Source organism: Macaca nemestrina, chromosome 11, assembly GCF_043159975.1.
Source record: "Macaca nemestrina isolate mMacNem1 chromosome 11, mMacNem.hap1, whole genome shotgun sequence".
NCBI classification, from domain to species: Eukaryota; Metazoa; Chordata; class Mammalia; order Primates; family Cercopithecidae; genus Macaca; species Macaca nemestrina.
Genome location: NC_092135.1, coordinates 33343372 through 33415107, shown reverse-complemented (window position 1 = coordinate 33415107; position 71736 = coordinate 33343372).

The window sequence follows — 71736 nt, the reverse complement described above, 5'->3', positions numbered from 1 at the left end:
GATATTTCGGATCCCTTTGAAGACTATAGGGCCAAAGGAAATATGCTCCGATAACAAAGAGAAAGAAGCTTTCTGAGAAACTTCTTTGTGTTCTGTGAAATCATCTCACAGAGTTACAGCTTTCCCCTCAAGAAGCCTTTCGCTAAGACAGTTCTTTTGGAATTGGCAAAGTGATATTTGGAAGCCCATAGAGGGCTATGGTGAAAAAGGAAATATCGTCAGATGAAATCTGGAAAGAAGCTTTCTGAGAAACTGCTTCGTGTTCTGTTAATTCATCTCACAGAGTTCCATGTGTATTTCGAGGATCTCTTTGCTAGCCCTATATCTGTGGAATCTGAGAACAGATATTTCGGATCCCTTTGAAGACTATAGGGCCAAAGGAAATATCCTCCGATAACAAAGAGAAAGAAGCTTTCTGAGAAACTTCTTTGTGTTCTGTGAAATCATCTCACAGAGTTACAGCTTTCCCCTCAAGAAGCCTTTCGCTAAGACAGTTCTTGTGGAATTGGCAAAGTGATATTTGGAAGCCCATAGAGGGCTATGGTGAAAAAGGAAATATCCTCAGATGAAATCTGGAAAGAAGCTTTCTGAGAAACTGCTTAGTGTTCTGTGAATTCATCTCACAGAGTTACATGTGTATTTCGAGGATCTCTTTCCTAGACCTATTTCTGTGGAAACTGAGAAAAGATATTTCGGATCCCTTTGAGAACTATAGGGCCAAAGGAAAAATCCTCCGAATCAAGAAGCCTTTCGCTAAGACAGTTCTTGTGGAATTGGCAAAGTGATATTTGGAAGCCCATAGAGGGCTATGGTGAAAAAGGAAATATCGTCAGATGAAATCTGGAAAGAAGCTTGCTGCGAAACTACTTAGTGTTCTGTTAATTCATCTCACAGAGTTACATGTGTATTTCGAGGATCTCTTTGCTAGTCCTATTTCTGTGGAATCTGAAAACAGATATTTCGGATCCCTTTGAAGACTATAGGGGCAAAGGAAATATCCTCCGATAACAAAGAGAAAGAAGCTTTCTGAGAAACTTCTTTGTGTTCTGTGAAATCATCTCACAGAGTTACAGCTTTCCCCTCAAGAAGCCTTTCGCTAAGACAGTTCTTGTGGAATTGGCAAAGTGATATTTGGAAGCCCGTAGAGGGCTATGGTGAAAAAGGAAATATCCTCAGATGAAATCTGGAAAGAAGCTTTCTGAGAAACTGCTTAGTGTTCTGTTAATTCATCTCACAGAGTTCCATGTGTATTTCGAGGATCTCTTTGCTAGCCCTATTTCTGTGGAATATGAAAACAGATATTTCGGATCCCTTTGAAGACTATAGGGCCAAAGGAAATATCCTCCGATAACAAAGAGAAAGAAGCTTTCTGAGACACTTCTTTGTGTTCTGTGAAATCATCTCACAGAGTTACAGCTTTCCCCTGAAGAAGCCTTTCGCTAAGACAGTTCTTGTGGAATTGGCAAAGTGATATTTGGAAGCCCATAGAGTTCTATGGTGAAATAGGAAATATCGTCAGATGAAATCTGGAAAGAAGCTTTCTGAGAAACTGCATAGTGTTCTGTGAATTCATCTCACAGAGTTACATGTGTATTTCGAGGATCTCTTTGCTAGCCCTATTTCTGTGGAAACTGAGAAAAGATATTTCGGATCCCTTTGAAGACTATAGGGCCAAAGGAAAAATCCTCCGATAACAAAGAGAAAGAAGCTTTCTGAGAAACTTCTTTGTGTTCTGTGAAATCATCTCACAGAGTTACAGCTTTCCCCTCAAGAAGCCTTTCGCTAAGACAGTTCTTGTGGAATTGGCAAAGTGATATTTGGAAGCCCTTAGAGGGCTATGGTGAAAAAGGAAATATCCTCAGATGAAATCTGGAAAGAAGCTTTCTGAGAAACTGCTTAGTGTTCTGTTAATTCATCTCACAGAGTTCCATGTGTATTTCGAGGATCTCTTTGCTAGCCCTATTTCTGTGGAATCTGAAAACAGATATTTCGGATCCCTTTGAAGACTATAGGGCCAAAGGAAATATCCTCCGATAACAAAGAGAAAGAAGCTTTCTGAGAAACTTCTTTGTGTTCTGTGAAATCATCTCACAGAGTTACAGCTTTCCCCTCAAGAAGCCTTTCGCTAAGACAGTTCTTGTGGAATTGGCAAAGTGATATTTGGAAGCCCATAGAGGGCTATGGTGAAATAGGAAATATCGTCAGATGAAATCTGGAAAGAAGCTTTCTGTGAAACTGCTTAGTGTTCTGTGAATTCATCTCACAGAGTTCAATGTGTATTTCGAGGATCTCTTTGCTAGCCCTGTTTCTGTGGAAACTGCGAAAAGATATTTCGGATCCCTTTGAAGACTATAGGGCCAAAGGAAAAATCCTCCGATAACAAAGAGAAAGAAGCTTTCTGAGAAACTCCTTTGTGTTCTGTGAAATCATCTCACAGAGTTACAGCTTTCCCCTCAAGAAGCCTTTCGCTAAGACAGTTCTTGTGGAATTGGCAAAGTGATATTTGGAAGCCCATAGAGGGCTATGGTGAAATAGGAAATATCGTCAGATGAAATCTGGAAAGAAGTTTGCTGCGAAACTGCTTAGTGTTCTGTTAATTCATCTCACAGAGTTACCTGTGTATTTCGAGGATCTCTTTGCTAGCCCTATTTCTGTGGAATCTGAGAACAGATATTTCGGATCCCTTTGAAGACTATAGGGCCAAAGGAAATATCCTCCGATAACAAAGAGAAAGAAGCTTTCTGAGAAACTTCTTTGTGTTCTGTGAAATCATCTCACAGAGTTACAGCTTTCCCCTCAAGAAGCCTTTCGCTAAGACAGTTCTTGTGGAATTGGCAAAGTGATATTTGGAAGCCCATAGAGGGCTATGGTGAAAAAGGAAATATCCTCAGATGAAATCTGGAAAGAAGCTTTCTGAGAAACTGCTTCGTGTTCTGTTAATTCATCTCACAGAGTTACATGTGTATTTCGAGGATCTCTTTGCTAGCCCTATTTCTGTGGAATCTGAGAACAGATATTTCGGATCCCTTTGAAGACTATAGGGCCAAAGGAAATATCCTCCGATAACAAAGAGAAAGAAGCTTTCTGAGAAACTTCTTTGTGTTCTGTGAAATCATCTCACAGAGTTACAGCTTTCCCCTCAAGAAGCCTTTCGCTAAGACAGTTCTTGTGGAATTGGCAAAGTGATATTTGGAAGCCCATAGAGGGCTATGGTGAAAAAGGAAATATCCTCAGATGAAATCTGGAAAGAAGCTTTCTGAGAAACTGCTTAGTGTTCTGTGAATTCATCTCACAGAGTTACATGTGTATTTCGAGGATCTCTTTCCTAGACCTATTTCTGTGGAAACTGAGAAAAGATATTTCGGATCCCTTTGAGGACTATAGGGCCAAAGGAAAAATCCTCCGATAACAAAGAGAAAGAAGCTTTCTGAGAAACTTCTTTGTGTTCTGTGAAATCATCTCACGGAGTTACAGCTTTCCTCTCAAGAAGCCTTTCGCTAAGACAGTTCTTGTGGAATTGGCAAAGTGATATTTGGAAGCCCATAGAGGGCTATGGTGAAAAAGGAAATATCGTCAGATGAAATCTGGAAAGAAGCTTGCTGCGAAACTACTTAGTGTTCTGTTAATTCATCTCACAGAGTTACATGTGTATTTCGAGGATCTCTTTGCTAGTCCTATTTCTGTGGAATCTGAAAACAGATATTTCGGATCCCTTTGAAGACTATAGGGGCAAAGGAAATATCCTCCGATAACAAAGAGAAAGAAGCTTTCTGAGAAACTTCTTTGTGTTCTGTGAAATCATCTCACAGAGTTACAGCTTTCCCCTCAAGAAGCCTTTCGCTAAGACAGTTCTTGTGGAATTGGCAAAGTGATATTTGGAAGCCCGTAGAGGGCTATGGTGAAAAAGCAAATATCCTCAGATGAAATCTGGAAAGAAGCTTTCTGAGAAACTGCTTAGTGTTCTGTTAATTCATCTCACAGAGTTACATGTGTATTTCGAGGATCTCTTTGCTAGCCCTATTTCTGCGGAATCTCGAACAGATATTTCGGATCCCTTTGAAGACTATAGGGCCAAAGGAAATATCCTCCGATAACAAAGAGAAAGAAGCTTTCTGAGACACTTCTTTGTGTTCTGTGAAATCATCTCACAGAGTTACAGCTTTCCCCTCAAGAAGCCTTTCGCTAAGACAGTTCTTGTGGAATTGGCAAAGTGATATTTGGAAGCCCATAGAGGGCTACGGTGAAAAAGGAAATATCGTCAGATGAAATCTGGAAAGAAGCTTTCTGCGAAACTGCTTAGTGTTCTGTTAATTCATCTCACAGAGTTACATGTGTATTTCGAGGATCTCTTTGCTAGCTCTATTTCTGTGGAATCTGAGAACAGATATTTCGGATCCCTTTGAAGACTATAGGGCCAAAGCAAATATGCTCCGATAACAAAGAGAAAGAAGCTTTCTGAGAAACTTCTTTGTGTTCTGTGAAATCATCTCACAGAGTTACAGCTTTCCCCTCAAGAAGCCTTTCGCTAAGACAGTTCTTGTGGAATTGGCAAAGTGATATTTGGAAGCCCATAGAGGGCTATGGTGAAAAAGGAAATATCGTCAGATGAAATCTGGAAAGAAGCTTTCTGAGAAACTGCTTAGTGTTCTGTGAATTCATCTCACAGAGTTACATGTGTATTTCGAGGATGTCTTTGCTAGCCCTATTTCTGTGGAATCTGAGAACAGATATTTCGGATCCCTTTGAAGACTATAGGGCCAAAGGAAATATCCTCCGATAACAAAGAGAAAGAAGCTTTCTGAGAAACTTCTTTGTGTTCTGTGAAATCATCTCACAGAGTTACAGCTTTCCCCTGAAGAAGCCTTTCGCTAAGACAGTTCTTGTGGAATTGGCAAAGTGATATTTGGAAGCCCATAGAGGGCTATGGTGAAATAGGAAATATCGTCAGATGAAATCTGGAAAGAAGCTTTCTGAGAAACTGCTTAGTGTTCTGTGAATTCATCTCACAGAGTTCAATGTGTATTTCGAGGATCTCTTTGCTAGCCCTGTTTCTGTGGAAACTGAGAAAAGATATTTCGGATCCCTTTGAAGACTATAGGGCCAAAGGAAAAATCCTCCGATAACAAAGAGAAAGAAGCTTTCTGAGAAACTTCTTTGTGTTCTGTGAAATCATCTCACAGAGTTACAGCTTTCCCCTCAAGAAGCCTTTCGCTAAGACAGTTTTTGTGGAATTGGCAAAGTGATATTTGGAAGCCCATAGAGGGCTATGGTGAAAAAGGAAATATCGTCAGATGAAATCTGGAAAGAAGCTTTCTGAGAAACTGCTTAGTGTTCTGTTAATTCATCTCACAGAGTTACATGTGTATTTCGAGGATCTCTTTGCTAGCCCTATTTCTGTGGAATCTGAGAACAGATATTTCGGATCCCTTTGAAGACTATAGGGCCAAAGGAAATATCCTCGGATAACAAAGAGAAAGAAGCTTTCTGAGAAACTTCTTTGTGTTCTGTGAAATCATCTCACAGAGTTACAGCTTTCCCCTCAAATAGCCTTTCGCTAAGACAGTTCTTGTGGAATTGGCAAAGTGATATTTGGAAGCCCATAGAGGGCTATGGTGAAAAAGGAAATATCCTCAGATGAAATCTGGAAAGAAGCTTTCTGAGAAACTGCTTAGTGTTCTGTTAATTCATCTCACAGAGTTACATGTGTATTAAGAGGATCTCTTTGCTAGCCCTATTTCTGTGGAAACTGAGAAAATATATTTCGGATCCCTTTGAAGACTATAGGGCCAAAGGAAAAATCCTCCGATAACAAAGAGAAAGAAGCTTTCTGAGAAACTTCTTTGTATTCTGTGAAATCATCTCACAGAGTTACAGCTTTCCCCTCAAGAAGCCTTTCGCTAAGACAGTTCTTGTGGAATTGGCAAAGTGATATTTGGAAGCCCATAGAGGGCTATGGTGAAAAAGGAAATATCGTCAGATGAAATCTGGAAAGAAGCTTTCTGCGAAACTTCTTAGGGTTTTGTTAATTCATCTCACAGAGTTACATGTGTATTTCGAGGATCTCTTTGCTAGCTCTATTTCTGTGGAATCTGAGAACAGATATTTCGGATCCCTTTGAAGACTATAGGGCCAAGGGAAATATCCTCGGATAACAAAGAGAAAGAAGCTTTCTGAGAAACTTCTTTGTGTTCTGTGAAATCATCTCACAGAGTTACAGCTTTCCCCTCAAGAAGCCTTTCGCTAAGACAGTTCTTGTGGAATAGGCAAAGTGATATTTGGAAGCCCATAGAGGGCTATGGTGAAAAAGGAAATATCGTCAGATGAAATTTGGAAAGAAGCTTTCTGAGAAACTGCTTAGTGTTCTGTGAATTCATCTCACAGAGTTCCATGTGTATTTCGAGAATCTCTTTGCTATCCCTATTTCTGTGGAATCTGAGAACAGATATTTCGGATCCCTTTGAAGACTATAGGGCCAAAGGAAATATCCTCCGATAACAAAGAGAAAGAAGCTTTCTGAGAAACTTCTTTGTGTTCTGTGAAATCATCTCACAGAGTTACAGCTTTCCCCTGAAGAAAGCTTTCGCTAAGACAGTTCTTGTGGAATTGGCAAAGTGATATTTGGAAGCCCACAGAGGGCTATGGTGAAAAAGGAAATATCCTCAGATGAAATCTGGAAAGAAGCTTTCTGAGAAACTGCTTAGTGTTCTGTGAATTCATCTCACAGAGTTACATGTGTATTTCGAGGATCTCTTTGCTAGCCCTATTTCTGTGGAAACTGAGAAAAGATATTTCGGATCCCTTTGAAGACTATAGGGCCAAAGGAAAAATCCTCCGATAACAAAGAGAAGGAAGCGTTCTGAGAAACTTCTTTGTGTTCTGTGAAATCATCTCACAGAGTTACAGCTTTCCCCTCAAGAAGCCTTTCGCTAAGACAGTTCTTGTGGAATTGGCAAAGTGATATTTGGAAGCCCATAGAGGACTATGGTGAAAAAGGAAATATCGTCAGATGAAATCTGGAAAGAAGCTTTCTGCGAAACTGCTTAGTGTTCTGTTAATTCATCTCACAGAGTTACATGTGTGTTTCGAGGATCTCTTTGCTAGCCCTATTTCTGTGGAATCTGAGAACAGATATTTCGGATCCCTTTGAAGACTATAGGGCCAAAGGAAATATCCTCGGATAACAAAGAGAAAGAAGCTTTCTGAGAAACTACTTTGTGTTCTGTGAAATCATCTCACAGAGTTACAGCTTTTCCCTCAAGAAGACTTTCGCTAAGACAGTTCTTGTGGAATTGGCAAAGTGATATTTGGAAGCCCATAGAGGGCTATGGTGAAAAAGGAAATATCCTCAGATGAAATCTGGAAAGAAGCTTTCTGAGAAACTGCTTAGTGTTCTGTTAATTCATCTCACAAAGTTACATGTGTATTTCGAGGATCTCTTTGCTAGTCCTATTTCTGTGGAATCTGAAAACAGATATTTCGGATCCCTTTGAAGACTATAGGGCCAAAGGAAATATCCTCTGATAACAAAGAGAAAGAAGCTTTCTGAGAAACTTCTTTGTGTTCTGTGAAATCATCTCACAGAGTTACAGCTTTCCCCTCAAGAAGCCTTCGCTAAGACAGTTCTTGTGGAATTGGCAAAGTGATATTTGGAAGCCCACAGAGGGCTATGGTGAAAAAGGAAATATCCTTAGATGAAATCTGGAAAGAAGCTTTCTGAGAAACTGCTTAGTGTTCTGTGAATTCATCTCACAGAGTTACATGTGTATTTCGAGGATCTCTTTGCTAGCCCTATTTCTGTGGAAACTGAGAACAGATATTTCGGATCCCTTTGAAGACTATAGGGCCAAAGGAAAAATCCTCCGATAACAAAGAGAAGGAAGCGATCTGAGAAACTTCTTTGTGTTCTGTGAAATCATCTCACAGAGTTACAGCTTTCCCCTCAAGAAGCCTTTCGCTAAGACAGTTCTTGTGGAATTGGCAAAGTGATATTTGGAAGCCCATAGAGGACTATGGTGAAAAAAGAAATATCGTCAGATGAAATCTGGAAAGAAGCTTTCTGCGAAACTGCTTAGTGTTTTTTTAATTCATCTCACAGAGTTACATGTGTATTTCAAGGATCTCTTTTCTAGCCCTATTTCTGTGGAATCTGAAAACAGATATATCGGATCCCTTTGAAGACTATAGTGCCTAAGGAAATATCCTCGGATAACAAAGAGAAAGAAGCTTTCTGAGAAACTTCTTTGTGTTCTGTGAAATCATCTCACATAGTTACAGCTTTCCCGTCAAGAAGCCTTTCGCTAAGACAGTTCTTGTGGAATTGGCAAAGTGATATTTGGAAGCCTATAGAGGGCTATGGTGAAAAAGGAAATATTGTCAGATGAAATCTGGAAAGAAGCTTTCTGAGAAACTGCTTAGTGTTCTGTTAATTCATCTCACAGAGTTACATGAGTTTTTCGAGGATCTCTTTGCTAGCCCTATTTCTGTGGAATCTGAGAACAGATATTTCGGATCCCTTTGAAGACTATAGGGCCAAAGGAAATATCCTCCGATAACAAAGAGAAAGAAGCTTTCTGAGAAACTTCTTTGTGTTCTGTGAAATCATCTCACAGAGTTACAGCTTTTCCCTCAAGAAGACTTTCGCTAAGACAGTTCTTGTGGAATTGGCAAAGTGATATTTGGAAGCCCATAGAGGGCTATGGTGAAAAAGGAAATATCGTCAGATGAAATCTGGAAAGAAGCTTTCTGCGAAACTGCTTAGTGTTCTGTTAATTCATCTCACAGAGTTACATGTGTATTTCGAGGATCTCTTTGCTAGTCCTATTTCTGTGGAATCTGAAAACAGATATTTCGGATCCCTTTGAAGACTATAGGGCCAAAGGAAATATCCTCTGATAACAAAGAGAAAGAAGCTTTCTGAGAAACTTCTTTGTGTTCTGTGAAATCATCTCACAGAGTTACAGCTTTCCCCTCAAGAAGCCTTTCGCTAAGACAGTTCTTGTGGAATTGGCAAAGTGATATTTGGAAGCCCATAGAGGGCTATGGTGAAAAAGGAAATATCCTCAGATGAAATCTGGAAAGAAGCTTTCTGAGAAACTGCTTAGTGTTCTGTTAATTCATCTCACAGAGTTCCATGTGTATTTCGAGGATCTCTTTGCTAGCCCTATTTCTGTGGAATCTGAAAACAGATATTTCGGATCCCTTTGAAGACTATAGGGCCAAAGGAAATATCCTCCGATAACAAAGAGAAAGAAGCTTTCTGAGAAACTTCTTTGTGTTCTGTGAAATCATCTCACAGAGTTACAGCTTTCCCCTCAAGAAGCCTTTCGCTAAGACAGTTCTTGTGGAATTGGCAAAGTGATATTTGGAAGCCCATAGAGGGCTATGGTGAAATAGGAAATATCGTCAGATGAAATCTGTAAAGAAGCTTTCTGAGAAACTGCTTAGTGTTCTGTGAATTCATCTCACAGAGTTACATGTGTATTTCGGGGATCTCTTTGCTAGCCCTATTTCTGTGGCAACTGAGAAAAGATATTTCCGATCCCTTTGAAGACTATAGGGCCAAAGGAAATATCCTCCGATAACAAAGAGAAAGAAGCTTTCTGAGAAACTCCTTTGTGTTCTGTGAAATCATCTCACAGAGTTACAGCTTTCCCCTCAAGAAGCCTTTCGCTAAGACAGTTCTTGTGGAATTGGCAAAGTGATATTTGGAAGCCCATAGAGGGCTATCGTGAAATAGGAAATATCGTCAGATGAAATCTGGAAAGAAGCTTGCTGCGAAACTGCTTACTGTTCTGTTAATTCATCTCACAGAGTTACCTGTGTATTTCGAGGATCTCTTTGCTATCCCTATTTCTGTGGAATCTGAGAACAGATATTTCGGATCCCTTTGAAGACTATAGGGCCAAAGGAAATATCCTCCGATAACAAAGAGAAAGAAGCTTTCTGAGAAACTTCTTTGTGTTCTGTGAAATCATCTCACAGAGTTACAGCTTTCCCCTCAAGAAGCCTTTCGCTAAGACAGTTCTTGTGGAATTGGCAAAGTGATATTTGGAAGCCCATAGAGGGCTATGGTGAAAAAGGAAATATCGTCACATGAAATCTGGAAAGAAGCTTTCTGAGAAACTGCTTCGTGTTCTGTTAATTCATCTCACAGAGTTACATGTGTATTTCGAGGATCTCTTTGCTAGCCCTATTTCTGTGGAATCTGAGAACAGATATTTCGGATCCCTTTGAAGACTATAGGGCCAAAGGAAATATCCTCCGATAACAAAGAGAAAGAAGCTTTCTGAGAAACTTCTTTGTGTTCTGTGAAATCATCTCACAGAGTTACAGCTTTCCCCTCAAGAAGCCTTTCGCTAAGACAGTTCTTGTGGAATTGGCAAAGTGATATTTGGAAGCCCATAGAGGGCTATGGTGAAAAAGGAAATATCCTCAGATGAAATCTGGAAAGAAGCTTTCTGAGAAACTGCTTAGTGTTCTGTGAATTCATCTCACAGAGTTACATGTGTATTTCGAGGATCTCTTTCCTAGACCTATTTCTGTGGAAACTGAGAAAAGATATTTCAGATCCCTTTGAGGACTATAGGGCCAAAGGAAAAATCCTCCGATAACAAAGAGAAAGAAGCTTTCTGAGAAACTTCTTTGTGTTCTGTGAAATCATCTCACGGAGTTACAGCTTTCCCCTCAAGAAGCCTTTCGCTAAGACAGTTCTTGTGGAATTGGCAAAGTGATATTTGGAAGCCCATAGAGGGCTATGGTGAAAAAGGAAATATCGTCAGATGAAATCTGGAAAGAAGCTTGCTGCGAAACTACTTAGTGTTCTGTTAATTCATCTCACAGAGTTACATGTGTATTTCGAGGATCTCTTTGCTAGCCCTATTTCTGTGGAAACTGAGAAAAGATATTTCGGATCCCTTTGAAGACTATAGGGCCAAAGGAAAAATCCTCCGATAACAAAGAGAAGGAAGCGTTCTGAGAAACTTCTTTGTGTTCTGTGAAATCATCTCACAGAGTTACAGCTTTCCCCTCAAGAAGCCTTTCGCTAAGACAGTTCTTGTGGAATTGGCAAAGTGATATTTGGAAGCCCATAGAGGACTATGGTGAAAAAGGAAATATCGTCAGATGAAATCTGGAAAGAAGCTTTCTGCGACACTGCTTAGTGTTTTTTTAATTCATCTCACAGTGTTACATGTGTATTTCGAGGATCTCTTTGCTAGCCCTATTTCTGTGGAATCTGAAAACAGATATTTCGGATCCCTTTGAAGACTATAGTGCCTAAGGAAATATCCTCGGATAACAAAGAGAAAGAAGCTTTCTGAGAAACTTCTTTGTGTTCTGTGAAATCATCTCACAGAGTTACAGCTTTCCCCTCAAGAAGCCTTTCGCTAAGACAGTTCTTGTGGAATTGGCAAAGTGATATTTGGAAGCCTATAGAGGGCTATGGTGAAATAGGATATATCGTCAGATGAAATCTGGAAAGAAGCTTTCTGAGAAACTGCTTAGTGTTCTGTGAATTCATCTCACAGAGTTACATGTGTATTTCGAGGATCTCTTTGCTAGCCCTATTTCTGTGGAAACTGAGAAAAGATATTTCGGATCCCTTTGAAGACTATAGGGCCAAAGGAAAAATCCTCCGATAACAAAGAGAAAGAAGCTTTCTGAGAAACTTCTTTGTGTTCTGTGAAATCATCTCACAGAGTTACAGCTTTCCCCTGAAGAAAGCTTTCGCTAAGACAGTTCTTGTGGAATTGGCAAAGTGATATTTGGAAGCCCACAGAGGGCTATGGTGAAAAAGGAAATATCCTCAGATGAAATCTGGAAAGAAGCTTTCTGAGAAACTGCTTAGTGTTCTGTGAATTCATCTCACAGAGTTACATGTGTATTTCGAGGATCTCTTTGCTAGCCCTATTTCTGTGGAAACTGAGAAAAGATATTTCGGATCCCTTTGAAGACTATAGGGCCAAAGGAAAAATCCTCCGATAACAAAGAGAAGGAAGCGATCTGAGAAACTTCTTTGTGTTCTGTGAAATCATCTCACAGAGTTACAGCTTTCCCCTCAAGAAGCCTTTCGCTAAGACAGTTCTTGTGGAATTGGCAAAGTGATATTTGGAAGCCCATAGAGGACTATGGTGAAAAAGGAAATATCGTCAGATGAAATCTGGAAAGAAGCTTTCTGCGAAACTGATTAGTGTTCTCTGAATTCATCTCACAGAGTTACATGTGTATTTCGAGGATCTCTTTTCTAGCCCTATTTCTGTGGAATCTGAAAACAGATATATCGGATCCCTTTGAAGACTATAGTGCCTAAGGAAATATCCTCGGATAACAAAGAGAAAGAAGCTTTCTGAGAAACTTCTTTGTGTTCTGTGAAATCATCTCACATAGTTACAGCTTTCCCGTCAAGAAGCCTTTCGCTAAGACAGTTCTTGTGGAATTGGCAAAGTGATATTTGGAAGCCTATAGAGGGCTATGGTGAAAAAGGAAATATTGTCAGATGAAATCTGGAAAGAAGCTTTCTGAGAAACTGCTTAGTGTTCTGTTAATTCATCTCACAGAGTTACATGTGTTTTTCGAGGATCTCTTTGCTAGCCCTATTTCTGTGGAATCTGAGAACAGATATTTCGGATCCCTTTGAAGACTATAGGGCCAAAGGAAATATCCTCCGATAACAAAGAGAAAGAAGCTTTCTGAGAAACTTCTTTGTGTTCTGTGAAATCATCTCACAGAGTTACAGCTTTTCCCTCAAGAAGACTTTCGCTAAGACAGTTCTTGTGGAATTGGCAAAGTGATATTTGGAAGCCCATAGAGGGCTATGGTGAAAAAGGAAATATCGTCAGATGAAATCTGGAAAGAAGCTTTCTGCGAAACTGCTTAGTGTTCTGTTAATTCATCTCACAGAGTTACATGTGTATTTCGAGGATCTCTTTGCTAGTCCTATTTCTGTGGAATCTGAAAACAGATATTTCGGATCCCTTTGAAGACTATAGGGCCAAAGGAAATATCCTCTGATAACAAAGAGAAAGAAGCTTTCTGAGAAACTTCTTTGTGTTCTGTGAAATCATCTCACAGAGTTACAGCTTTCCCCTCAAGAACCCTTTCGCTAAGACAGTTCTTGTGGAATTGGCAAAGTGATATTTGGAAGCCCATAGAGGGCTATGGTGAAAAAGGAAATATCCTCAGATGAAATCTGGAAAGAAGCTTTCGGAGAAACTGCTTAGTGTTCTGTTAATTCATCTCACAGAGTTCCATGTGTATTTCGAGGATCTCTTTGCTAGCCCTATTTCTGTGGAATCTGAAAACAGATATTTCGGATCCCTTTGAAGACTATAGGGCCAAAGGAAATATCCTCGGATAACAAAGAGAAAGAAGCTTTCTGAGAAACTTCTTTGTGTTCTGTGAAATCATCTCACAGAGTTACAGCTTTCCCCTCAAGAAGCCTTTCGCTAAGACAGTTCTTGTGGAATTGGCAAAGTGATATTTGGAAGCCCATAGAGGGCTATGGTGAAAAACGAAATATCCTCAGATGAAATCTGGAAAGAAGCTTTCTGAGAAACTGCTTAGTGTTCTGTGAATTCATCTCACAGAGTTACATGTGTATTTCGAGGATCTCTTTGCTAGCCCTATTTCTGTGGAAACTGAGAAAAGATATTTCGGATCCCTTTGAAGACTATAGGGCCAAAGGAAATATCCTCGGATAACAAAGAGAAAGAAGCTTTCTGAGAATCTTCTTTGTGTTCTGTGAAATCATCTCACAGAGTTACAGCTTTCCCCTGAAGAAGCCTTTCGCTAAGACAGTTCTTGTGGAATTGGCAAAGTGATATTTGGAAGCCCACAGAGGGCTATGGTGAAAAACGAAATATCCTAAGATGAAATCTGGAAAGAAGCTTTCTGAGAAACTGCTTAGTGTTCTGTGAATTCATCTCACAGAGTTACATGTGTGTTTCGAGGATCTCTTTGCTAGCCCTATTTCTGTGGAAACTGAGAAAAGATATTTCGGATCCCTTTGAAGACTATAGGGCCAAAGGAAAAATCCTCCGATAACAAAGAGAAAGAAGCTTTCTGAGAAACTTCTTTGTGTTCTGTGAAATCATCTCACAGAGTTACAGCTTTCCCCTCAAGAAGCCTTTCGCTAAGACAGTTCTTGTGGAATTGGCAAAGTGATATTTGGAAGCCCATAGAGGGCTATGGTGAAAAAGGAAATATCCTCTGATGAAATCTGGAAAGAAGATTTCTGCGAAACTGCTTAGTGTTCTGTTAATTCATCTCACAGAGTTACATGTGTATTTCGAGGATCTCTTTGCTAGTCCTATTTCTGTGGAATCTGAAAACAGATATTTCGGATCCCTTTGAAGACTATAGGGCCAAAGGAAATATCCTCGGATAACAAAGAGAAAGAAGCTTTCTGAGAATCTTCTTTGTGTTCCGTGGAATCATCTCACAGAGTTACAGCTTTCCCCTCAAGAAGCCTTTCGCTAAGACAGTTCTTGTGGAATTGGCAAAGTGATATTTGGAAGCCCATAGAGGGCTATGGTGAAAAAGGAAATATCGTCAGATGAAATCTGGAAACAAGCTTTCTGCGAAACTGCTTAGTGTTCTGTTAATTCATCTCACAGAGTTACATGTGTATTTCGAGGATCTCTTTGCTAGCCCTATTTCTGTGGAATCTGAGAACAGATATTTCGGATCCCTTTGAAGACTATAGGGCCAAAGGAAATATCCTCCGATAACAAAGAGAAAGAAGCTTTCTAAGAAACTTCTGTGTGTTCTGTGAAATCATCTCACAGAGTTACAGCTTTCCCGTCAAGAAGCCTTTCGCTAAGACAGTTCTTGTGGAATTGGCAAAGTGATATTTGGAAGCCCATAGAGGGCTATGGTGAAAAAGGAAATATCCTCAGATGAAATCTGGAAAGAAGCTTTCTGAGAAACTGCTTAGTGTTCTGTTAATTCATCTCACAGAGTTACATGTGTATTTCGAGGATCTCTTTGCTAGCCCTATTTCTGTGGAAACTGAGAAAAGATATTTCGGATCCCTTTGAAGACTATAGGGCCAAAGGAAAAATCCTCCGATAACAAAGAGAAAGAAGCTATCTGAGAAACTTCGTTGTGTTCTGTGAAATCATCTCACAGAGTTACAGCTTTCCCCTGAAGAAGCCTCTCGCTAAGACAGTTCTTGTGGAATTGGCAAAGTGATATTTGGAAGCCCATAGAGGGCTATGGTGAAAAAGGAAATATCGTCAGATGAAATCTGGAAAGAAGCTTTCTGAGAAACTGCTTAGTGTTCTGTTAATTCATCTCACAGAGTTACATGTGTATTTCGAGGATCTCTTTGCTAGCCCTATTTCTGTGGAATCTGAGAACAGATATTTCGGATCCCTTTGAAGATTATAGGGCCAAAGGAAATATCCTCAGATAACAAAGAGAAAGAAGCTTTCTGAGAATCTTCTTTGTGTTCTGTGAAATCATCTCACAGAGTTACAGCTTTCCCCTCAAGAAGCCTTTCGCTAAGACAGTTCTTGTGGAATTGGCAAAGTGATATTTGGAAGCCCATAGAGGGCTATGGTGAAAAAGGAAATATCCTCAGATGAAATCTGGAAAGAAGCTTTCTGAGAAACTGCTTAGTGTTCTGTTAATTCATCTCACAGAGTTACATGTGTATTTCGAGGATCTCTTTGCTAGCCCTATTTCTGTGGAATCTGAGAACAGATATTTCGGATCCCTTTGAAGACTATAGGGCCAAAGGAAATATCCTCGGATAACAAAGAGAAAGAAGCTTTCTGAGAAACTTCTTTGTGTTCTGTGAAATCATCTCACAGAGTTACAGCTTTCCCCTCAAGAAGCCTTTCGCTAAGACAGTTCTTGTGGAATAGGCAAAGTGATATTTGGAAGCCCATAGAGGGCTATGGTGAAAAAGGAAATATCGTCAGATGAAATATGGAAAGAAGTTTCTGAGAAACTGCTTAGTGTTCTGTGAATTCATCTCACAGAGTTCCATGTGTATTTCGAGAATCTCTTTGCTAGCCCTATTTCTGTGGAATCTGAGAACAGATATTTCGGATCCCTTTGAAGACTATAGGGCCAAAGGAAAAATCCTCCGATAACAAAGAGAAAGAAGCTTTCTGAGAAACTTCTTTGTGTTCTGTGAAATCATCTCACAGAGTTACAGCTTTCCCTTCAAGAAGCCTTTCGCTAAGACAGTTCTTGTGGAATTGGCAAAGTGATATTTGGAAGCCCATAGAGGGCTATGGTGAAAAAGGAAATATCCTCAGATGAAATTTGGAAAGAAGATTTCTGCGAAACTGCTTAGTGTTCTGTGAATTCATCTCACAGAGTTACATGTGTATTTCGAGGATCTCTTTGCTAGTCCTATTTCTGTGGAATCTGAAAACAGATATTTCGGATCCCTTTGAAGACTATAGGGCCAAAGGAAATATCCTCCGATAACAAAGAGAAAGAAGCTTTCTGAGAAACTTCTTTGTGTTCTGTGAAATCATCTCACAGAGTTACAGCTTTCCCCTCAAGAAGCCTATCGCTAAGACAGTTCTTGTGGAATTGGCAAAGTGATATTTGGAAGCCCATAGAGGGCTATGGTGAAAAAGGAAATATCGTCAGATGAAATCTGGAAAGAAGCTTTCTGCGAAACTGCTTAGTGTTCTGTTAATTCATCTCACAGAGTTACATGTGTATTTCGAGGATCTCTTTGCTAGCCCTATTTCTGTGGAATCTGAGAACAGATATTTCGGATCCCTTTCAAGACTATAGGGCCAAAGGAAATATCCTCCGATAACAAAGAGAAAGAAGCTTTCTGAGAAACTTCTGTGTGTTCTGTGAAATCATCTCACAGAGTTACAGCTTTCCCCTCAAGAAGCCTTTCGCTAAGACAGTTCTTGTGGAATTGGCAAAGTGATATTTGGAAGCCCATAGAGGGCTATGGTGAAAAAGGAAATATCCTCAGATGAAATCTGGAAAGAAGCTTTCTGAGAAACTGCTTAGTGTTCTGTTAATTCATCTCACAGAGTTACATGTGTATTTCGAGGATCTCTTTGCTAGCCCTATTTCTGTGGAATCTGAGAACAGATATTTCGGATCCCTTTGAAGACTATAGGGCCAAAGGAAATATCCTCGGATAACAAAGAGAAAGAAGCTTTCTGAGAATCTTCTTTGTGTTCTGTGAAATCATCTCACAGAGTTACAGCTTTCCCCTCAAGAAGCCTTTCGCCAAGACAGTTCTTGTGGAATTGGCAAAGTGATATTTGGAAGCCCATAGAGGGCTATGGTGAAAAAGGAAATATCGTCAGATGAAATCTGGAAAGAAGCTTTCTGCGAAACTGCTTAGTGTTCTGTTAATTCATCTCACAGAGTTACATGTGTATTTCGAGGATCTCTTTGCTAGTCCTATTTCTGTGGAATCTGAAAACAGATATTTCGGATCCCTTTGAAGACTATAGGGCCAAAGGAAATATCCTCGGATAACAAAGAGAAAGAAGCTTTCTGAGAAACTTCTTTGTGTTCTGTGAAATCATCTCACAGAGTTACAGCTTTCCCCTCAAGAAGCCTTTCGCTAAGACAGTTCTTGTGGAATTGGCAAAGTGATATTTGGAAGCCCATAGAGGGCTATGGTGAAAAAGGAAATATCGTCAGATGAAATCTGGAAAGAAGCTTTCTGCGAAACTGCTTAGCGTTCTGTTAATTCATCTCACAGAGTTACATGTGTATTTCGAGGATCTCTTTGCTAGCCCTGTTTCTGTGGAATCTGAGAACAGATATTTCGGATCCCTTTGAAGACTATAGGGCCAAAGGAAATATCCTCCGATAACAAAGAGAAAGAAGCTTTCTGAGAAACTTCTTTGTGTTCTGTGAAATCACCTCACAGAGTTACAGCTTTCCCCTCAAGAAGCCTTTCGTTAAGACAGTTCTTGTGGAATTGGCAAAGTGATATTTGGAAGCCCATAGAGGGCTATGGTGAAAAAGGAAATATCCTCAGATGAAATCTGGAAAGAAGCTTTCTGAGAAACTGCTTAGTGTTCTGTGAATTCATCTCACAGAGTTACATGTGTATTTCGAGGATCTCCTTGCTAGCCCTATTTCTGTGGAAACTGAGAAAAGATATTTCGGATCCCTTTGAAGACTATAGGGCCAAAGGAAATATCCTCGGATAACAAAGAGAAAGAAGCTTTCTGAGAATCTTCTTTGTGTTCTGTGAAATCATCTCACAGAGTTACAGCTTTCCCCTGAAGAAGCCTTTCGCTAAGACAGTTCTTGTGGAATTGGCAAAGTGATATTTGGAAGCCCATAGAGGGCTATGGTGAAAAACGAAATATCCTAAGATGAAATCTGGAAAGAAGCTTTCTGAGAAACTGCTTAGTGTTCTGTGAATTCATCTCACAGAGTTACATGTGTATTTCGAGGATCTCTTTGCTAGCCCTATTTCTGTGGAAACTGAGAAAAGATATTTCGGATCCCTTTGAAGACTATAGGGCCAAAGGAAATATCCTCCGATAACAAAGAGAAAGAAGCTTTCTGAGAAACTTCTTTGTGTTCTGTGAAATCATCTCACAGAGTTACAGCTTTCCCCTCAAGAAGCCTTTCGCTAAGACAGTTCTTGTGGAATTGGCAAAGTGATATTTGGAAGCCCATAGAGGGCTATGGTGAAAAAGGAAATATCCTCAGATGAAATCTGGAAAGAAGATTTCTGCGAAACTGCTTAGTGTTCTGTTAATTCATCTCACAGAGTTACATGTGTATTTCGAGGATCTCTTTGCTAGTCCTATTTCTGTGGAATCTGAAAACAGATATTTCGGATCCCTTTGAAGACTATAGGGCCAAAGGAAATATCCTCGGATAACAAAGAGAAAGAAGCTTTCTGAGAATCTTCTTTGTGTTCCGTGAAATCATCTCACAGAGTTACAGCTTTCCCCTCAAGAAGCCTTTCGCTAAGACAGTTCTTGTGGAATTGGCAAAGTGATATTTGGAAGCCCATAGAGGGCTATGGTGAAAAAGGAAATATCGTCAGATGAAATCTGGAAACAAGCTTTCTGCGAAACTGCTTAGTGTTCTGTTAATTCATCTCACAGAGTTACATGTGTATTTCGAGGATCTCTTTGCTAGCCCTATTTCTGTGGAATCTGAGAACAGATATTTCGGATCCCTTTGAAGACTATAGGGCCAAAGGAAATATCCTCCGATAACAAAGAGAAAGAAGCTTTCTAAGAAACTTCTGTGTGTTCTGTGAAATCATCTCACAGAGTTACAGCTTTCCCGTCAAGAAGCCTTTCGCTAAGACAGTTCTTGTGGAATTGGCAAAGTGATATTTGGAAGCCCATAGAGGGCTATGGTGAAAAAGGAAATATCCTCAGATGAAATCTGGAAAGAAGCTTTCTGAGAAACTGCTTAGTGTTCTGTGAATTCATCTCACAGAGTTACATGTGTATTTCGAGGATCTCTTTGCTAGCCCTATTTCTGTGGAAACTGAGAAAAGATATTTCGGATCCCTTTGAAGACTATAGGGCCAAAGGAAAAATCCTCCGATAACAAAGAGAAAGAAGCTATCTGAGAAACTTCGTTGTGTTCTGTGAAATCATCTCACAGAGTTACAGCTTTCCCCTGAAGAAGCCTCTCGCTAAGACAGTTCTTGTGGAATTGGCAAAGTGATATTTGGAAGCCCATAGAGGGCTATGGTGAAAAAGGAAATATCGTCAGATGAAATCTGGAAAGAAGCTTTCTGAGAAACTGCTTAGTGTTCTGTTAATTCATCTCACAGAGTTACATGTGTATTTCGAGGATCTCTTTGCTAGCCCTATTTCTGTGGAATCTGAGAACAGATATTTCGGATCCCTTTGAAGATTATAGGGCCAAAGGAAATATCCTCAGATAACAAAGAGAAAGAAGCTTTCTGAGAATCTTCTTTGTGTTCTGTGAAATCATCTCACAGAGTTACAGCTTTCCCCTCAAGAAGCCTTTCGCTAAGACAGTTCTTGTGGAATTGGCAAAGTGATATTTGGAAGCCCATAGAGGGCTATGGTGAAAAAGGAAATATCCTCAGATGAAATCTGGAAAGAAGCTTTCTGAGAAACTGCTTAGTGTTCTGTTAATTCATCTCACAGAGTTACATGTGTATTTCGAGGTTCTCTTTGCTAGCCCTATTTCTGTGGAAACTGAGAAAAGATATTTCGGATCCCTTTGAAGACTATAGGGCCAAAGGAAAAATCCTCCGATAACAAAGAGAAAGAAGCTTTCTGAGAAACTTCTTTGTGTTCTGTGAAATCATCTCACAGAGTTACAGCTTTCCCTTCAAGAAGCCTTTCGCTAAGACAGTTCTTGCGGAATTGGCAAAGTGATATTTGGAAGCCCATAGAGGGCTATGGTGAAAAAGGAAATATCCTCAGATGAAATTTGGAAAGAAGATTTCTGCGAAACTGCTTAGTGTTCTGTTAATTCATCTCACAGAGTTACATGTGTATTTCGAGGATCTCTTTGCTAGTCCTATTTCTGTGGAATCTGAAAACAGATATTTCGGATCCCTTTGAAGACTATAGGGCCAAAGGAAATATCCTCCGATAACAAAGAGAAAGAAGCTTTCTGAGAAACTTCTTTGTGTTCTGTGAAATCATCTCACAGAGTTACAGCTTTCCCCTCAAGAAGCCTTTCGCTAAGACAGTTCTTGTGGAATTGGCAAAGTGATATTTGGAAGCCCATAGAGGGCTATGGTGAAAAAGGAAATATCGTCAGATGAAATCTGGAAAGAAGCTTTCTGCGAAACTGCTTAGTGTTCTGTTAATTCATCTCACAGAGTTACATGTGTATTTAGAGGATCTCTTTGCTAGCCCTATTTCTGTGGAATCTGAGAACAGATATTTCGGATCCCTTTCAAGACTATAGGGCCAAAGGAAATATCCTCCGATAACAAAGAGAAAGAAGCTTTCTGAGAAACTTCTGTGTGTTCTGTGAAATCATCTCACAGAGTTACAGCTTTCCCCTCAAGAAGCCTTTCGCTAAGACAGTTCTTGTGGAATTGGCAAAGTGATATTTGGAAGCCCATAGAGGGCTATGGTGAAAAAGGAAATATCCTCAGATGAAATCTGGAAAGAAGCTTTCTGAGAAACTGCTTAGTGTTCTGTTAATTCATCTCACAGAGTTACATGTGTATTTCGAGGATCTCTTTGCTAGCCCTATTTCTGTGGAATCTGAGAACAGATATTTCGGATCCCTTTGAAGACTATAGGGCCAAAGGAAATATCCTCGGATAACAAAGAGAAAGAAGCTTTCTGAGAATCTTCTTTGTGTTCTGTGAAATCATCTCACAGAGTTACAGCTTTCCCCTCAAGAAGCCTTTCGCTAAGACAGTTCTTGTGTAATTGGCAAAGTGATATTTGGAAGCCCATAGAGGGCTATGGTGAAAAAGGAAATATCCTCAGATGAAATCTGGAAAGAAGCTTTCTGAGAAACTGCTTAGTGTTCTGTGAATTCATCTCACAGAGTTACATGTGTATTTCGAGGATCTCTTTGCTAGCCCTATTTCTGTGGAAACTGAGAAAAGACATTTCGGATCCCTTTGAAGACTATAGGGCCAAAGGAAAAATCCTCGGATAACAAAGAGAAAGAAGCTTTCTGAGAAACTTCTTTGTGTTCTGTGAAATCATCTCACAAAGTTACAGCTTTCCCCTCAAGAAGCCTTTCGCTAAGACAGTTCTTGTGGAATTGGCAAAGTGATATTTGGAAGCCCATAGAGGGCTATGGTGAAAAAGGAAATATCGTCAGATGAAATCTGGAAAGAAGATTTCTGCGAAACTGCTTAGTGTTCTGTTAATTCATCTCACAGAGTTACTTGTGTATTTCGAGGATCTCTTTGCTAGTCCTATTTCTGTGGAATCTGAAAACAGATATTTCGGATCCCTTTGAAGACTATAGGGCCAAAGGAAATATCCTCGGATAACAAAGAGAAAGAAGCTTTCTGAGAAACTTCTTTGTGTTCTGTGAAATCATCTCACAGAGTTACAGCTTTCCCCTCAAGAAGCCTTTCGCTAAGACAGTTCTTGTGGAATTGGCAAAGTGATATTTGGAAGCCCATAGAGGGCTATGGTGAAAAAGGAAATATCGTCAGATGAAATCTGGAAAGAAGCTTTCTGCGAAACTGCTTAGCGTTCTGTTAATTCATCTCACAGAGTTACATGTGTATTTCGAGGATCTCTTTGCTAGCCCTGTTTCTGTGGAATCTGAGAACAGATATTTCGGATCCCTTTGAAGACTATAGGGCCAAAGGAAATATCCTCCGATAACAAAGAGAAAGAAGCTTTCTGAGAAACTTCTTTGTGTTCTGTGAAATCATCTCACAGAGTTACAGCTTTCCCCTCAAGAAGCCTTTCGCTAAGACAGTTCTTGTGGAATTGGCAAAGTGATATTTGGAAGCCCATAGAGGGCTATGGTGAAAAAGGAAATATCCTCAGATGAAATCTGGAAAGAAGCTTTCTGAGAAACTGCTTAGTGTTCTGTGAATTCATCTCACAGAGTTACATGTGTATTTCGAGGATCTCTTTGCTAGCCCTATTTCTGTGGAAACTGAGAAAAGATATTTCGGATCCCTTTGAAGACTATAGGGCCAAAGGAAATATCCTCGGATAACAAAGAGAAAGAAGCTTTCTGAGAATCTTCTTTGTGTTCTGTGAAATCATCTCACAGAGTTACAGCTTTCCCCTGAAGAAGCCTTTCGCTAAGACAGTTCTTGTGGAATTGGCAAAGTGATATTTGGAAGCCCATAGAGGGCTATGGTGAAAAAGGAAATATCCTCAGATGAAATCTGGAAAGAAGCTTTCTGAGAAACTGCTTAGTGTTCTGTGAATTCATCTCACAGAGTTACATGTGTATTTCGAGGATCTCTTTGCTAGCCCTATTTCTGTGGAAACTGAGAAAAGATATTTCGCATCCCTTTGAAGACTATAGGGCCAAAGGAAAAATCCTCCGATAACAAAGAGAAAGAAGCTTTCTGAGAAACTTCTTTGTGTTCTGTGAAATCATCTCACAGAGTTACAGCTTTCCCCTCAAGAAGCCTTTCGCTAAGACAGTTCTTGTGGAATTGGCAAAGTGATATTTGGAAGCCCATAGAGGGCTATGGTGAAAAAGGAAATATCCTCAGATGAAATCTGGAAAGAACATTTCTGCGAAACTGCTTAGTGTTCTGTTAATTCATCTCACAGAGTTACATGTGTATTTCGAGGATCTCTTTGCTAGTCCTATTTCTGTGGAATCTGAAAACAGATATTTCGGATCCCTTTGAAGACTATAGGGCCAAAGGAAATATCCTCGGATAACAAAGAGAAAGAAGCTTTCTGAGAATCTTCTTTGTGTTCCGTGAAATCATCTCACAGAATTACAGCTTTCCCCTCAAGAAGCCTTTCGCTAAGACAGTTCTTGTGGAATTGGCAAAGTGATATTTGGAAGCCCATAGAGGGCTATGGTGAAAAAGGAAATATCGTCAGATGAAATCTGGAAACAAGCTTTCTGCGAAACTGCTTAGTGTTCTGTTAATTCATCTCACAGAGTTACATGTGTATTTCGAGGATCTCTTTGCTAGCCCTATTTCTGTGGAATCTGAGAACAGATATTTCGGATCCCTTTGAAGACTATAGGGCCAAAGGAAATATCCTCCGATAACAAAGAGAAAGAAGCTTTCTAAGAAACTTCTGTGTGTTCTGTGAAATCATCTCACAGAGTTACAGCTTTCCCCTGAAGAAGCCTTTCGCTAAGACAGTTCTTGTGGAATTGGCAAAGTGATATTTGGAAGCCCATAGAGGGCTATGGTGAAATAGGAAATATCGTCAGATGAAATCTGGAAAGAAGCTTTCTGCGAAACTGCTTAGTGTTCTGTTAATTCATCTCACAGAGTTACATGTGTATTTCGAGGATCTCTTTGCTAGCTCTATTTCTGTGGAATCTGAGAACAGATATTTCGGATCCCTTTGAAGACTATAGGGCCAAAGGAAATATCCTCCGATAACAAAGAGAAAGAAGCTTTCTGAGAAACTTCTTTGTGTTCTGTGAAATCATCTCACAGAGTTACAGCTTTCCCCTCAAGAAGCCTTTCGCTAAGACAGTTCTTGTGGAATTGGCAAAGTGATATTTGGAAGCCCATAGAGGGCTATGGTGAAAAAGGAAATATCGTCAGATGAAATCTGGAAAGAAGCTTTCTGAGAAACTGCTTAGTGTTCTGTTAATTCATCTCACAGAGTTACATGTGTATTTCGAGGATCTCTTTGCTAGCCCTATTTCTGTGGAATCTGAGAACAGATATTTCGGATCCCTTTGAAGACTATAGGGCCAAAGGAAATATCCTCCGATAACAAAGAGAAAGAAGCTTTCTGAGAAACTTCTTTGTGTTCTGTGAAATCATCTCACAGAGTTACAGCTTTCCCCTGAAGAAGCCTTTCGCTAAGACAGTTCTTGTGGAATTGGCAAAGTGATATTTGGAAGCCCATAGAGGGCTATGGTGAAATAGGAAATATCGTCAGATGAAATCTGGAAAGAAGCTTTCTGAGAAACTGCTTAGTGTTCTGTGAATTCATCTCACAGAGTTCCATGTGTATTTCGAGGATCTCTTTGCTAGCCCTATTTCTGTGGAAACTGAGAAAAGATATTTCGGATCCCTTTGAAGACTATAGGGCCAAAGGAAAAATCCTCCGATAACAAAGAGAAAGAAGCTTTCTGAGAAACTTCTTTGTGTTCTGTGAAATCATCTCACAGAGTTACAGCTTTCCCCTCAAGAAGCCTTTCGCTTAGACAGTTTTTGTGGAATTGGCAAAGTGATATTTGGAAGCCCATAGAGGGCTATGGTGAAAAAGGAAATATCGTCAGTTGAAATCTGGAAAGAAGCTTTCTGAGAAACTGCTTAGTGTTCTGTGAATTCATCTCACAGAGTTACATGTGTATTTCGAGGATCTCTTTGCTAGCCCTATTTCTGTGGAAACTGAGAAAAGACATTTCGGATCCCTTTGAAGACTATAGGGCCAAAGGAAAAATCCTCCGATAACAAAGAGAAAGAAGCTTTCTGAGAAACTTCTTTGTGTTCTGTGAAATCATCTCACAAAGTTACAGCTTTCCCCTCAAGAAGCCTTTCGCTAAGACAGTTCTTGTGGAATTGGCAAAGTGATATTTGGAAGCCCATAGAGGGCTATGGTGAAAAAGGAAATATCGTCAGATGAAATCTGGAAAGAAGATTTCTGCGAAACTGCTTAGTGTTCTGTTAATTCATCTCACAGAGTTACTTGTGTATTTCGAGGATCTCTTTGCTAGTCCTATTTCTGTGGAATCTGAAAAAAGATATTTCGGATCCCTTTGAAGACTATAGGGCCAAAGGAAATATCCTCGGATAACAAAGAGAAAGAAGCTTTCTGAGAAACTTCTTTGTGTTCTGTGAAATCATCTCACAGAGTTACAGCTTTCCCGTCAAGAAGCCTTTCGCTAAGACAGTTCTTGTGGAATTGGCAAAGTGATATTTGGAAGCCCATAGAGGGCTATGGTGAAAAAGGAAATATCGTCAGATGAAATCTGGAAAGAAGCTTTCTGCGAAACTGCTTAGCGTTCGGTTAATTCATCTCACAGAGTTACATGTGTATTTCGAGGATCTCTTTGCTAGCCCTGTTTCTGTGGAATCTGAGAACAGATATTTCGGATCCCTTTGAAGACTATAGGGCCAAAGGAAATATCCTCCGATAACAAAGAGAAAGAAGCTTTCTGAGAAACTTCTTTGTGTTCTGTGAAATCATCTCACAGAGTTACAGCTTTCCCCTCAAGAAGCCTTTCGCTAAGACAGTTCTTGTGGAATTGGCAAAGTGATATTTGGAAGCCCATAGAGGGCTATGGTGAAAAAGGAAATATCCTCAGATGAAATCTGGAAAGAAGCTTTCTGAGAAACTGCTTAGTGTTCTGTGAATTCATCTCACAGAGTTACATGTGTATTTCGAGGATCTCTTTGCTAGCCCTATTTCTGTGGAAACTGAGAAAAGATATTTCGGATCCCTTTGAAGACTATAGGGCCAAAGGAAATATCCTCGGATAACAAAGAGAAAGAAGCTTTCTGAGAATCTTCTTTGTGTTCTGTGAAATCATCTCACAGAGTTACAGCTTTCCCCTGAAGAAGCCTTTCGCTAAGACAGTTCTTGTGGAATTGGCAAAGTGATATTTGGAAGCCCATAGAGGGCTATGGTGAAAAAGGAAATATCCTCAGATGAAATCTGGAAAGAAGCTTTCTGAGAAACTGCTTAGTGTTCTGTGAATTCATCTCACAGAGTTACATGTGTATTTCGAGGATCTCTTTGCTAGCCCTATTTCTGTGGAAACTGAGAAAAGATATTTCGCATCCCTTTGAAGACTATAGGGCCAAAGGAAAAATCCTCCGATAACAAAGAGAAAGAAGCTTTCTGAGAAACTTCTTTGTGTTCTGTGAAATCATCTCACAGAGTTACAGCTTTCCCCTCAAGAAGCCTTTCGCTAAGACAGTTCTTGTGGAATTGGCAAAGTGATATTTGGAAGCCCATAGAGGGCTATGGTGTAAAAGGAAATATCCTCAGATGAAATCTGGAAAGAACATTTCTGCGAAACTGCTTAGTGTTCTGTTAATTCATCTCACAGAGTTACATGTGTATTTCGAGGATCTCTTTGCTAGTCCTATTTCTGTGGAATCTGAAAACAGATATTTCGGATCCCTTTGAAGACTATAGGGCCAAAGGAAATATCCTCGGATAACAAAGAGAAAGAAGCTTTCTGAGAATCTTCTTTGTGTTCCGTGAAATCATCTCACAGAGTTACATCTTTCCCCTCAAGAAGCCTTTCGCTAAGACAGTTCTTGTGGAATTGGCAAAGTGATATTTGGAAGCCCATAGAGGGCTATGGTGAAAAAGGAAATATCGTCAGATGAAATCTGGAAACAAGCTTTCTGCGAAACTGCTTAGTGTTCTGTTAATTCATCTCACAGAGTTACATGTGTATTTCGAGGATCTCTTTGCTAGCCCTATTTCTGTGGAATCTGAGAACAGATATTTCGGATCCCTTTGAAGACTATAGGGCCAAAGGAAATATCCTCCGATAACAAAGAGAAAGAAGCTTTCTAAGAAACTTCTGTGTGTTCTGTGAAATCATCTCACAGAGTTACAGCTTTCCCCTCAAGAAGCCTTTCGCTAAGACAGTTCTTGTGGAATTGGCAAAGTGATATTTGGAAGCCCATAGAGGGCTATGGTGAAAAAGGAAATATCCTCAGATGAAATCTGGAAAGAAGCTTTCTGAGAAACTGCTTAGTGTTCTGTGAATTCATCTCACAGAGTTACATGTGTATTTCGAGGATCTCTTTGCTAGCCCTATTTCTGTGGAAACTGAGAAAAGATATTTCGGATCCCTTTGAAGACTATAGGGCCAAAGGAAAAATCCTCCGATAACAAAGAGAAAGAAGCTTTCTGAGAAACTTCGTTGTGTTCTGTGAAATCATCTCACAGAGTTACAGCTTTCCCCTGAAGAAGCCTCTCGCTAAGACAGTTCTTGTGGAATTGGCAAAGTGATATTTGGAAGCCCATAGAGGGCTATGGTGAAAAAGGAAATATCGTCAGATGAAATCTGGAAAGAAGCTTTCTGAGAAACTGCTTAGTGTTCTGTTAATTCATCTCACAGAGTTACATGTGTATTTCGAGGATCTCTTTGCTAGCCCTATTTCTGTGGAATCTGAGAACAGATATTTCGGATCCCTTTGAAGATTATAGGGCCAAAGGAAATATCCTCAGATAACAAAGAGAAAGAAGCTTTCTGAGAATCTTCTTTGTGTTCTGTGAAATCATCTCACAGAGTTACAGCTTTCCCCTCAAGAAGCCTTTCGCTAAGACAGTTCTTGTGGAATTGGCAAAGTGATATTTGGAAGCCCATAGAGGGCTATGGTGAAAAAGGAAATATCCTCAGATGAAATCTGGAAAGAAGCTTTCTGAGAAACTGCTTAGTGTTCTGTTAATTCATCTCACAGAGTTACATGTGTATTTCGAGGTTCTCTTTGCTAGCCCTATTTCTGTGGAAACTGAGAAAAGATATTTCGGATCCCTTTGAAGACTATAGGGCCAAAGGAAAAATCCTCGGATAACAAAGAGAAAGAAGCTTTCTGAGAAACTTCTTTGTGTTCTGTGAAATCATCTCACAGAGTTACAGCTTTCCCCTCAAGAAGCCTTTCGCTAAGACAGTTCTTGTGGAATTGGCAAAGTGATATTTGGAAGCCCATAGAGGGCTGTGGTGAAAAAGGAAATATCATCAGACGATATCTGGAAAGAAGCTTGCTGCGAAACTGCTTAGTGTTCTGTTAATTCATCTCACAGAGTTACCTCTGTATTTCGAGGATCTCTTTGCTAGCCCTATTTCTGTGGAATCTGAGAACAGATATTTCGGATCCCTTTGAAGACTATAGGGCCAAAGGAAATATCCTCTGATAACAAAGAGAAAGAAGCTTTCTGAGAAACTTCTTTGTGTTCTGTGAAATCATCTCACAGAGTTACAGCTTTCCCCTGAAGAAGCCTTTCGCTAAGACAGTTCTTGTGGAATTGGCAAAGTGATATTTGGAAGCCCATAGAGGGCTATGGTGAAATAGGAAATATCGTCAGATGAAATCTGGAAAGAAGCTTTCTGAGAAACTGCTTCGTGTTCTGTTAATTCATCTCAGAGAGTTATATGTGTATTTCGAGGATCTCTTTGCTAGCCCTATTTCTGTGGAATCTGAGAACAGATATTTCGGATCCCTTTGAAGACTATAGGGCCAAAGGAAATATCCTCCGATAACAAAGAGAAAGAAGCTTTCTGAGAAACTTCTTTGTGTTCTGTGAAATCATCTCACAGAGTTACAGCTTTCCCCTCAAGAAGCCTTTCGCTAAGACAGTTCTTGTGGAATTGGCAAAGTGATATTTGGAAGCCCATAGAGGGCTATGGCGAAAAAGGAAATATCCTCAGATGAAATCTGGAAAGAAGCTTTCTGAGAAACTGCTTAGTGTTCTGTGAATTCATCTCACAGAGTTACATGTGTATTTCGAGGATCTCTTTCCTAGACCTATTTCTGTGGAAACTGAGAAAAGATATTTCGGATCCCTTTGAGGACTATAGGGCCAAAGGAAAAATCATCCGATAACAAAGAGAAAGAAGCTTTCTGAGAAACTTCTTTGTGTTCTGTGAAATCATCTCACGGAGTTACAGCTTTCCCCTCAAGAAGCCTTTCGCTAAGACAGTTCTTGTGGAATTGGCAAAGTGATATTTGGAAGCCCATAGAGGGCTATGGTGAAAAAGGAAATATCGTCAGATGAAATCTGGAAAGAAGCTTGCTGCGAAACTGCTTAGTGTTCTGTTAATTCATCTCACAGAGTTACATGTGTATTTCGAGGATCTCTTTGCTAGTCCTATTTCTTTGGAATCTGATAAGAGATATTTCGGATCCCTTTGAAGACTATTGGGGCAAAGGAAATATCCTCCGATAACAAAGAGAAAGAAGTTTCTGAGAAACTTCTTTGTGTTCTGTGAAATCATCTCACAGAGTTACATCTTTCCCCTCAAGAAGCCTTTCGCTAAGACAGTTCTTGTGGAATTGGCAAAGTGATATTTGGAAGCCCGTAGAGGGCTATGGTGAAAAAGCAAATATCCTCAGATGAAATCTGGAAAGAAGCTTTCTGAGAAACTGCTTAGTGTTCTGTTAATTCATCTCACAGAGTTACATGTGTATTTCGAGGATCTCTTTGCTAGCCCTATTTCTGCGGAATCTGAGAACAGATATTTCGGATCCCTTTGAAGACTATAGGGCCAAAGGAAATATCCTCCGATAACAAAGAGAAAGAAGCTTTCTGAGAAACTTCTTTGTGTTCTGTGAAATCATCTCACAGAGTTACAGCTTTCCCCTCAAGAAGCCTTTCGCTAAGACAGTTCTTGTGGAATTGGCAAAGTGATATTTGGAAGCCCATAGAGGGCTATGGTGAAACAGGAAATATCGTCGGATGAAATCTGGAAAGAAGCTTTCTGCGAAACTGCTTAGTGTTCTGTTAATTCATCTCACAGAGTTACATGTGTATTTCGAGGATCTCTTTGCTAGCTCTATTTCTGTGGAATCTGAGAACAGATATTTCGGATCCCTTTGAAGACTATAGGGCCAAAGGAAATATCCTCCGATAACAAAGAGAAAGAAGCTTTCTGAGAAACTTCTTTGTGTTCTGTGAAATCATCTCACAGAGTTACAGCTTTCCCCTCAAGAAGCCTTTCGCTAAGACAGTTCTTGTGGAATTGGCAAAGTGATATTTGGAAGCCCATAGAGGGCTATGGTGAAAAAGGAAATATCCTCAGATGAAATCTGGAAAGAAGCTTTCTGAGAAACTGCTTAGTGTTCTGTTAATTCATCTCACAGAGTTACATGTGTATTTCGAGGATCTCTTTGCTAGCCCTATTTCTGTGGAATCTGAGAACAGATATTTCGGATCCCTTTGAAGACTATAGGGCCAAAGGAAATATCCTCCGATAACAAAGAGAAAGAAGCTTTCTGAGAAACTTCTTTGTGTTCTGTGAAATCATCTCACAGAGTTACAGCTTTCCCCTGAAGAAGCCTTTCGCTAAGACAGTTCTTGTGGAATTGGCAAAGTGATATTTGGAAGCCCATAGAGGGCTATGGTGAAATAGGAAATATCGTCAGATGAAATCTGGAAAGAAGCTTTCTGAGAAACTGCTTAGTGTTCTGTGAATTCATCTCACAGAGTTCCATGTGTATTTCGAGGATCTCTTTGCTAGCCCTATTTCTGTGGAAACTGAGAAAAGATATTTCGGATCCCTTTGAAGACTATAGGGCCAAAGGAAAAATCCTCCGATAACAAAGAGAAAGAAGCTTTCTGAGAAACTTCTTTGTGTTCTGTGAAATCATCTCACAGAGTTACAGCTTTCCCCTCAAGAAGCCTTTCGCTTAGACAGTTTTTGTGGAATTGGCAAAGTGATATTTGGAAGCCCATAGAGGGCTATGGTGAAAAAGGAAATATCGTCAGTTGAAATCTGGAAAGAAGCTTTCTGAGAAACTGCTTAGTGTTCTGTGAATTCATCTCACAGAGTTACATGTGTATTTCGAGGATCTCTTTGCTAGCCCTATTTCTGTGGAATCTGAGAACAGATATTTCGGATCCCTTTGAAGACTAAAGGGCCAAAGGAAATATCCTCGGATAACAAAGAGAAAGAAGCTTTCTGAGAAACTTCTTTGTGTTCTGTGAAATCATCTCACAGAGTTACAGCTTTCCCCTGAAGAAGCCTTTCGCTAAGACAGTTCTTGTGGAATTGGCAAAGTGATATTTGGAAGCCCATAGAGGGCTATGGTGAAAAAGGAAATATCCTCAGATGAAATCTGGAAAGAAGCTTTCTGAGAAACTGCTTAGTGTTCTGTGAATTCATCTCACAGAGTTACATGTGTATTTCGAGGATCTCTTTGCTAGCCCTATTTCTGTGGAAACTGAGAAAATATATTTCGGATCCCTTTGAAGACTATAGGGCCAAAGGAAAAAATCCTCCGAGAACAAAGAGAAAGAAGCTTTCTGAGAAACTTCTTTGTATTCTGTGAAATCATCTCACAGAGTTACAGCTTTCCCCTCAAGAAGCCTTTCGCTAAGACAGTTCTTGTGGAATTGGCAAAGTGATATTTGGAAGCCCATAGAGGGCTATCGTGAAAAAGGAAATATCGTCAGATGAAATCTGGAAAGAAGCTTTCTGCGAAACTTCTTAGGGTTTTGTTAATTCATCTCACAGAGTTACATGTGTATTTCGAGGATCTCTTTGCTAGCTCTATTTCTGTGGAATCTGAGAACAGATATTTCGGATCCCTTTGAAGACTATAGGGCCAAAGGAAATATCCTCGGATAACAAAGAGAAAGAAGCTTTCTGAGAAACTTCTTTGTGTTCTGTGAAATCATCTCACAGAGTTACAGCTTTCCCCTCAAGAAGCCTTTCGCTAAGACAGTTCTTGTGGAATAGGCAAAGTGATATTTGGAAGCCCATAGAGGGCTATGGTGAAAAAGGAAATATCGTTAGATGAAATCTGGAAAGAAGTTTCTGAGAAACTGCTTAGTGTTCTGTGAATTCATCTCACAGAGTTCCATGTGTATTTCGAGAATCTCTTTGTTAGCCCTATTTCTGTGGAATCTGAGAACAGATATTTCGGATCCCTTTGAAGACTATAGGGCCAAAGGAAATATCCTCCGATAACAAAGAGAAAGAAGCTTTCTGAGAAACTTCTTTTTGTTCTGTGAAATCATCTCACAGAGTTACAGCTTTCCCCTGAAGAAAGCTTTCGCTAAGACAGTTCTTGTGGAATTGGCAAAGTGATATTTGGAAGCCCACAGAGGGCTATGGTGAAAAAGGAAATATCCTCAGATGAAATCTGGAAAGAAGCTTTCTGAGAAACTGCTTAGTGTTCTGTGAATTCATCTCACAGAGTTACATGTGTATTTCGAGGATCTCTTTGCTAGCCCTATTTCTGTGGAAACTGAGAAAAGATATTTCGGATCCCTTTGAAGACTATAGGGCCAAAGGAAAAATCCTCCGATAACAAAGAGAAGGAAGCGTTCTGAGAAACTTCTTTGTGTTCTGTGAAATCATCTCACAGAGTTACAGCTTTCCCCTCAAGAAGCCTTTCGCTAAGACAGTTCTTGTGGAATTGGCAAAGTGATATTTGGAAGCCCATAGAGGACTATGGTGAAAAAGGAAATATCCTCAGATGAAATCTGGAAAGAAGCTTTCTGCGAAACTGCTTAGTGTTTTTTTAATTCATCTCACAGAGTTACATGTGTATTTCGAGGATCTCTTTGCTAGCCCTATTTCTGTGGAATCTGAAAACAGATATTTCGGATCCCTTTGAAGAATATAGTGCCTAAGGAAATATCCTCGGATAACAAAGAGAAAGAAGCTTTCTGAGAAACTTCTTTGTGTTCTGTGAAATCATCTCACAGAGTTACAGCTTTCCCGTCAAGAAGCCTTTCGCTAAGACAGTTCTTGTGGAATTGGCAAAGTGATATTTGGAAGCCTATAGAGGGCTATGGTGAAAAAGGAAATATCGTCAGATGAAATCTGGAAAGAAGCTTTCTGAGAAACTGCTTAGTGTTCTGTGAATTCATCTCACAGAGTTACATGTGTATTTCGAGGATCTCTTTGCTAGCCCTATTTCTGTGGAAACTGAGAAAAGATATTTCGGATCCCTTTGAAGACTATAGGGCCAAAGGAAAAATCCTCCGATAACAAAGAGAAAGAAGCTTTCTGAGAAACTTCTTTGTGTTCTGTGAAATCATCTCACAGAGTTACAGCTTTCCCCTCAAGAAGCCTTTCGCTAAGACAGTTCTTGTGGAATTGGCAAAGTGATATTTGGAAGCCTATAGAGGGCTATGGTGAAAAAGGAAATATCGTCAGATGAAATCTGGAAAGAAGCTTTCTGAGAAACTGCTTAGTGTTCTGTTAATTCATCTCACAGAGTTACATGTGTATTTCGAGGATCTCTTTGCTAGCCCTATTTCTGTGGAATCTGAGAACAGATATTTCGGATCCCTTTGAAGACTATAGGGCCAAAGGAAATATCCTCGGATAACAAAGAGAAAGAAGCTTTCTGAGAAACTTCTTTGTGTTCTGTGAAATCATCTCACAGAGTTAGAGCTTTTCCCTCAAGAATACTTTCGCTAAGACAGTTCTTGTGGAATTGGCAAAGTGATATTTGGAAGCCCATAGAGGGCTGTGGTGAAAAAGGAAATATCGTCAGACGATATCTGGAAAGAAGCTTGCTGCGAAACTGCTTAGTGTTCTGTTAATTCATCTCACAGAGTTACCTCTGTATTTCGAGGATCTCTTTGCTAGCCCTATTTCTGTGGAATCTGAGAACAGATATTTCGGATCCCTTTGAAGACTATAGGGCCAAAGGAAATATCCTCTGATAACAAAGAGAAAGAAGCTTTCTGAGAAACTTCTTTGTGTTCTGTGAAATCATCTCACAGAGTTACAGCTTTCCCCTGAAGAAGCCTTTCGCTAAGACAGTTCTTGTGGAATTGGCAAAGTGATATTTGGAAGCCCATAGAGGGCTATGGTGAAATAGGAAATATCGTCAGATGAAATCTGGAAAGAAGCTTTCTGAGAAACTGCTTCGTGTTCTGTTAATTCATCTCAGAGAGTTATATGTGTATTTCGAGGATCTCTTTCCTAGACCTATTTCTGTGGAAACTGAGAAAAGATATTTCGGATCCCTTTGAGGACTATAGGGCCAAAGGAAAAATCATCCGATAACAAAGAGAAAGAAGCTTTCTGAGAAACTTCTTTGTGTTCTGTGAAATCATCTCACGGAGTTACAGCTTTCCCCTCAAGAAGCCTTTCGCTAAGACAGTTCTTGTGGAATTGGCAAAGTGATATTTGGAAGCCCATAGAGGGCTATGGTGAAAAAGGAAATATCGTCAGATGAAATCTGGAAAGAAGCTTGCTGCGAAACTGCTTAGTGTTCTGTTAATTCATCTCACAGAGTTACATGTGTATTTCGAGGATCTCTTTGCTAGTCCTATTTCTTTGGAATCTGATAAGAGATATTTCGGATCCCTTTGAAGACTATAGGGGCAAAGGAAATATCCTCCGATAACAAAGAGAAAGAAGTTTCTGAGAAACTTCTTTGTGTTCTGTGAAATCATCTCACAGAGTTACATCTTTCCCCTCAAGAAGCCTTTCGCTAAGACAGTTCTTGTGGAATTGGCAAAGTGATATTTGGAAGCCCGTAGAGGGCTATGGTGAAAAAGCAAATATCCTCAGATGAAATCTGGAAAGAAGCTTTCTGAGAAACTGCTTAGTGTTCTGTTAATTCATCTCACAGAGTTACATGTGTATTTCGAGGATCTCTTTGCTAGCCCTATTTCTGCGGAATCTGAGAACAGATATTTCGGATCCCTTTGAAGACTATAGGGCCAAAGGAAATATCCTCCGATAACAAAGAGAAAGAAGCTTTCTGAGAAACTTCTTTGTGTTCTGTGAAATCATCTCACAGAGTTACAGCTTTCCCCTCAAGAAGCCTTTCGCTAAGACAGTTCTTGTGGAATTGGCAAAGTGATATTTGGAAGCCCATAGAGGGCTATGGTGAAAAAGGAAATATCGTCAGATGAAATCTGGAAAGAAGCTTTCTGCGAAACTGCTTAGTGTTCTGTTAATTCATCTCACAGAGTTACATGTGTATTTCGAGGATCTCTTTGCTAGCTCTATTTCTGTGGAATCTGAGAACAGATATTTCGGATCCCTTTGAAGACTATAGGGCCAAAGGAAATATCCTCCGATAACAAAGAGAAAGAAGCTTTCTGAGAAACTTCTTTGTGTTCTGTGAAATCATCTCACAGAGTTACAGCTTTCCCCTCAAGAAGCCTTTCGCTAAGACAGTTCTTGTGGAATTGGCAAAGTGATATTTGGAAGCCCATAGAGGGCTATGGTGAAAAAGGAAATATCGTCAGATGAAATCTGGAAAGAAGCTTTCTGAGAAACTGCTTAGTGTTCTGTTAATTCATCTCACAGAGTTACATGTGTATTTCGAGGATCTCTTTGCTAGCCCTATTTCTGTGGAATCTGAGAACAGATATTTCGGATCCCTTTGAAGACTATAGGGCCAAAGGAAATATCCTCCAATAACAAAGAGAAAGAAGCTTTCTGAGAAACTTCTTTGTGTTCTGTGAAATCATCTCACAGAGTTACAGCTTTCCCCTGAAGAAGCCTTTCGCTAAGACAGTTCTTGTGGAATTGGCAAAGTGATATTTGGAAGCCCATAGAGGGCTATGGTGAAATAGGAAATATCGTCAGATGAAATCTGGAAAGAAGCTTTCTGAGAAACTGCTTAGTGTTCTGTGAATTCATCTCACAGAGTTCCATGTGTATTTCGAGGATCTCTTTGCTAGCCCTATTTCTGTGGAAACTGAGAAAAGATATTTCGGATCCCTTTGAAGACTATAGGGCCAAAGGAAAAATCCTCCGATAACAAAGAGAAAGAAGCTTTCTGAGAAACTTCTTTGTGTTCTGTGAAATCATCTCACAGAGTTACAGCTTTCCCCTCAAGAAGCCTTTCGCTTAGACAGTTTTTGTGGAATTGGCAAAGTGATATTTGGAAGCCCATAGAGGGCTATGGTGAAAAAGGAAATATCGTCAGTTGAAATCTGGAAAGAAGCTTTCTGAGAAACTGCTTAGTGTTCTGTGAATTCATCTCACAGAGTTACATGTGTATTTCGAGGATCTCTTTGCTAGCCCTATTTCTGTGGAATCTGAGAACAGATATTTCGGATCCCTTTGAAGACTAAAGGGCCAAAGGAAATATCCTCGGATAACAAAGAGAAAGAAGCTTTCTGAGAAACTTCTTTGTGTTCTGTGAAATCATCTCACAGAGTTACAGCTTTCCCCTGAAGAAGCCTTTCGCTAAGACAGTTCTTGTGGAATTGGCAAAGTGATATTTGGAAGCCCATAGAGGGCTATGGTGAAAAAGGAAATATCCTCAGATGAAATCTGGAAAGAAGCTTTCTGAGAAACTGCTTAGTGTTCTGTGAATTCATCTCACAGAGTTACATGTGTATTTCGAGGATCTCTTTGCTAGCCCTATTTCTGTGGAAACTGAGAAAATATATTTCGGATCCCTTTGAAGACTATAGGGCCAAAGGAAAAAATCCTCCGAGAACAAAGAGAAAGAAGCTTTCTGAGAAACTTCTTTGTATTCTGTGAAATCATCTCACAGAGTTACAGCTTTCCCCTCAAGAAGCCTTTCGCTAAGACAGTTCTTGTGGAATTGGCAAAGTGATATTTGGAAGCCCATAGAGGGCTATCGTGAAAAAGGAAATATCGTCAGATGAAATCTGGAAAGAAGCTTTCTGCGAAACTTCTTAGGGTTATGTTAATTCATCTCACAGAGTTACATGTGTATTTCGAGGATCTCTTTGCTAGCTCTATTTCTGTGGAATCTGAGAACAGATATTTCGGATCCCTTTGAAGACTATAGGGCCAAAGGAAATATCCTCGGATAACAAAGAGAAAGAAGCTTTCTGAGAAACTTCTTTGTGTTCTGTGAAATCATCTCACAGAGTTACAGCTTTCCCCTCAAGAAGCCTTTCGCTAAGACAGTTCTTGTGGAATAGGCAAAGTGATATTTGGAAGCCCATAGAGGGCTATGGTGAAAAAGGAAATATCGTTAGATGAAATCTGGAAAGAAGTTTCTGAGAAACTGCTTAGTGTTCTATGAATTCATCTCACAGAGTTCCATGTGTATTTCGAGAATCTCTTTGCTAGCCCTATTTCTGTGGAATCTGAGAACAGATATTTCGGATCCCTTTGAAGACTATAGGGCCAAAGGAAATATCCTCCGATAACAAAGAGAAAGAAGCTTTCTGAGAAACTTCTTTTTGTTCTGTGAAATCATCTCACAGAGTTACAGCTTTCCCCTGAAGAAAGCTTTCGCTAAGACAGTTCTTGTGGAATTGGCAAAGTGATATTTGGAAGCCCACAGAGGGCTATGGTGAAAAAGGAAATATCCTCAGATGAAATCTGGAAAGAAGCTTTCTGAGAAACTGCTTAGTGTTCTGTGAATTCATCTCACAGAGTTACATGTGTATTTCGAGGATCTCTTTGCTAGCCCTATTTCTGTGGAAACTGAGAAAAGATATTTCGGATCCCTTTGAAGACTATAGGGCCAAAGGAAAAATCCTCCGATAACAAAGAGAAGGAAGCGTTCTGAGAAACTTCTTTGTGTTCTGTGAAATCATCTCACAGAGTTACAGCTTTCCCCTCAAGAAGCCTTTCGCTAAGACAGTTCTTGTGGAATTGGCAAAGTGATATTTGGAAGCCCATAGAGGACTATGGTGAAAAAGGAAATATCCTCAGATGAAATCTGGAAAGAAGCTTTCTGCGAAACTGCTTAGTGTTTTTTTAATTCATCTCACAGAGTTACATGTGTATTTCGAGGATCTCTTTGCTAGCCCTATTTCTGTGGAATCTGAAAACAGATATTTCGGATCCCTTTGAAGAATATAGTGCCTAAGGAAATATCCTCGGATAACAAAGAGAAAGAAGCTTTCTGAGAAACTTCTTTGTGTTCTGTGAAATCATCTCACAGAGTTACAGCTTTCCCGTCAAGAAGCCTTTCGCTAAGACAGTTCTTGTGGAATTGGCAAAGTGATATTTGGAAGCCTATAGAGGGCTATGGTGAAACAGGAAATATCGTCAGATGAAATCTGGAAAGAAGCTTTCTGAGAAACTGCTTAGTGTTCTGTGAATTCATCTCACAGAGTTACATGTGTATTTCGAGGATCTCTTTGCTAGCCCTATTTCTGTGGAAACTGAGAAAAGATATTTCGGATCCCTTTGAAGACTATAGGGCCAAAGGAAAAATCCTCCGATAACAAAGAGAAAGAAGCTTTCTGAGAAACTTCTTTGTGTTCTGTGAAATCATCTCACAGAGTTACAGCTTTCCCCTCAAGAAGCCTTTCGCTAAGACAGTTCTTGTGGAATTGGCAAAGTGATATTTGGAAGCCCATAGAGGGCTATGGTGAAATAGGAAATATAGTCAGATGAAATCTGGAAAGAAGCTTTCTGAGAAACTGCTTAGTGTTCTGTGAATTCATCTCACAGAGTTACATGTGTATTTCGAGGATCTCTTTGCTAGCCCTATTTCTGTGGAAACTGAGAAAAGATATTTCGGATCCCTTTGAAGACTATAGGGCCAAAGGAAAAATCCTCCGATAACAAAGAGAAAGAAGCTTTCTGAGAAACTTCCTTGTTTTCTGTGAAATCATCTCACAGCGTTACAGCTTTCCCCTGAAGAAGCCTTTCGCTAAGACAGTTCTTGTGGAATTGGCAAAGTGATATTTGGAAGCCCATAGAGGGCTATGGTGAAAAAGGAAATATCGTCAGATGAAATCTGGAAAGAAGCTTTCTGAGAAACTGCTTAGTGTTCTGTTAATTCATCTCACAGAGTTACATGTGTATTTCGAGGATCTCTTTGCTAGCCCTATTTCTGTGGAATCTGAGAACAGATATTTCGGATTCCTTTGAAGACTATAGGACCAAAGGAAATATCCTCGGATAACAAAGAGAAAGAAGCTTTCCGAGAAACTTCTTTGTGTTCTGTGAAATCATCTCACAGAGTTACAGCTTTCCCCTCAAGAAGCCTTTCGCTAATACAGTTCTTGTGGAATTGGCAAAGTGATATTTGGAAGCCCATAGAGGGCTATGGTGAAAAAGGAAATATCGTCAGATGAAATCTGGAAAGAAGCTTTCTGAGAAACTGCTTAGTGTTCTGTTAATTCATCTCACAGAGTTACATGTGTATTTCGAGGATCTCTTTGCTAGCCCTATTCCTGTGGAATCTGAGAAAAGATATTTCGGATCCCTTTGAAGACTAAGGGCCAAAGGAAATATCCTCCGATAACAAAGAGAAAGAAGCTTTCTGAGAAACTTCTTTGTGTTCTGTGAAATCATCTCACAGAGTTACAGCTTTCCCCTCAAGAAGCCTTTCGCTAAGACAGTTCTTGTGGAATTGGCAAAGTGATATTTGGAAGCCCATAGAGGTCTATGGTGAAATAGGAAATATCGTCAGATGAAATCTGGAAAGAAGCTTTCTGAGAAACTGCTTAGTGTTCTGTGAATTCATCTCACAGAGTTCCATGTGTATTTCGAGGATATCTTTGCTAGCCCTTTTTCTGTGGAAACTGAGAAAAAATATTTCAGATCCCTTTGAAGACTATAGGGCCAAAGGAAAAATCCTCCGATAACAAAGAGAAAGAAGCTTTCTGAGAAACTTCTTTGTGTTCTGTGAAATCATCTCACAGAGTTACAGCTTTCCCCTGAAGAAGCCTTTCGCTAAGACAGTTCTTGTGGAATTGGCAAAGTGATATTTGGAAGCCCATAGAGGGCTATGGTGAAAAAGGAAATATCGTCAGATGAAATCTGGAAAGAAGCTTTCTGCGAAACTGCTTAGTGTTCTGTGAATTCATCTCACAGAGTTACATGTGTATTTCGAGGATCTCTTTGCTAGCCCTATTTCTGTGGAATCTGAGAACAGATATTTCGGATCCCTTTGAAGACTATAGGGCCAAAGGAAAAATCCTCTGATAACAAAGAGAAGGAAGCGTTCTGAGAAACTTCTTTGTGTTCTGTGAAATCATCTCACAGAGTTACAGCTTTCCCCTCAAAAAGCCTTTCGCTAAGACAGTTCTTGTGGAATTGGCAAAGTGATATTTGGAAGCCCATAGAGGACTATGGTGAAAAAGGAAATATCGTCAGATGAAATCTGGAAAGAAGCTTTCTGCGCAACTGCTTAATGTTTTTTTAATTCATCTCACAGAGTTACATGTGTATTTCGAGGATCTCTTTGCTAGCCCTATTTCTGTGGAATCTGAAAACAGATATTTCGGATCCCTTTGAAGACTATAGTGCCTAAGGAAATATCCTCGGATAACAAAGAGAAAGAAGCTTTCTGAGAAACTTCTTTGTGTTCTGTGAAATCATCTCACAGAGTTACAGCTTTCTCGTCAAGAAGCCTTTCGCTAAGACAGTTCTTGTGGAATTGGCAAAGTGATATTTGGAAGCCTATAGAGGGCTATGGTGAAATAGGAAATATCGTCAGATGAAATCTGGAAAGAAGCTTTCTGAGAAACTGCTTAGTGTTCTGTGAATTCATCTCACAGAGTTACATGTGTATTTCGAGGATCTCTTTGCTAGCCCTATTTCTGTGGAAACTGAGAAAAGATATTTCGGATCCCTTTGAAGACTATAGGGCCAAAGGAAAAATCCTCGGATAACAAAGAGAAAGAAGCTTTCTGAGAAACTTCTTTGTGTTCTGTGAAATCATCTCACAGAGTTACAGCTTTCCCCTCAAGAAGCCTTTCGCTAAGACAGTTCTTGTGGAATTGGAAAAGTGATATTTGGAAGCCCATAGAGGGCTATGGTGAAAAAGGAAATATCCTCAGATGAAATCTGGAAAGAAGCTTTCGGAGAAACTGCTTAGTGTTCTGTGAATTCATCTCACAGAGTTACATGTGTATTTCGAGGATCTCTTTGCTAGCCCTATTTCTGTGGAATCTGAGAACAGATATTTCGGATCCCTTTGAAAACTATAGGGCCAAAGGAAATATCCTCCGATAACAAAGAGAAAGAAGCTTTCTGAGAAACTTCTTTGTGTTCTGTGAAATCATCTCACAGAGTTACAGCTTTCCCCTCAAGAAGCCTTTCGCTAAGACAGTTCTTGTGGAATTGGCAAAGTGATATTTGGAAGCCCATAGAGGGCTATGGTGAAAAAGGAAATATCCTCAGATGAAATCTGGAAAGAAGCTTTCTGAGAAACTGCTTAGTGTTCTGTGAATTCATCTCACAGAGTTACATGTGTATTTCGAGGATCTCTTTGCTAGCCCTATTTCTGTGGAAACTGAGAAAAGATATTTCGGATCCCTTTGAAGACTATAGGGCCAAAGGAAATATCCTCCGATAACAAAGAGAAGGAAGCGTTCTGAGAAACTTCTTTGTGTTCTGTGAAATCATCTCACAGAGTTACAGCTTTCCCCTCAAGAAGCCTTTCGCTAAGACAATTCTTGTGGAATTGGCAAAGTGATATTTGGAAGCCCATAGAGGACTATGGTGAAAAAGGAAATATCGTCAGATGAAATCTGGAAAGAAGCTTTCTGCGAAACTGCTTAGTGTTTTTTTAATTCATCTCACAGAGTTACATGTGTATTTCGAAGATCTCTTTGCTAGCTCTATTTCTGTGGAATCTGAGAACAGATATTTCGGATCCCTTTGAAAACTATAGGGCCAAAGGAAATATCCTCCGATAACAAAGAGAAAGAAGCTTTCTGAGAAACTTCTTTGTGTTCTGTGAAATCATCTCACAGAGTTACAGCTTTCCCCTCAAGAAGCCTTTCGCTAAGACAGTTCTTGTGGAATAGGCAAAGTGATATTTGGAAGCCCATAGAGGGCTAAGGTGAAAAAGGAAATATCGTCAGATGAAATCTGGAAAGAAGCTTTCTGAGAAACTGCTTAGTGTTCTGTTAATTCATCTCACAGAGTTCCATGTGTATTTCGAGGATCTCTTTGCTAGCCCTATTTCTGTGGAATCTGAAAACAGATATTTCGGATCCCTTTGAAGACTATAGTGCCTAAGGAAATATCCTCGGATAACAAAGAGAAAGAAGCTTTCTGAGAAACTTCTTTGTGTTCTGTGAAATCATCTCACACAGTTACAGCTTTCCCGTCAAGAAGCCTTTCGCTAAGACAGTTCTTGTGGAATTGGCAAAGTGATATTTGGAAGCCCATAGAGGGCTATGGTGAAATAGGAAATATAGTCAGATGAAATCTGGAAAGAAGCTTTCTGAGAAACTGCTTAGTGTTCTGTGAATTCATCTCACAGAGTTACATGTGTATTTCGAGGATCTCTTTGCTAGCCCTATTTCTGTGGAAACTGAGAAAAGATATTTCGGATCCCTTTGAAGACTATAGTGCCAAAGGAAATATCCTCCGATAACAAAGAGAAGGAAGCGTTCTGAGAAACTTCTTTGTGTTCTGTGAAATCATCTCACAGAGTTACAGCTTTCCCCTCAAGAAGCCTTTCGCTAAGACAATTCTTGTGGAATTGGCAAAGTGATATTTGGAAGCCCATAGAGGACTATGGTGAAAAAGGAAATATCGTCAGATGAAATCTGGAAAGAAGCTTTCTGCGAAACTGCTTTGTGTTTTTTTAATTCATCTCACAGAGTTACATGTGTATTTCGAAGATCTCTTTGCTAGCTCTATTTCTGTGGAATCTGAGAACAGATATTTCGGATCCCTTTGAAGACTATAGGGCCAAAGGAAATATCCTCGGATAACAAAGAAAAAGAAGCTTTCTGAGAAACTTCTTTGTGTTCTGTGAAATCATCTCACAGAGTTACAGCTTTCCCCTCAAGAAGCCTTTCGCTAAGACAGTTCTTGTGGAATAGGCAAAGTGATATTTGGAAGCCCATAGAGGGCTAAGGTGAAAAAGGAAATATCGTCAGATGAAATCTGGAAAGAAGCTTTCTGAGAAACTGCTTAGTGTTCTGTTAATTCATCTCACAGAGTTCCATGTGTATTTCGAGGATCTCTTTGCTAGCCCTATTTCTGTGGAATCTGAAAACAGATATTTCGGATCCCTTTGAAGACTATAGTGCCTAAGGAAATATCCTCGGATAACAAAGAGAAAGAAGCTTTCTGAGAAACTTCTTTGTGTTCTGTGAAATCATCTCACACAGTTACAGCTTTCCCGTCAAGAAGCCTTTCGCTAAGACAGTTCTTGTGGAATTGGCAAAGTGATATTTGGAAGCCCATAGAGGGCTATGGTGAAATAGGAAATATAGTCAGATGAAATCTGGAAAGAAGCTTTCTGAGAAACTGCTTAGTGTTCTGTGAATTCATCTCACAGAGTTACATGTGTATTTCGAGGATCTCTTTGCTAGCCCTATTTCTGTGGAAACTGAGAAAAGATATTTCGGATCCCTTTGAAGACTATAGGGCCAAAGGAAAAATCCTCCGATAACAAAGAGAAAGAAGCTTTCTGAGAAACTTCCTTGTTTTCTGTGAAATCATCTCACAGCGTTACAGCTTTCCCCTGAAGAAGCCTTTCGCTAAGACAGTTCTTGTGGAATTGGCAAAGTGATATTTGGAAGCCCATAGAGGGCTATGGTGAAAAAGGAAATATCGTCAGATGAAATCTGGAAAGAAGCTTTCTGAGAAACTGCTTAGTGTTCTGTTAATTCATCTCACAGAGTTACATGTGTATTTCGAGGATCTCTTTGCTAGCCCTATTTCTGTGGAATCTGAGAACAGATATTTCGGATTCCTTTGAAGACTATAGGACCAAAGTAATATCCTCGGATAACAAAGAGAAAGAAGCTTTCCGAGAAACTTCTTTGTGTTCTGTGAAATCATCTCACAGAGTTACAGCTTTCCCCTCAAGAAGCCTTTCGCTAATACAGTTCTTGTGGAATTGGCAAAGTGATATTTGGAAGCCCATAGAGGGCTATGGTGAAAAAGGAAATATCGTCAGATGAAATCTGGAAAGAAGCTTTCTGAGAAACTGCTTAGTGTTCTGTTAATTCATCTCACAGAGTTACATGTGTATTTCGAGGATCTCTTTGCTAGCCCTATTCCTGTGGAATCTGAGAAAAGATATTTCGGATCCCTTTGAAGACTATAGGGCCAAAGGAAATATCCTCCGATAACAAAGAGAAAGAAGCTTTCTGAGAAACTTCTTTGTGTTCTGTGAAATCATCTCACAGAGTTACAGCTTTCCCCTCAAGAAGCCTTTCGCTAAGGCAGTTCTTGTGGAATTGGCAAAGTGATATTTGGAAGCCCATAGAGGTCTATGGTGAAATAGGAAATATCGTCAGATGAAATCTGGAAAGAAGCTTTCTGAGAAACTGCTTAGTGTTCTGTGAATTCATCTCACAGAGTTCCATGTGTATTTCGAGGATATCTTTGCTAGCCCTATTTCTGTGGAAACTGAGAAAAAATATTTCAGATCCCTTTGAAGACTATAGGGCCAAAGGAAAAATCCTCCGATAACAAAGAGAAAGAAGCTTTCTGAGAAACTTCTTTGTGTTCTGTGAAATCATCTCACAGAGTTACAGCTTTCCCCTCAAGAAGCCTTTCGCTAAGACAGTTCTTGTGGAATTGGCAAAGTGATATTTGGAACCCCATAGAGGGCTATGGTGAAAAAGGAAATATCGTCAGATGAAATCTGGAAAGAAGCTTTCTGCGAAACTGCTTAGTGTTCTGTTAATTCATCTCACAGAGTTACATGTGTATTTCGAGGTTCTCTTTGCTAGTCCTATTTCTGTGGAATCTGAGAACAGATATTTCGGATCCCTTTGAAGACTATAGGGCCAAAGGAAATATCCTCGGATAACAAAGAGAAAGAAGCTTTCTGAGAAACTTCTTTGTGTTCTGTGAAATCATCTCACAGAGTTACAGCTTCCCCTCAAGAAGCCTTTCGCTAAGACAGTTTTTGTGGAATTGGCAAAGTGATATTTGGAAGCCCATAGAGGGCTATGGTGAAAAAGGAAATATCGTCAGATGAAATCTGGAAAGAAGCTTTCTGAGAAACTGCTTAGTGTTCTGTTAATTCATCTCACAGAGTTACATGTGTATTTCGAGGATCTCTTTCCTAGCCCTATTTCTGTGGAATCTGAGAACAGATATTTCGGATCCCTTTGAAGACAATAGGGCCAAAGGAAAAATCCTCCGATAACAAAGAGAAAGAAGCTTTCTGAGAAACTTCTTTGTATTCTGTGAAATCATCTCACAGAGTTACAGCTTTCCCCTCAAGAAGCCTTTCGCTAAGACAGTTCTTGTGGAATTGGCAAAGTTATATTTGGAAGCCCATAGAGGGCTATGGTGAAAAAGGAAATATCGTCAGATGAAATCTGGAAAGAAGCTTTCTGCGAAACTTCTTAGGGTTTTGTTAATTCACCTCACAGAGTTACATGTGTATTTCGAGGATCTCTTTGCTAGCTCTATTTCTGTGGAATCTGAGAACAGATATTTCGGATCCCTTTGAAGACTATAGGGCCAAAGGAAATGTCCTCGGATAACAAAGAGAAAGAAGCTTTCTGAGAAACTTCTTTGTGTTCTGTGAAATCATCTCACAGAGTTACAGCTTTCCCCTCAAGAAGCCTTTCGCTAAGACAGTTCTTGTGGAATAGGCAAAGTGATATTTGGAAGCCCATAGAGGGCTATGGTGAAAAAGGAAATATCGTCAGATGAAATCTGGAAAGAAGCTTTCTGAGAAACTACTTAGTGTTCTGTGAATTCATCTCACAGAGTTCCATGTGTATTTCGAGAATCTATTTGCTAGCCCTATTTCTGTGGAATCTGATAACAGATATTTCGGATCCCTTTGAAGACTATAGGGCCAAAGGAAATATCCTCCGATAACAAAGAGAAAGAAGCTTTCTGAGAAACTTCTTTGTGTTCTGTGAAATCATCTCACAGAGTTACAGCTTTCCCCTGAAGAAGGCTTTCGCTAAGACAGTTCTTGTGGAATTGGCAAAGTGATATTTGGAAGCCCATAGAGGGCTATGGTGAAAAAGGAAATATCCTCAGATGAAATCTGGAAAGAAGCTTTCTGAGAATCTGCTTAGTGTTCTGTGAATTCATCTCACAGAGTTACATGTGTATTTCGAGGATCTCTTTGCTAGCCCTATTTCTGTGGAAACTGAGAAAAGATATTTCGGATCCCTTTGAAGACTATAGGGCCAAAGGAAAAATCCTCCGATAAGAAAGAGAAGGAAGCGTTCTGAGAAATTTCTTTGTGTTCTGTGAAATCATCTCACAGAGTTACAGCTTTCCCCTCAAGAAGCCTTTCGCTAAGACAGTTCTTGTGGAATTGGCAAAGTGATATTTGGAAGCCCATAGAGGACTATGGTGAAAAAGGAAATATCGTCAGATCAAATATGGAAAGAAGCTTTCTGCGCAACTGCTTAATGTTTTTTTAATTCATCTCACAGAGTTCCATGTGTATTTCGAGGATCTCTTTGCTAGCCCTATTTCTGTGGAATCTGAAAACAGATATTTCGGATCCCTTTGAAGACTATAGTGCCTAAGGAAATATCCTCGGATAACAAAGAGAAAGAAGCTTTCTGAGAAACTTCTTTGTGTTCTGTGAAATCATCTCACACAGTTACAGCTTTCCCGTCAAGAAGCCTTTCGCTAAGACAGTTCTTGTGGAATTGGCAAAGTGATATTTGGAAGCCCATAGAGGGCTATGGTGAAATAGGAAATATAGTCAGATGAAATCTGGAAAGAAGCTTTCTGAGAAACTGCTTAGTGTTCTGTGAATTCATCTCACAGAGTTACATGTGTATTTCGAGGATCTCTTTGCTAGCCCTATTTCTGTGGAAACTGAGAAAAGATATTTCGGATCCCTTTGAAGACTATAGGGCCAAAGGAAAAATCCTCCGATAACAAAGAGAAAGAAGCTTTCTGAGAAACTTCCTTGTTTTCTGTGAAATCATCTCACAGCGTTACAGCTTTCCCCTGAAGAAGCCTTTCGCTAAGACAGTTCTTGTGGAATTGGCAAAGTGATATTTGGAAGCCCATAGAGGGCTATGGTGAAAAAGGAAATATCGTCAGATGAAATCTGGAAAGAAGCTTTCTGAGAAACTGCTTAGTGTTCTGTTAATTCATCTCACAGAGTTACATGTGTATTTCGAGGATCTCTTTGCTAGCCCTATTTCTGTGGAATCTGAGAACAGATATTTCGGATTCCTTTGAAGACTATAGGACCAAAGTAATATCCTCGGATAACAAAGAGAAAGAAGCTTTCCGAGAAACTTCTTTGTGTTCTGTGAAATCATCTCACAGAGTTACAGCTTTCCCCTCAAGAAGCCTTTCGCTAATACAGTTCTTGTGGAATTGGCAAAGTGATATTTGGAAGCCCATAGAGGGCTATGGTGAAAAAGGAAATATCGTCAGATGAAATCTGGAAAGAAGCTTTCTGAGAAACTGCTTAGTGTTCTGTTAATTCATCTCACAGAGTTACATGTGTATTTCGAGGATCTCTTTGCTAGCCCTATTTCTGTGGAAACTGAGAAAAGATATTTCGGATCCCTTTGAAGACTATAGGGCCAAAGGAAAAATCCTCCGATAACAAAGAGAAAGAAGCTTTCTGAGAAACTTCCTTGTTTTCTGTGAAATCATCTCACAGCGTTACAGCTTTCCCCTGAAGAAGCCTTTCGCTAAGACAGTTCTTGTGGAATTGGCAAAGTGATATTTGGAAGCCCATAGAGGGCTATGGTGAAAAAGGAAATATCGTCAGATGAAATCTGGAAAGAAGCTTTCTGAGAAACTGCTTAGTGTTCTGTTAATTCATCTCACAGAGTTACATGTGTATTTCGAGGATCTCTTTGCTAGCCCTATTTCTGTGGAATCTGAGAACAGATATTTCGGATTCCTTTGAAGACTATAGGACCAAAGTAATATCCTCGGATAACAAAGAGAAAGAAGCTTTCCGAGAAACTTCTTTGTGTTCTGTGAAATCATCTCACAGAGTTACAGCTTTCCCCTCAAGAAGCCTTTCGCTAATACAGTTCTTGTGGAATTGGCAAAGTGATATTTGGAAGCCCATAGAGGGCTATGGTGAAAAAGGAAATATCGTCAGATGAAATCTGGAAAGAAGCTTTCTGAGAAACTGCTTAGTGTTCTGTTAATTCATCTCACAGAGTTACATGTGTATTTCGAGGATCTCTTTGCTAGCCCTATTCCTGTGGAATCTGAGAAAAGATATTTCGGATCCCTTTGAAGACTATAGGGCCAAAGGAAATATCCTCCGATAACAAAGAGAAAGAAGCTTTCTGAGAAACTTCTTTGTGTTCTGTGAAATCATCTCACAGAGTTACAGCTTTCCCCTCAAGAAGCCTTTCGCTAAGGCAGTTCTTGTGGAATTGGCAAAGTGATATTTGGAAGCCCATAGAGGTCTATGGTGAAATAGGAAATATCGTCAGATGAAATCTGGAAAGAAGCTTTCTGAGAAACTGCTTAGTGTTCTGTGAATTCATCTCACAGAGTTCCATGTGTATTTCGAGGATATCTTTGCTAGCCCTATTTCTGTGGAAACTGAGAAAAAATATTTCAGATCCCTTTGAAGACTATAGGGCCAAAGGAAAAATCCTCCGATAACAAAGAGAAAGAAGCTTTCTGAGAAACTTCTTTGTGTTCTGTGAAATCATCTCACAGAGTTACAGCTTTCCCCTCAAGAAGCCTTTCGCTAAGACAGTTCTTGTGGAATTGGCAAAGTGATATTTGGAACCCCATAGAGGGCTATGGTGAAAAAGGAAATATCGTCAGATGAAATCTGGAAAGAAGCTTTCTGCGAAACTGCTTAGTGTTCTGTTAATTCATCTCACAGAGTTACATGTGTATTTCGAGGTTCTCTTTGCTAGTCCTATTTCTGTGGAATCTGAGAACAGATATTTCGGATCCCTTTGAAGACTATAGGGCCAAAGGAAATATCCTCGGATAACAAAGAGAAAGAAGCTTTCTGAGAAACTTCTTTGTGTTCTGTGAAATCATCTCACAGAGTTACAGCTTCCCCTCAAGAAGCCTTTCGCTAAGACAGTTTTTGTGGAATTGGCAAAGTGATATTTGGAAGCCCATAGAGGGCTATGGTGAAAAAGGAAATATCGTCAGATGAAATCTGGAAAGAAGCTTTCTGAGAAACTGCTTAGTGTTCTGTTAATTCATCTCACAGAGTTACATGTGTATTTCGAGGATCTCTTTCCTAGCCCTATTTCTGTGGAATCTGAGAACAGATATTTCGGATCCCTTTGAAGACAATAGGGCCAAAGGAAAAATCCTCCGATAACAAAGAGAAAGAAGCTTTCTGAGAAACTTCTTTGTATTCTGTGAAATCATCTCACAGAGTTACAGCTTTCCCCTCAAGAAGCCTTTCGCTAAGACAGTTCTTGTGGAATTGGCAAAGTTATATTTGGAAGCCCATAGAGGGCTATGGTGAAAAAGGAAATATCGTCAGATGAAATCTGGAAAGAAGCTTTCTGCGAAACTTCTTAGGGTTTTGTTAATTCACCTCACAGAGTTACATGTGTATTTCGAGGATCTCTTTGCTAGCTCTATTTCTGTGGAATCTGAGAACAGATATTTCGGATCCCTTTGAAGACTATAGGGCCAAAGGAAATGTCCTCGGATAACAAAGAGAAAGAAGCTTTCTGAGAAACTTCTTTGTGTTCTGTGAAATCATCTCACAGAGTTACAGCTTTCCCCTCAAGAAGCCTTTCGCTAAGACAGTTCTTGTGGAATAGGCAAAGTGATATTTGGAAGCCCATAGAGGGCTATGGTGAAAAAGGAAATATCGTCAGATGAAATCTGGAAAGAAGCTTTCTGAGAAACTACTTAGTGTTCTGTGAATTCATCTCACAGAGTTCCATGTGTATTTCGAGAATCTATTTGCTAGCCCTATTTCTGTGGAATCTGATAACAGATATTTCGGATCCCTTTGAAGACTATAGGGCCAAAGGAAATATCCTCCGATAACAAAGAGAAAGAAGCTTTCTGAGAAACTTCTTTGTGTTCTGTGAAATCATCTCACAGAGTTACAGCTTTCCCCTGAAGAAGGCTTTCGCTAAGACAGTTCTTGTGGAATTGGCAAAGTGATATTTGGAAGCCCATAGAGGGCTATGGTGAAAAAGGAAATATCCTCAGATGAAATCTGGAAAGAAGCTTTCTGAGAATCTGCTTAGTGTTCTGTGAATTCATCTCACAGAGTTACATGTGTATTTCGAGGATCTCTTTGCTAGCCCTATTTCTGTGGAAACTGAGAAAAGATATTTCGGATCCCTTTGAAGACTATAGGGCCAAAGGAAAAATCCTCCGATAAGAAAGAGAAGGAAGCGTTCTGAGAAATTTCTTTGTGTTCTGTGAAATCATCTCACAGAGTTACAGCTTTCCCCTCAAGAAGCCTTTCGCTAAGACAGTTCTTGTGGAATTGGCAAAGTGATATTTGGAAGCCCATAGAGGACTATGGTGAAAAAGGAAATATCGTCAGATCAAATATGGAAAGAAGCTTTCTGCGCAACTGCTTAATGTTTTTTTAATTCATCTCACAGAGTTCCATGTGTATTTCGAGGATCTCTTTGCTAGCCCTATTTCTGTGGAATCTGAAAACAGATATTTCGGATCCCTTTGAAGACTATAGTGCCTAAGGAAATATCCTCGGATAACAAAGAGAAAGAAGCTTTCTGAGAAACTTCTTTGTGTTCTGTGAAATCATCTCACACAGTTACAGCTTTCCCGTCAAGAAGCCTTTCGCTAAGACAGTTCTTGTGGAATTGGCAAAGTGATATTTGGAAGCCCATAGAGGGCTATGGTGAAATAGGAAATATAGTCAGATGAAATCTGGAAAGAAGCTTTCTGAGAAACTGCTTAGTGTTCTGTGAATTCATCTCACAGAGTTACATGTGTATTTCGAGGATCTCTTTGCTAGCCCTATTTCTGTGGAAACTGAGAAAAGATATTTCGGATCCCTTTGAAGACTATAGGGCCAAAGGAAAAATCCTCCGATAACAAAGAGAAAGAAGCTTTCTGAGAAACTTCCTTGTTTTCTGTGAAATCATCTCACAGCGTTACAGCTTTCCCCTGAAGAAGCCTTTCGCTAAGACAGTTCTTGTGGAATTGGCAAAGTGATATTTGGAAGCCCATAGAGGGCTATGGTGAAAAAGGAAATATCGTCAGATGAAATCTGGAAAGAAGCTTTCTGAGAAACTGCTTAGTGTTCTGTTAATTCATCTCACAGAGTTACATGTGTATTTCGAGGATCTCTTTGCTAGCCCTATTTCTGTGGAATCTGAGAACAGATATTTCGGATTCCTTTGAAGACTATAGGACCAAAGTAATATCCTCGGATAACAAAGAGAAAGAAGCTTTCCGAGAAACTTCTTTGTGTTCTGTGAAATCATCTCACAGAGTTACAGCTTTCCCCTCAAGAAGCCTTTCGCTAATACAGTTCTTGTGGAATTGGCAAAGTGATATTTGGAAGCCCATAGAGGGCTATGGTGAAAAAGGAAATATCGTCAGATGAAATCTGGAAAGAAGCTTTCTGAGAAACTGCTTAGTGTTCTGTTAATTCATCTCACAGAGTTACATGTGTATTTCGAGGATCTCTTTGCTAGCCCTATTCCTGTGGAATCTGAGAAAAGATATTTCGGATCCCTTTGAAGACTATAGGGCCAAAGGAAATATCCTCCGATAACAAAGAGAAAGAAGCTTTCTGAGAAACTTCTTTGTGTTCTGTGAAATCATCTCACAGAGTTACAGCTTTCCCCTCAAGAAGCCTTTCGCTAAGGCAGTTCTTGTGGAATTGGCAAAGTGATATTTGGAAGCCCATAGAGGTCTATGGTGAAATAGGAAATATCGTCAGATGAAATCTGGAAAGAAGCTTTCTGAGAAACTGCTTAGTGTTCTGTGAATTCATCTCACAGAGTTCCATGTGTATTTCGAGGATATCTTTGCTAGCCCTATTTCTGTGGAAACTGAGAAAAAATATTTCAGATCCCTTTGAAGACTATAGGGCCAAAGGAAAAATCCTCCGATAACAAAGAGAAAGAAGCTTTCTGAGAAACTTCTTTGTGTTCTGTGAAATCATCTCACAGAGTTACAGCTTTCCCCTCAAGAAGCCTTTCGCTAAGACAGTTCTTGTGGAATTGGCAAAGTGATATTTGGAACCCCATAGAGGGCTATGGTGAAAAAGGAAATATCGTCAGATGAAATCTGGAAAGAAGCTTTCTGCGAAACTGCTTAGTGTTCTGTTAATTCATCTCACAGAGTTACATGTGTATTTCGAGGTTCTCTTTGCTAGTCCTATTTCTGTGGAATCTGAAAACAGATATTTCGGATCCCTTTGAAGACTATAGGGCCAAAGGAAATATCCTCGGATAACAAAGAGAAAGAAGCTTTCTGAGAAACTTCTTTGTGTTCTGTGAAATCATCTCACAGAGTTACAGCTTCCCCTCAAGAAGCCTTTCGCTAAGACAGTTTTTGTGGAATTGGCAAAGTGATATTTGGAAGCCCATAGAGGGCTATGGTGAAAAAGGAAATATCGTCAGATGAAATCTGGAAAGAAGCTTTCTGAGAAACTGCTTAGTGTTCTGTTAATTCATCTCACAGAGTTACATGTGTATTTCGAGGATCTCTTTCCTAGCCCTATTTCTGTGGAATCTGAGAACAGATATTTCGGATCCCTTTGAAGACAATAGGGCCAAAGGAAAAATCCTCCGATAACAAAGAGAAAGAAGCTTTCTGAGAAACTTCTTTGTATTCTGTGAAATCATCTCACAGAGTTACAGCTTTCCCCTCAAGAAGCCTTTCGCTAAGACAGTTCTTGTGGAATTGGCAAAGTTATATTTGGAAGCCCATAGAGGGCTATGGTGAAAAAGGAAATATCGTCAGATGAAATCTGGAAAGAAGCTTTCTGCGAAACTTCTTAGGGTTTTGTTAATTCACCTCACAGAGTTACATGTGTATTTCGAGGATCTCTTTGCTAGCTCTATTTCTGTGGAATCTGAGAACAGATATTTCGGATCCCTTTGAAGACTATAGGGCCAAAGGAAATGTCCTCGGATAACAAAGAGAAAGAAGCTTTCTGAGAAACTTCTTTGTGTTCTGTGAAATCATCTCACAGAGTTACAGCTTTCCCCTCAAGAAGCCTTTCGCTAAGACAGTTCTTGTGGAATAGGCAAAGTGATATTTGGAAGCCCATAGAGGGCTATGGTGAAAAAGGAAATATCGTCAGATGAAATCTGGAAAGAAGCTTTCTGAGAAACTACTTAGTGTTCTGTGAATTCATCTCACAGAGTTCCATGTGTATTTCGAGAATCTATTTGCTAGCCCTATTTCTGTGGAATCTGATAACAGATATTTCGGATCCCTTTGAAGACTATAGGGCCAAAGGAAATATCCTCCGATAACAAAGAGAAAGAAGCTTTCTGAGAAACTTCTTTGTGTTCTGTGAAATCATCTCACAGAGTTACAGCTTTCCCCTGAAGAAGGCTTTCGCTAAGACAGTTCTTGTGGAATTGGCAAAGTGATATTTGGAAGCCCATAGAGGGCTATGGTGAAAAAGGAAATATCCTCAGATGAAATCTGGAAAGAAGCTTTCTGAGAATCTGCTTAGTGTTCTGTGAATTCATCTCACAGAGTTACATGTGTATTTCGAGGATCTCTTTGCTAGCCCTATTTCTGTGGAAACTGAGAAAAGATATTTCGGATCCCTTTGAAGACTATAGGGCCAAAGGAAAAATCCTCCGATAAGAAAGAGAAGGAAGCGTTCTGAGAAATTTCTTTGTGTTCTGTGAAATCATCTCACAGAGTTACAGCTTTCCCCTCAAGAAGCCTTTCGCTAAGACAGTTCTTGTGGAATTGGCAAAGTGATATTTGGAAGCCCATAGAGGACTATGGTGAAAAAGGAAATATCGTCAGATCAAATATGGAAAGAAGCTTTCTGCGCAACTGCTTAATGTTTTTTTAATTCATCTCACAGAGTTACATGTGTATTTCGAGGATCTCTTTGCTAGCCCTATTTCTGTGGAATCTGAAAACCGATATTTCGGATCCCTTTGAAGACTATAGTGCCTAAGGAAATATCCTCGGATAATAAAGAGAAAGAAGCTTTCTGAGAAACTTCTTTGTGTTCTGTGAAATCATCTCACAGAGTTACAGCTTTCCCCTCAAGAAGCCTTTCGCTAAGACAGTTCTTGTGGAATTGGCAAAGTGATATTTGGAAGCCTATAGAGGGCTATGGTGAAATAGGAAATATCGTCAGATGAAATCTGGAAAGAAGCTTTCTGAGAAACGGCTTAGTGTTCTGTGAATTCATCTCACAGAGTTACATGTGTATTTCGAGGATCTCTTTGCTAGCCCTATTTCTGTGGAAACTGAGAAAAGATATTTCGGATCCCTTTGAAGACTATAGGGCCAAAGGAAAAATCCTCCGATAACAAAGAGAAAGAAGCTTTCTGAGAAACTTCTTTGTGTTCTGTGAAATCATCTCACAGAGTTACAGCTTTCCCCTCAAGAAGCCTTTCGCTAAGACAGTTCTTGTGGAATTGGCAAAGAGATATTTGGAAGCCCATAGAGGGCTATGGTGAAAAAGGAAATATCGTCAGATGAAATCTGGAAAGAAGCTTTCTGAGAAACTGCTTAGTGTTCTGTTAATTCATCTCACAGAGTTACATGTGTATCTCGAGGATCTCTTTGCTAGCCCTATTTCTGTGGAATCTGAGAACAGATATATCGGATCCCTTTGAAGACTATAGGGCCAAAGGAAATATCCTCGGATAACAAAGAGAAAGAAGCTTTCTGAGAAACTTCTTTGTTTTCTGTGAAATCATCTCACAGAGTTACAGCTTTCCCCTGAAGAAGCCTTTCGCTAAGACAGTTCTTGTGGAATTGGCAAAGTGATATTTGGAAGCCCATAGAGGGCTATGGTGAAAAAGGAAATATCGTCAGATGGAATCTGGAAAGAAGCTTTCTGAGAAACTGCTTAGTGTTCTGTTAATTCATCTCACAGAGTTACATGTGTATTTCGAGGATCTCTTTGCTAGCCCTATTTCTGTGGAAACTGAGAAAAGATATTTCGGATCCCTTTGAAGACTATAGGGCCAAAGGAAAAATCCTCCGATAACAAAGAGAAAGAAGCTTTCTGAGAAACTTCTTTGTGTTCTGTGAAATCATCTCACAGAGTTACAGCTTTCCCCTCAAGAAGCCTTTCGCTAAGACAGTTCTTGTGGAATTGGCAAAGTGATATTTGGAAGCCCATAGAGGGCTATGGTGAAAAAGGAAATATCGTCAGATGAAATCTGGAAAGAAGCTTTCTGCGAAACTGCTTAGTGTTCTGTGAATTCATCTCAGAGAGTTACATGTGTATTTCGAGGATCTCTTTGCTAGTCCTATTTCTGTGGTATCTGAAAACAGATATTTCGGATCCCTTTGAAGATTATAGGGCCAAAGGAAATATCCTCGGATAACAAAGAGAAAGAAGCTTTCTGAGAAACTTCTTTGTGTTCTGTGAAATCTTCTCACAGAGTTATAGCTTTCCCCTCAAGAAGCCTTTCGCTAAGACAATTCTTGTGGAATTGGCAAAGTGATATTTGGAAGCCCATAGAGGACTATGGTGAAAAAGGAAATATCGTCAGATGAAATCTGGAAAGAAGCTTTCTGCGAAACTGATTAGTGTTTTTTTAATTCATCTCACAGAGTTACATGTGTATTTCGAGGATCTCTTTGCTAGCTCTATTTCTGTGGAATCTGAGAACAGATATTTCGGATCCCTTTGAAGACTATAGGGCCAAAGGAAATATCCTCGGATAACAAAGAGAAAGAAGCTTTCTGAGAAACTTCTTTGTGTTCTGTGAAATCATCTCACAGAGTTACAGCTTTACCCTCAAGAAGCCTTTCGCTAAGACAGTTCTTGTGGAATAGGCAAAGTGATATTTGGAAGCCCATAGAGGGCTATGGTGAAAAAGGAAATATCGTCAGATGAAATCTGGAAAGAAGCTTTCTGAGAAACTGCTTAGTGTTCTGTTAATTCATCTCACAGAGTTACATGTGTATTTCGAGGATCTCTTTGCTAGCCCTATTTCTGTGGAATCTGAAAACAGATATTTCGGATCCCTTTGAAGACTATAGTGCCTAAGGAAATATCCTCGGATAACAAAGAGAAAGAAGCTTTCTGAGAAACTTCTTTGTGTTCTGTGAAATCATCTCACAGAGTTACAGCTTTCCCGTCAAGAAGCCTTTCGTTAAGACAGTTCTTGTGGAATTGGCAAAGTGATATTTGGAAGCCCATAGAGGGCTATGGTGAAAAAGGAAATATCGTCAGATGAAATCTGGAAAGAAGCTTTCTGAGAAACTGCTTAGTGTTCTGTTAATTCATCTCACAGAGTTACATGTGTATTTCGAGGATCTCTTTGCTAGCCCTATTTCTGTGGAATCTGAGAACAGATATATCGGATCCCTTTGAAGACTATAGGGCCAAAGGAAATATCCTCGGATAACAAAGAGAAAGAAGCTTTCTGAGAAACTTCTTTGTGTTCTGTGAAATCATCTCACAGAGTTACAGCTTTCCCCTCAAGAAGCCTTTCGCTAAGACAGTTCTTGTGGAATTGGCAAAGTGATATTTGGAAGCCCGTAGAGGGCTATGGTGAAAAAGGAAATATCCTCAGATGAAATCTGGAAAGAAGCTTTCTGCGAAACTGCTTAGTGTTCTGTTAATTCATCTCACAGAGTTACATGTGTATTTCGAGGATCTCTTTGCTAGTCCTATTTCTGTGGAATCTGAAAACAGATATTTCGGATCCCTTTGAAGACTATAGGGCCAAAGGAAATATCCTCGGATAACAAAGAGAAAGAAGTTTTCTGAGAAACTTCTTTGTGTTCTGTGAAATCATCTCACAGAGTTACAGCTTTCCCCTGAAAAAGGCATTCGCTAAAACAGTTCTTGTGGAATTGGCAAAGTGATATTTGGAAGCCCATAGAGGGCTATGGTGAAAATGGAAATATCCTCAGATGAAATCTGGAAAGAAGCTTTCTGAGAAACTGCTTAGTGTTCTGTTAATTCATCTCACAGGGTTCCATGTGTATTTCGAGGATCTCCTTGCTAGCCCTATTTCTGTGGAATCTGAAAACAGATATTTCGGATCCCTTTGAAGACTATAGGGCCAAAGGAAAAATCCTCCGATAACAAAGAGATAGAAGCGTTCTGAGAAACTTCTTTGTGTTCTGTGAAATCATCTCAAAGAGTTACAGCTTTCCCCTCAAGAAGCCTTTCGCTAAGACAATTCTTGTGGAATTGGCAAAGTGATATTTGGAAGCCCATAGAGGACTATGGTGAAAAAGGAAATATCGTCAGATGAAATCTGGAAAGAAGCTTTCTGCGAAACTGCTTAGTGTTTTTTTAATTCATCTCACAGAGTTACATGTGTATTTCGAGGATCTCTTTGCTAGCTCTATTTCTGTGGAATCTGAGAACAGATATTTCGGATCCCTTTGAAGACTATAGGGCCAAAGGAAATATCCTCGGATAACAAAGAGAAAGAAGCTTTCTGAGAAACTTCTTTGTGTTCTGTGAAATCATCTCACAGAGTTACAGCTTTCCCCTCAAGAAGCCTTTCGCTAAGACAGTTCTTGTGGAATAGGCAAAGTGATATTTGGAAGCCCATAGAGGGCTATGGTGAAAAAGGAATTATCGTCAGATGAAATCTGGAAAGAAGCTTTCTGAGAAACTGCTTAGTGTTCTGTTAATTCATCTCACAGAGTTCCATGTGTATTTCGAGGATCTCTTTGCTAGCCCTATTTCTGTGGAATCTGAAAACAGATATTTCGGATCCCTTTGAAGACTATAGTGCCTAAGGAAATATCCTCGGATAACAAAGAGAAAGAAGCTTTCTGAGAAACTTGTTTGTGTTCTGTGAAATCATCTCACAGAGTTACAGCTTTACCCTCAAGAAGCCTTTCGCTAAGACAGTTCTTGTGGAATTGGCAAAGTGATATTTGGAAGCCCATAGAGGGCTATGGTGAAATAGGAAATATAGTCAGATGAAATCTGGAAAGAAGCTTTCTGAGAAACTGCTTAGTGTTCTGTGAATTCATCTCACAGAGTTACATGTGTATTTCGAGGATCTCTTTGCTAGCCCTATTTCTGTGGAAACTGAGAAAAGATATTTCGGATCCCTTTGAAGACTATAGGGCCAAAGGAAAAATCCTCCGATAACAAAGAGAAAGAAGCTTTCTGAGAAACTTCTTTGTGTTCTGTGAAATCATCTCACAGAGTTACAGCTTTCCCCTCAAGAAGCCTTTCGCTAAGACAGTTCTTGTGGAATTGGCAAAGTGATATTTGGAAGCCCATAGAGGGCTATGGTGAAAAAGGAAATATCGTCAGATGAAATCTGGAAAGAAGCTTTCTGCGAAACTGCTTAGTGTTCTGTTAATTCATCTCACAGAGTTACATGTGTATTTCGAGGATCTCTTTGCTAGTCCTATTTCTGTGGAATCTGAAAACAGATATTTCGGATCCCTTTGAAGATTATAGGGCCAAAGGAAATATCCTCGGATAACAAAGAGAAAGAAGCTTTCTGAGAAACTTCTTTGTGTTCTGTGAAATCATATCACAGAGTTACAGCTTTCCCCTCAAGAAGCCTTTCGCTAAGACAGTTCTTGTGGAATTGGCAAAGTGATATTTGGAAGCCCATAGAGGGCTATGGTGAAATAGGAAATATAGTCAGATGAAATCTGGAAAGAAGCTTTCTGAGAAACTGCTTAGTGTTCTGTGAATTCATCTCACAGAGTTACATGTGTATTTCGAGGATCTCTTTGCTAGCCCTATTTCTGTGGAAACTGAGAAAAGATATTTCGGATCCCTTTGAAGACTATAGGGCCAAAGGAAAAGTCCTCCGATAACAAAGAGAAAGAAGCTTTCTGAGAAACTTCTTTGGGTTCTGTGAAATCATCTCACAGAGTTACAGCTTTCCCCTGAAGAAGCCTTTCGCTAAGACAGTTCTTGTGGAATTGGCAAAGTGATATTTGGAAGCCCATAGAGGGCTATGGTGAAAAAGGAAATATCGTCAGATGAAATCTGGAAAGAAGCTTTCTGCGAAACTGCTTAGTGTTCTGTTAATTCATCTCACAGAGTTACATGTGTATTTCGAGGATCTCTTTGCTAGTCCTATTTCTGTGGAATCTGAAAACAGATATTTCGGATCCCTTTGAAGATTATAGGGCCAAAGGAAATATCCTCGGATAACAAAGAGAAAGAAGCTTTCTGAGAAACTTCTTTGTGTTCTGTGAAATCATCTCACAGAGTTACAGCTTTCCCCTCAAGAAGCCTTTCGCTAAGACAGTTCTTGTGGAATTGGCAAAGTGATATTTGGAAACCGATAGAGGGCTATGGTGAAAAAGGAAATATCCTCAGATGAAATCTGGAAAGAAGCTTTCTGAGAAACTGCTTAGTGTTCTGTGAATTCATCTCACAGAGTTACATGTGTATTTCGAGGATCTCTTTGCTAGCCCTATTTCTGTGGAATCTGAGAACAAATATTTCGGATCCCTTTGAAGACTATAGGGCCAAAGGAAATATCCTCCGATAACAAAGAGAAAGAAGCGTTCTGAGAAACTTCTTTGTGTTCTGTGAAATCATCTCACAGAGTTACAGCTTTCCCCTCAAGAAGCCTTTCGCTAAGACAGTTCTTGTGGAATTGGCAAAGTGATATTTGGAAGCCCATAGAGGGCTATGGTGAAAAAGGAAATATCATCAGATGAAATCTGGAAAGAAGCTTTCTGAGAAACTGCTTAGTGTTCTGTTAATTCATCCCACAGAGTTACATGTGTATTTCGAGGATCTCTTTGCTAGTCCTATTTCTGTGGAATCTGAAAACAGATATTTCGGATCCCTTTGAAGACTATAGGGCCAAAGGAAATATCCTCGGATAACAAAGAGAAAGAAGCTTTCTGAGAAACTTCTTTGTGTTCTGTGAAATCATCTCACAGAGGTACAGCTTTCCCCTCAAGAAGCCTTTCGCTAAGACAGTTCTTGTGGAATTGGCAAAGTGATATTTGGAAGCCGATAGAGGGCTATGGTGAAAAAGGAAATATCCTCAGATGAAATCTGGAAAGAAGCTTTCTGAGACACTGCTTAGTGTTCTGTTAATTCATCTCACAGAGTTACATGTGTATTTCGAGGATCTCTTTGCTAGCCCTATTTCTGTGGAATCTGAGAACAGATATTTCGGATCCCTTTGAAGACTATAGGGCCAAAGGAAATATCCTCCGATAACAAAGAGAAAGAAGCTTTCTGAGAAACTTCTTTGTGTTCTGTGAAATCATCTCACAGAGTTACAGCTTTCCCCTCAAGAAGCCTTTCGCTAAGACAGTTCTTGTGGAATAGGCAAAGTGATATTTGGAGGCCCATAGAGGGCTATGGTGAAATAGGAAATATAGTCAGATGAAATCTGGAAAGAAGCTTTCTGAGAAACTGCTTAGTGTTCTGTGAATTCATCTCACAGAGTTACATGTGTATTTCGAGGATCTCTTTGCTAGCCCTATTTCTGTGGAAACTGAGAAAAGATATTTCGGATCCCTTTGAAGACTATAGGGCCAAAGGAAAAATCCTCCGATAACAAAGAGAAAGAAGCTTTCTGAGAAACTTCTTTGTGTTCTGTGAAATCATCTCACAGAGTTACAGCTTTCCCCTCAAGAAGCCTTTCGCTAAGACAGTTCTTGTGGAATTGGCAAAGTGATATTTGGAAACCGATAGAGGGCTATGGTGAAAAAGGAAATATCCTCAGATGAAATCTGGAAAGAAGCTTTCTGAGAAACTGCTTAGTGTTCTGTGAATTCATCTCACAGAGTTACATGTGTATTTCGAGGATCTCTTTGCTAGCCCTATTTCTGTGGAATCTGAGAACAAATATTTCGGATCCCTTTGAAGACTATAGGGCCAAAGGAAATATCCTCCGATAACAAAGAGAAAGAAGCGTTCTTAGAAACTTCTTTGTGTTCTGTGAAATCATCTCACAGAGTTAGAGCTTTCCCCTCAAGAAGCCTTTCGCTAAGACAGTTCTTGTGGAATTGGCAAAGTGATATTTGGAAGCCCATAGAGGGCTATGGTGAAAAAGGAAATATCATCAGATGAAATCTGGAAAGAAGCTTTCTGAGAAACTGCTTAGTGTTCTGTTAATTCATCCCACAGAGTTACATGTGTATTTCGAGGATCTCTTTGCTAGTCCTATTTCTGTGGAATCTGAAAACAGATATTTCGGATCCCTTTGAAGACTATAGGGCCAAAGGAAATATCCTCGGATAACAAAGAGAAAGAAGCTTTCTGAGAAACTTCTTTGTGTTCTGTGAAATCATCTCACAGAGGTACAGCTTTCCCCTCAAGAAGCCTTTCGCTAAGACAGTTCTTGTGGAATTGGCAAAGTGATATTTGGAAGCCGATAGAGGGCTATGGTGAAAAAGGAAATATCCTCAGATGAAATCTGGAAAGAAGCTTTCTGAGACACTGCTTAGTGTTCTGTTAATTCATCTCACAGAGTTACATGTGTATTTCGAGGATCTCTTTGCTAGCCCTATTTCTGTGGAAACTGAGAAAAGATATTTCGGATCCCTTTGAAGACTATAGGGCCAAAGGAAAAATCCTCCGATAACAAAGAGAAAGAAGCTTTCTGAGAAACTTCTTTGTGTTCTGTGAAATCATCTCACAGAGTTACAGCTTTCCCCTCAAGAAGCCTTTCGCTAAGACAGTTCTTGTGGAATTGGCAAAGTGATATTTGGAAACCGATAGAGGGCTATGGTGAAAAAGGAAATATCCTCAGATGAAATCTGGAAAGAAGCTTTCTGAGAAACTGCTTAGTGTTCTGTGAATTCATCTCACAGAGTTACATGTGTATTTCGAGGATCTCTTTGCTAGCCCTATTTCTGTGGAATCTGAGAACAAATATTTCGGATCCCTTTGAAGACTATAGGGCCAAAGGAAATATCCTCCGATAACAAAGAGAAAGAAGCGTTCTTAGAAACTTCTTTGTGTTCTGTGAAATCATCTCACAGAGTTAGAGCTTTCCCCTCAAGAAGCCTTTCGCTAAGACAGTTCTTGTGGAATTGGCAAAGTGATATTTGGAAGCCCATAGAGGGCTATGGTGAAAAAGGAAATATCATCAGATGAAATCTGGAAAGAAGCTTTCTGAGAAACTGCTTAGTGTTCTGTTAATTCATCCCACAGAGTTACATGTGTATTTCGAGGATCTCTTTGCTAGTCCTATTTCTGTGGAATCTGAAAACAGATATTTCGGATCCCTTTGAAGACTATAGGGCCAAAGGAAATATCCTCGGATAACAAAGAGAAAGAAGCTTTCTGAGAAACTTCTTTGTGTTCTGTGAAATCATCTCACAGAGGTACAGCTTTCCCCTCAAGAAGCCTTTCGCTAAGACAGTTCTTGTGGAATTGGCAAAGTGATATTTGGAAGCCGATAGAGGGCTATGGTGAAAAAGGAAATATCCTCAGATGAAATCTGGAAAGAAGCTTTCTGAGACACTGCTTAGTGTTCTGTTAATTCATCTCACAGAGTTACATGTGTATTTCGAGGATCTCTTTGCTAGCCCTATTTCTGTGGAATCTGAGAACAGATATTTCGGATCCCTTTGAAGACTATAGGGCCAAAGGAAATATCCTCCGATAACAAAGAGAAAGAAGCTTTCTGAGAAACTTCTTTGTGTTCTGTGAAATCATCTCACAGAGTTACAGCTTTCCCCTCAAGAAGCCTTTCGCTAAGACAGTTCTTGTGGAATAGGCAAAGTGATATTTGGAGGCCCATAGAGGGCTATGGTGAAATAGGAAATATAGTCAGATGAAATCTGGAAAGAAGCTTTCTGAGAAACTGCTTAGTGTTCTGTGAATTCATCTCACAGAGTTACATGTGTATTTCGAGGATCTCTTTGCTAGCCCTATTTCTGTGGAAACTGAGAAAAGATATTTCGGATCCCTTTGAAGACTATAGGGCCAAAGGAAAAATCCTCCGATAACAAAGAGAAAGAAGCTTTCTGAGAAACTTCTTTGTGTTCTGTGAAATCATCTCACAGAGTTACAGCTTTCCCCTCAAGAAGCCTTTCGCTAAGACAGTTCTTGTGGAATTGGCAAAGTGATATTTGGAAGCCCATAGAGGGCTATGGTGAAAAAGGAAATATCGTCAGATGAAATCTGGAAAGAAAGTTTCTGCGAAACTGCTTAGTGTTCTGTTAATTCATCTCACAGAATTACATGTGTATTTCGAGGATCTCTTTGCTAGTCCTATTTCTGTGGAATCTGAAAACAGATATTTCGGATCCCTTTGAAGACTATAGGGCCAAAGGAAATATCCTCGGATAACAAAGAGAAAGAAGCTTTCTGAGAAACTTCTCTGTGTTCTGTGAAATCATCTCACAGAGTTACAGCTTTCCCCTCAAGAAGCCTTTCGCTAAGACAGTTCTTGTGGAATTGGCAAAGTGATATTTGGAAGCCGATAGAGGGCTATGGTGAAAAAGGAAATATCCTCAGATGAAATCTGGAAAGAAGCTTTCTGAGAAACTGCTTAGTGTTCTGTGAATTCATCTCACAGAGTTACATGTGTATTTCGAGGATCTCTTTGCTAGCCCTATTTCTGTGGAATCTGAGAACAAATATTTCGGATCCCTTTGAAGACTATAGGGCCAAAGGAAATATCCTCCGATAACAAAGAGAAAGAAGCTTTCTGAGAAACTTCTTTGTGTTCTGTGAAATCATCTCACAGAGTTACAGCTTTCCCCTGAAGAAGCCTTTCGCTAAGACAGTTCTTGTGGAATTGGCAAAGTGATATTTGGAAGCCCATAGAGGGCTATGGGTGAAAAAGGAAATATCGTCAGATGAAAACTGGAGAGAAGCTTTCTGCGAAACTGCTTAGTGTTCTGTTAATTCATTCCACAGAGTTACATGTGTATTTCGAGGATCTCTTTGCTAGCCCTATTTCTGTGGAATCTGAGAACAGATATTTCGGATCCCTTTGAAGACTATAGGGCCAAAGGAAATATGCTCCGATAACAAAGAGAAAGAAGCTTTCTGAGAAACTTCTTTGTGTTCTGTGAAATCATCTCACAGAGTTACAGCTTTCCCCTCAAGAAGCCTTTCGCTAAGACAGTTCTTGTGGAATTGGCAAAGTGATATTTGGAAGCCCATAGAGGGCTATGGTGAAAAAGGAAATATCCTCAGATGAAATCTGGAAAGAAGCTTTCTGAGAAACTGCTTAGTGTTCTGTGAATTCATCTCACAGAGTTACATGCGTATTTCGAGGATCTCTTTGCTAGCCCTATTTCTGTGGAAACTGAGAAAAGATATTTCGGATCCCTTTGAAGACTATAGGGCCAAAGGAAAAATCCTCCGATAACAAAGAGAAGGAAGCGTTCTGAGAAACTTCTTTGTGTTCTGTGAAATCATCTCACAGAGTTACAGCTTTCCCCTCAAGAAGCCTTTCGCTAAGACAATTCTTGTGGAATTGGTAAAGTGATATTTGGAAGCCCATAGAGGACTATGGTGAAAAAGGAAATATCGTCAGATGAAATCTGGAAAGAAGCTTTCTGCGAAACTGCTTAGTGTTTTTTTTATTCATCTGACAGAGTTACATGTGTATTTCGAGGATCTCTTTGCTAGCTCTATTTCTGTGGAATCTGAGAACAGATATTTCGGATCCCTTTGAAGACTATAGGGCCAAAGGAAATATCCTCGGATAACAAAGAGAAAGAAGGTTTCTGAGAAACTTCTTTGTGTTCTGTGAAATCATCTCACAGAGTTACAGCTTTCCCCTGAAGAAGGCTTTCGCTAAGACAGTTCTTGTGGAATTGGCAAAGTGATATTTGGAAGCCCATAGAGGGCTATGGTGAAAAAGGAAATATCCTCAGATGAAATCTGGAAAGAAGCTTTCTGAGAAACTGCTTAGTGTTCAGTTAATTCATCTCACAGAGTTCCATGTGTATTTCTAGGATCTCCTTGCTAGCCCTATTTCTGTGGAATCTGAAAACAGATATTTCGGATCCCTTTGAAGACTATAGGGCCAAAGGAAATATCCTCCGATAACAAAGAGAAAGAAGCTTTCTGAGAAACTTCTTTGTGTTCTGTGAAATCATCTCACAGAGTTACAGCTTTCCACTCAAGAAGCCTTTCGCTAAGACAGTTCTTGTGGAATTGGCAAAGTGATATTTGGAAGCCCATAGAGGGCTATGGTGAAATAGGAAATATCGTCAGATGAAATCTGGAAAGAAGCTTTCTGAGAAACTGCTTAGTGTTCTGTGAATTCATCTCACAGAGTTACATGTGTATTTCGAGGATCTCTTTGCTAGCCCTATTTCTGTGGAAACTGAGAAAAGATATTTCGGATCCCTTTGAAGACTATAGGGCCAAAGGAAAAATCCTCCGATAACAAAGAGAAAGAAGCTTTCTGAGAAACTTCTTTGTGTGCTGTGAAATCATCTCACAGAGTTACAGCTTTCCCCTCAAGAAGCCTTTCGCTAAGACAGTTCTTGTGGAATTGGCAAAGTGATATTTGGAAGCCCATAGAGGGCTATGGTGAAAAAGGAAATATCGTCAGGTGAAATCTGGAAAGAAACTTTCTGCGAAACTGCTCAGTGTTCTGTTAATTCATCTCACAGAGTTACACGTGTATTTCGAGGATCTCTTTGCTAGCCCTATTTCTGTGGAATCTGAAAACAGATATTTCGGATCCCTTTGAAGACTATAGGGCCAAAGGAAATATTCTCGGATAACAAAGAGAAAGAAGCTTTCTGAGAAACTTCTTTGTGTTCTGTGAAATCATCTCACAGAGTTACAGCTTTCCCCTCAAGAAGCCTTTCGCTAAGACAGTTCTTGTGGAATTGGCAAAGTGATATTTGGAAGCCGATAGAGGGCTATGGTGAAAAAGGAAATATCCTCAGAAGAAATCTGGAAAGAAGCTTTCTGAGAAACTGCTTAGTGTTCTGTTAATTCATCTCACAGAGTTACATGTGTATTTCGAGGATCTCTTTGCTAGCCCTATTTCTGTGGAAACTGAGAACAGATATTTCGGAACCCTTTGAAGACTATAGGGCCAAAGGAAAAATCCTCCGATAAGAAAGAGAAGGAAGCGTTCTGAGAAACTTCTTTGTGTTCTGTGAAATCATCTCACAGAGTTACAGCTTTCCCCTCAAGAAGCCTTTCGCTAAGACAGTTCTTGTGGAATTGGCAAAGTGATATTTGGAAGCCCATAGAGGACTATGGTGAAAAAGGAAATATCGTCAGATCAAATCTGGAAAGTAGCTTTCTGCGCAACTGCTTAGTGTTTTTTTAATTCATCTCACAGAGTTACATGTGTATTTCGAGGATCTCTTTGCTAGCCCTATTTCTGTGGAATCTGAAAACAGATATTTCGGATCCCTTTGAAGACTATAGTGCCTAAGGAAATATCCTCGGATAATAAAGAGAAAGAAGCTTTCTGAGAAACTTCTTTGTGTTCTGTGAAATCATCTCACAGAGTTACAGCTTTCCCCTCAAGAAGCCTTTCGCTAAGACAGTTCTTGTGGAATTGGCAAAGTGATATTTGGAAGCCTATAGAGGGCTATGGTGAAATAGGAAATATCGTCAGATGAAATCTGGAAAGAAGCTTTCTGAGAAACGGCTTAGTGTTCTGTGAATTCATCTCACAGAGTTACATGTGTATTTCGAGGATCTCTTTGCTAGCCCTATTTCTGTGGAAACTGAGAAAAGATATTTCGGATCCCTTTGAAGACTATAGGGCCAAAGGAAAAATCCTCGGATAACAAAGAGAAAGAAGCTTTCTGAGAAACTTCTTTGTGTTCTGTGAAATCATCTCACAGAGTTACAGCTTTCCCCTCAAGAAGCCTTTCGCTAAGACAGTTCTTGTGGAATTGGCAAAGAGATATTTGGAAGCCCATAGAGGGCTATGGTGAAAAAGGAAATATCGTCAGATGAAATCTGGAAAGAAGCTTTCTGAGAAACTGCTTAGTGTTCTGTTAATTCATCTCACAGAGTTACATGTGTATTTCGAGGATCTCTTTGCTAGCCATATTTCTGTGGAATCTGAGAACAGATATATCGGATCCCTTTGAAGACTATAGGGCCAAAGGAAATATCCTCGGATGACAAAGAGAAAGAAGCTTTCTGAGAAACTTCTTTGTTTTCTGTGAAATCATCTCACAGAGTTACAGCTTTCCCCTGAAGAAGCCTTTCGCTAAGACAGTTCTTGTGGAATTGGCAAAGTGATATTTGGAAGCCCATAGAGGGCTATGGTGAAAAAGGAAATATCGTCAGATGGAATCTGGAAAGAAGCTTTCTGAGAAACTGCTTAGTGTTCTGTTAATTCATCTCACAGAGTTACATGTGTATTTCGAGGATCTCTTTGCTAGCCCTATTTCTGTGGAAACTGAGAAAAGATATTTCGGATCCCTTTGAAGACTATAGGGCCAAAGGAAAAATCCTCCGATAACAAAGAGAAAGAAGCTTTCTGAGAAACTTCTTTGTGTTCTGTGAAATCATCTCACAGAGTTACAGCTTTCCCCTGAAGAAGCCTTTCGCTAAGACAGTTCTTGTGGAATTGGCAAAGTGATATTTGGAAGCCCATAGAGGGCTATGGTGAAAAAGGAAATATCGTCAGATGAAATCTGGAAAGAAGCTTTCTGAGAAACTGCTTAGTGTTCTGTTAATTCATCTCACAGAGTTACATGTGTATTTCGAAGATGTCTTTGCTAGCCCTATTTCTGTGGAATCTGAGAACAGATATTTCGGATCCCTTTGAAGACTATAGGGCCAAAGGAAATATCCTCCGATAACAAAGAGAAAGAAGCTTTCTGAGAAACTTCTTTGTGTTCTGTGAAATCATCTCACAGAGTTACAGCTTTCCCCTGAAGAAGCCTTTCGCTAAGACAGTTCTTGTGGAATTGGCAAAGTGATATTTGGAAGCCCATAGAGGGCTATGGTGAAAAAGGAAATATCGTCAGATGAAATCTGGAAAGAAAGTTTCTGCGAAACTGCTTAGTGTTCTGTTAATTCATCTCACAGAGTTACATGTGTATTTCGAGGATCTCTTTGCTAGTCCTATTTCTGTGGAATCTGAAAACAGATATTTCGGATCCCTTTGAAGATTATAGGGCCAAAGGAAATATCCTCGGATAACAAAGAGAAAGAAGCTTTCTGAGAAACTTCTTTGTGTTCTGTGAAATCATCTCACAGAGTTACAGCTTTCCCCTCAAGAAGCCTTTCGCTAAGACAGTTCTTGTGGAATTGGCAAAGTGATATTTGGAAGCCGATAGAGGGCTATGGTGAAAAAGGAAATATCCTCAGATGAAATCTGGAAAGAAGCTTTCTGAGAAACTGCTTAGTGTTCTGTGAATTCATCTCACAGAGTTACATGTGTATTTCGAGGATCTCTTTGCTAGCCCTATTTCTGTGGAATCTGAGAACAAATATTTCGGATCCCTTTGAAGACTATAGGGCCAAAGGAAATATCCTCCGATAACAAAGAGAAAGAAGCTTTCTGAGAAACTTCTTTGTGTTCTGTGAAATCATCTCACAGAGTTACAGCTTTCCCCTGAAGAAGCCTTTCGCTAAGACAGTTCTTGTGGAATTGGCAAAGTGATATTTGGAAGCCCATAGAGGGCTATGGTGAAAAAGGAAATATCGTCAGATGAAAACTGGAGAGAAGCTTTCTGCGAAACTGCTTAGTGTTCTGTTAATTCATCCCACAGAGTTACATGTGTATTTCGAGGATCTCTTTGCTAGTCCTATTTCTGTGGAATCTGAAAACAGATATTTCGGATCCCTTTGAAGACTATAGGGCCAAAGGAAAAATCCTCGGATAACAAAGAGAAAGAAGCTTTCTGAGAAACTTCTTTGTGTTCTGTGAAATCATCTCACAGAGTTACAGCTTTCCCCTCAAGAAGCCTTTCGCTAAGACAGTTCTTGTGGAATTGGCAAAGTGATATTTGGAAGCCCATAGAGGGCTATGGTGAAAAAGGAAATATCGTCAGATGAAATCTGGAAAGAAACTTTCTGCGAAACTGCTTAGTGTTCTGTTAATTCATCTCACAGAGTTACATGTGTATTTCGAGGATCTCTTTGCTAGTTCTATTTCTGTGGTATCTGAAAACAGATATTTCGGATCCCTTTGAAGATTATAGGGCCAAAGGAAATATCCTCGGATAACAAAGAGAAAGAAGCTTTCTGAGAAACTTCTTTGTGTTCTGTGAAATCATCTCACAGAGTTACAGCTTTCCCCTCAAGAAGCCTTTCGCTAAGACAGTTCTTGTGGAATTGGAAAAGTGATATTTGGAAGCCCATAGAGGGCTATGGTGCAAAAGGAAATATCGTCAGATGAAATCTGGAAAGAAGCTTTCTGAGAAACTGCTTAGTGTTCTGTTAATTCATCTCACAGAGTTACATGTGTATTTCGAGGATCTCTTTGCTAGCCCTATTTCTGTGGAATCTGAGAACAAATATTTCGGATCCCTTTGAAGACTATAGGGCCAAAGGAAATATCCTCCGATAACAAAGAGAAAGAAGCTTTCTGAGAAACTTCTTTGTGTTCTGTGAAATCATCTCACAGAGTTACAGCTTTCCCCTGAAGAAGCCTTTCGCTAAGACAGTTCTTGTGGAATTGGCAAAGTGATATTTGGAAGCCCATAGAGGGCTATGGTGAAAAAGGAAATATCGTCAGATGAAATCTGGAAAGAAGCTTTCTGAGAAACTGCTTACTGTTCTGTTAATTCATCCCACAGAGTTACATGTGTATTTCGAGGATCTCTTTGCTAGTCCTATTTCTGTGGAATCTGAAAACAGATATTTCGGATCCCTTTGAAGACTATAGGGCCAAAGGAAATATCCTCGGATAACAAAGAGAAAGAAGCTTTCTGAGAAACTTCTTTGTGTTCTGTGAAATCATCTCACAGAGGTACAGCTTTCCCCTCAAGAAGCCTTTCGCTAAGACAGTTCTTGTGGAATTGGCAAAGTGATATTTGGAAGCCCATAGAGGGCTATGGTGAAAAAGGAAATATCCTCAGATGAAATCTGGAAAGAAGCTTTCTGAGACACTGCTTAGTGTTCTGTTAATTCATCTCACAGAGTTACATGTGTATTTCGAGGATCTCTTTGCTAGCCCTATTTCTGTGGAATCTGAGAACAGATATTTCGGATCCCTTTGAAGACTATAGGGCCAAAGGAAATATCCTCCGATAACAAAGAGAAAGAAGCTTTCTGAGAAACTTCTTTGTGTTCTGTGAAATCATCTCACAGAGTTACAGCTTTCCCCTCAAGAAGCCTTTCGCTAAGACAGTTCTTGTGGAATAGGCAAAGTGATATTTGGAAGCCCATAGAGGGCTATGGTGAAATAGGAAATATAGTCAGATGAAATCTGGAAAGAAGCTTTATGAGAAACTGCTTAGTGTTCTGCTAATTCATCTCACAGAGTTACATGTGTATTTCGAGGATCTCTTAGCTAGCCCTATTTCTGTGGAAACTGAGAACAGATATTTCGGATCCCTTTGAAGACTATAGGGCCAAAGGAAAAATCCTCCGATAACAAAGAGAAGGAAGCGTTCTGAGAAACTTCTTTGTGTTCTGTGAAATCATCTCACAGAGTTACAGCTTTCCCCTCAAAAAGCCTTTCGCTAAGACAGTTCTTGTGGAATTGGCAAAGTGATATTTGGAAGCCCATAGAGGACTATGGTGAAAAAGGAAATATCGTCAGATGAAATCTGGAAAGAAGCTTTCTGCGCAACTGCTTAGTGTTTTTTTAATTCATCTCACAGAGTTACATGTGTATTTCGAGGATCTCTTTGCTAGCCCTATTTCTGTGGAATCTGAAAACAGATATTTCGGATCCCTTTGAAGACTATAGTGACTAAGGAAATATCCTCGGATAACAAAGAGAAAGAAGCTTTCTGAGAAACTTCTTTGTGTTCTGTGAAATCATCTCACAGAGTTACAGCTTTCCCCTCAAGAAGCCTTTCGCTAAGACAGTTCTTGTGGAATTGGAAAAGTGATATTTGGAAGCCCATAGAGGGCTATGGTGCAAAAGGAAATATCGTCAGATGAAATCTGGAAAGAAGCTTTCTGAGAAACTGCTTAGTGTTCTGTTAATTCATCTCACAGAGTTACATGTGTATTTCGAGGATCTCTTTGCTAGCCCTATTTCTGTGGAATCTGAGAACAAATATTTCGGATCCCTTTGAAGACTATAGGGCCAAAGGAAATATCCTCCGATAACAAAGAGAAAGAAGCTTTCTGAGAAACTTCTTTGTGTTCTGTGAAATCATCTCACAGAGTTACAGCTTTCCCCTGAAGAAGCCTTTCGCTAAGACAGTTCTTGTGGAATTGGCAAAGTGATATTTGGAAGCCCATAGAGGGCTATGGTGAAAAAGGAAATATCGTCAGATGAAATATGGAAAGAAGCTTTCTGAGAAACTGCTTACTGTTCTGTTAATTCATCCCACAGAGTTACATGTGTATTTCGAGGATCTCTTTGCTAGTCCTATTTCTGTGGAATCTGAAAACAGATATTTCGGATCCCTTTGAAGGCTATAGGGCCAAAGGAAATATCCTCGGATAACAAAGAGAAAGAAGCTTTCTGAGAAACTTCTTTGTGTTCTGTGAAATCATCTCACAGAGGTACAGCTTTCCCCTCAAGAAGC